We start from the raw sequence: 72089 nt of genomic DNA on the forward strand, positions 1-72089 counted from the left end.
CTAAAATGAAAAGCTTAGTCAACAATCAGTAGGTTAATATACTTCTTTTACACAAGTTTAACTTTTCTGAAGATGAAAAAAACATGTATATTCCCTTACTTGAAGGAAATAGGTCAGGCAAATAAGACTTTTTTGACTGATAGGGGAAAGGGAAGGAAAAACCCCCAATGTATTTTTGAATTAAAAAGAGGTAAAATAGTGAATTTACTTGAAACACAGATAAATATGTAATGTATTAAATCCCCACTTCAAAGAAAAGGTTCTTTTGAAGTTTTTTTTCCTGCTTTACTTACATGATTTTCTGAAAAAGAATCTAACAGTTTTGGAAAGATTGCTCAGAACAGTTTAAGTAACAAAATCACCTGTTGGTGTCAACCCCTCCCATGAATTCTCCTATTTTCCTTCCACTGCAGAGAAGGTGTGTTGAATGGCAACTCTACACATTAGGTGATTTGAGTATCAGAAGTGTAAAGAGACCTGGAAACTCTGAGTTGTCTTTTGAACACATGCTTCTATCTTTGCTAGTGAAAAAGAGGTACAGGTAGAAACTAGATACACTAGTAGTAGAGATTTTCAGAGTCTTCATGAGGACAGTGTTAGCTCCCCTCAAGGCACACACCATGGGACCTTTGCAGAAAACAATCTATATTAAAATGTTTGCCACAGCAAACATTTTATGCCAAGTCAGGAAGCAGCAGTAATTGTGTGCCTTAATTTTTCATCTTAGTGCTCTAATGCAGCTGTTAAACACTGACAGAAGTTTTGTAAAACTACAGAAATATGTACAGTTATAATATGTTCTTTCCTTATCCACTACAGCTTATTTAAAACCAGGGACAATTTTTGAATATACCTATTCTTTCCAGAGGACATTACCTTAGGCTTGTCTACACTGAGTTTGGTTCCAATCAGTCTGTCTCCATCCATTCTGCTTCTCTAGTCTTGACTAATTTTAGAAAATCTGTCATCATCAAGTTATTGCATGGCAGTTCTCTTCTTCAGATCCCTAACAAATAAATACAGGTCTCAGCACAGATCTGGAGTCGCTCAGTCCTCAGCTCTATGTTTTGAACAATTAAATATTTCTTTCTGAATCAACTCACTATAATTAACTAAATACTGCTTTTTAGAAAACCCCAAACCAACCAACCAACTGCACTGTAGAACCCGTCCCCTGCCATGTTTTACTAACTCAGTCATGTAAGACTGCAATCCTTCATGACAAATGCCACAGGCCTAGCGTGGTTATGAGCTGCCAGAGCACAGAATTAACTCAATTTACAGTACAGCAATTTCATACACAGCACCATGAAGTGTAATGACAGAGCTAAATATGCTGGCACAGGATCAGCAGGACTTTCATTACCTTTTAGCATGTACTACTACCCCTCTTCAGAACATGGTGTCTCTTTTTGGCAATTCCCCTTTGCCACACATTCCCCAACAGGTGCCACAACCCATGGGTCCAAGTCTGTGGATCTTGGGAGGCCCAAGATCAGGGCAGGCTAACACTGCTTTCCCATCATTACACTTTCTCAAGGCTCAGTAGTGAAGAGTCCATAAAGATCTATTTAACTCTCTTCTGGCTCTGACATTAGCACAATTTTCTAAAGAAGCAATTTTGTAAACTTTACAGAAAGTTCTTTGATTCTCAACCCAAGATTTCTTTGATTCATTACACCTTCTCTTCAACACCTTTTTTACAGCAGTTCTAGACTTGATGGTGAACTGAAAATCCGGAGCTGCCTGTTAAACAGAACAGCAGTTGAAATAGGAGCAGCTGAAGCACATGTAATTTCTCACTGAAGTACCCTAGACCTGACCAGCAGGATGGCACAAATGGCAGAAGTGAAATTCACTTCATACAAACTACATAGATACAAAAAAATAATTCACACTGAATTTGAAGAAACTATAAGGAGAAGCAGTAATTTCCCTCTTCATCATCGTGAGCATTTATTTTTAAGTCTCTGATTTTATTCTGGTTATCCAAGAACATGTTCAATCACCATAGCAAAGCTGAAAAACCCCCAGTAGGATAAACTGTCCATCCGTAACAACAGCATATACACAGCTAAGTGTGTTCTTGAGGGGATTACAAATCCTTCTGCTAGATTCTGATCACCTTACCTAAAATTCACCTTCTTGCAGCGGTCCATGGAAAAATCCAAAACCCCACAGAGGCAACTTTATAATCTGTTTTTGCACAATTTCTTTGTGAATTGTGATTGCTTCTGTCCTGCCTCTTTGACTAGCCAGACAAGCTTAATGCTGGTCCCACAGGAAATACCTGGCTTCATGCACATTTTTTAATGCAATCATCTTCAACGTTCTCCTTGGATCTTCCAGGGAAAAAAGTTTTTGTTTCAAACCAAAATGATTAATAATTAATAAATGATTTTGTTACAAATAACAAAATCTCTGTCCCATGATACAAAAGTCCTTGCAACTACTCAGCAGCTTCTATTGAAATCCCACCAGTCTCCTTATTTCCTGATAGATAGGAGCGGCCAGTTCTTTGGCTTTCTCCGCTCCATCCTCTAAAACCTTTATCAGATGAGACTTGTCTTCCTGGAGTTTCTTGATTTCATTCCTGATAGGTGCAAATTTTTGGATAACGGCCTCTGCTACCACCATTTTGTAGTGAGCAGTGTCGAGACCAGTGGCTTGGTGCAGCACCTCTTTGATGCTCAGCCCCGTTACTGCAGCGTGAATGGACACCAGATTGGAGACACCGGGGCGGGCAGCGGGCTCGTAGGTCACCTCCGAGGTAAAGTCAGTCACAGCTTTGCGAAACTTCAGCACTATTTCATCTGGGCTGTCTGCTATGGTAACAGTGGCTAACTTCTGTGGGTCTGACTTGGACATCTTCGCTGATGGATCTCGGAGGGATTTTATTTTCTTTGTTGTACCTTAAAAAAAAAAAAAGTTATGAGCACAGACCACGGTTTCTTATGACAACTGCTAATGATGTGCAGCTATATGATAAAGCTGTTTACCCTTGCACAAAAATGAAGAGCAAGCACAATCTTGTATGTTCTGTTTAGTCCTTGCATCTTTCCTGTGCTTCTAAGAAGCCACCTTCCTCCTCTCATAAACTGAATGAAGCCTGTTCCATCTCTCCCATCCTCACTAAGCAGGAACTTCTGCTGGGGCTACTTCTAATATTTTATGTGGCTTATGTGCTGATTTCCCCCCTTCTATTACTGCACCTTACCGAATGGCTCTGAGCAGTGGAGAAACAGGTTAACTCCACTTGGAAAAAAAAAAAAAAGAATCCCATAACAGTTCAGGAAACTCTTCCACTCAAAATCTCTTGGAAATTCTCCTAAATATCAGTAAAAACACAGTAAAAACAGTTATTAAAATTCTCTAACTCAACACTGACCAGCTCTGTTAGATGTAAAGCACTGTTTAGGTAAGAAAAGTGTGGATATTGTACAATCTGCTAAAATACATGCATGTACATGAAACAGACAAGCAGCATTAGAAGAATATTGCAAAATACTTCAACAGCATCAATCCACACTGCTTCAGTTTTTCACCAAGAAATATCATTCATGGAGTACCTAAATTATCATTTATCTACAGAGTACTCATACCAGTTGTTTTTAGACACCTAATACAGCCAACAAAATTACCTGCGTACTGCTCATAGATGGCCTATGTACTCAGTGAAACGATAAGGATTCTTCCAGCATACAATTCAGACTGCCCCAGAAAGTGCTTTGTTCTGAAATCACCTTTTGGAAGAGTCTTTTCTGCAAATTTGAAAGAGTCCAGGTAATTCAATTGTCTACAGCTAGTGAGTCTGAATAGGTCCCTACCTTCTCCATTCATCTCAGATATTTTGTTGGTTGCATACATTCGTGAACTTAAGAAGGAATGCTTTTTAGGAGCAAAATGATATGTTTTTTTCCTTTTTTTTTTTTTCCAAATTGAGCTTTTTATTTAATGGTAAACAGTCTCACCTGCATCAGAGGCTACACTCAGCTCCTCTTTATAGTGCTTAGTACCCCATTAGAAACTGTAGTGTTTGCAATCCCTAATATTCTCAAAAAACCACTCCAGGTCTAACACCATTTTTGTCACTGAGGCTTGAAAATTGAGAAAGGTTTATTACTGCCTGTCTTTTCTAAGGTGAGCGCTCCTTGCCCTTTTGGGGGCGAAGGTCTCTGCTGTGCATTCCTCTACATTACTTACAACAAAGATGCAACGCTTCATCCTTGCCCAATTCTTCACGTTTCTTAGCAAACATGCCATTTGCGCCATCTGACTCCTCCTCACCCCCCGGCCTATGACCTTATAGCTCAAAAATGGCTGAGAAGATTTTCCTTGTAAGTCTTCCTGAGACTAAGATCAAAACCGTAAAGTCTTAAGCTCTGTGACAGACACATATTGAAATACTCAAGCATATATTAAACACCCTTAAAAAAATTGGAGCACTGTACATATAAACCAAGAGGCTGTTCAGCATCCTTAAAGTAAACATCTCTGACTTGGACACTTAAGAATTCTGCTTGTTAGAGGTCTCTTGTCTTGTTGCTTACACCTCTCCTGAATGAGCAACATGGAATAGAGACCCTACTCTTAAAAAGTCCAGTGCTTGAAGAGCAAGGCTGACTGGCAGCAGTAGAGTGCATCTGGCCCCCTGGACTAGAATACCAGACGTCACGTACATTCCTCAACCATGGATTTCTAAAGCCTTATATCTATCTTGGGAGTTCATTTTCACAGCCTCTAGGCTCTTGTTGCCAGTTTTTAATTTTCCACTCCCTTAATATCAGTTTGCCCTCTTTTCTTCGTCCCTGAAACTATTTCCACAATATTTAAATCCATCTTCAACTTTGAAGTGCAGTTAAGGGAAAAAAAATAACCAACTCACTTAAAATGGCTTTGGGCACAGGAAAGAATTCTCCATATTTCTTGTTGAAATGTTGTGCTATATCTTGAGCTAGTTCCAGGTGCAGGACTTGATCTTCTCCAACAGGAACACGTGTTGACCTTTTAATAAAAGACAGATACAGGAAACTCAGCAAAGCTCTCTGGTTCTGCTGAAATGTTACTCAAGACTGTAACAGCTTCTGCCATGACTGAGGGCCGGACTGAGCCAAACACTCAGTCCCAGCTAGATATAGGTGCTGTGGGAGCAAGATCCCAAACTGAACATATTCAAGGATGACTCTGCTTTTTGTGCTGAACTGAAGCACATAACCAAGGGCAAAAATAGCCCTTTGTGAAGACATATATGGCAAAGATACCTGTAAGAGCAACTCATTAAACTCAGCTCAAAGAAAGGTTTCTTTAGTATCTCCTACTGCCTCTTTAGAGATCAAAGAGCATATGCTATAGTGTAAAAAAAAGCAAGAAAGATCTGCAATGCATAAAGTGCAAGCAGCTTGTCATGTCAAGTCTCAGGAAAACATAACTGCTGTTGAGGAGTTAGTACTGAGGATGTATAAAGGGAAGGAAGGAAGAGAGTGTTTCTTCTTCATCATAATTGTATAAATCATGTGGTCCAGTACCTCTATTGTCACAAGTGTTATTAGAGGATTAGAACTGCTGGACTCAAAGGATAATTTGATCTTCTGTATTGAACTCAATGGCTTGAATACACTTCTGGAGGGAAACACAATCTGCATCAGAGGACATGAGGAGGTGAAGAATCCATTACTTCCCCTGGTGATTCTTTCCCACAGTTAATCATACTTGCTAAAAATGTATGATTCTTTTAGATGAGGCAGACTTGAAATCTTGCCAGCTTTTGATTACTCTCTCATCCCCCAGCAGATTTTTTTCCTAAGGCTTACAGGGTATTCAGCTATGAATACTGGACATGTTCCAAAATAAGGAAGTTCACCATGCATCTTTTAAGTTCCCAGAAAATTTCAGATCAACATGGTACACTTTCCTTCCGATTCTGAATTACTGGGCTGACATCCAGGAATCAATTTGTCCACCTTTATTCCCAACCAGCCAGCAAGGCAACCTAAAAACAGTTACAGTAGGAATCAATAGGAAATCACAGTGCCCTATAACTGAGAGAAAATCAGTTACCATAATCAATATACTTTAAGCGGGGCAAAAGAAATGCTTCCATATGCCAAAATGGTTCCATATTCACAAAGTTTGCCACTAAACAGAAAACATATTATCTCTATAAAAGTCTCTGCATGATACCTTGCCTTTTTCCTTGCTGGCTTTTTTTTAAAAAAAATCTATTCTGGTGCTATTTTTACTTTTTTCTGTCATGTATTTACCTTCTGTCCATTTTCCTGTCTCTTTGATCCGTGGTTCATCTGAGCTAGTACTGTTTCTCCCCCTCCTCCAGCACTAAATTCTACTTCATGACTGCTGTTCCCTTCCTGTGTTTCCGTTTCTCACCAATTCTTGTTCCTCATATTATTTTGTTTACATTAAAACATTTCTTATTAAAGATATTAAGTCAAGTTTCTTCAAAGAGAAATTGTTTCTCTTTCAATTCCTTGTTTTGTGCTCTGGGTGGACAGCCTGCTGTTAATACAGATAGTAGCCAACAAACCACTGGCTTTGCTAAGGAAAGATGAAACACCTGATCTTATTAGAGATGGAAGACATGGCTGAGCTCAATCAAAACAACGTGATTTCTGATAAAGTTGTCTAAATTTCACCCTTAAATACTTGACACTCATATCACTCAAATATTTGACAATCAAATGGGACTCACTTCAAATAAAATCATTATGATATTCAGAATAATTTTGACTTTTGCTTGCTTCCCATTATTTTTAGTTAAAATTTAGGTAAATTAGAAACACCATCTCTTGGTCTTCTAACAGTTCCGTTTTCTCTACTATGATCAATTAACATGAAATTTCTCTAGATACATTTTTCTGAATTCACAACTGGTTTGTCTGACCTGACATCCTTGTCCTCAGACCTATGGTATTTCTCTGTCCCAACCAATACTCACAAGTTCCTTCAGAACAATGCTACAAAGTACATATGCTCTGAACATAAAAAAAAATCATATATGGTGCACTGTCTTCAACGTTTACTTACTGAGACATTTACTTACTGATGAGTTTAAATCATATTATGAAATACAACCACTGATGACAAATGCTGTTAGCCAGGCTACAGGCTTAGGCATGCTGAGCCCCCAGTTCCTCACTAGGGGCTGTTTCCACTGTAGCACTAGCCCAGGTACTACAAGCTGCAGTTGATAAGTTACTCTTTTTCATCAGTATGAACTGGCCTACACAGAATCCTCCACTAATATTGGTATGCTACATAAAGACAGTTTAAGTACCTCTACAGCACACGGCAAAAAATAAAGCATAACTACTTTAAAAAAAGTGTATCAATGTAAATGTGAAATATGTATAACTAAAAATCAGTCTGTTCTAATTCCCTAAGAATTATTCTCACATGACCAGATTTTGCTCTTTACAGCCCTGTCAGTAGCTTTTTAACCAGGCTAGATTTGAACCAGCCACTCGAAAGTCTGTCATCCATTTCCAATCTTCTGATCTAATCACACCCAGCTCCCCTGCTCAGTAAGTTAGCACGTTGACCTGACAAGCATTCATTCCAATGCAGCTGAAGAGACATTGCCCATGGGCTCACATTCTGCCTCTTACTTGTACAGCAAAATATCTGCTGCTTGAAGCACAGGGTAAGTCAACAAACCAACAGTTCCTTCGCTCTTCTGGCTGGCACGCTTCATCTGTTTGGAAAAGAAAAACACAGAAGAATCACACTTTTGACTAATGGTATCAAGGTCTGTGATTTTAATTCATTAGAATTCTGAATAACTGAGTAATTTATTATATAGCTCTACAGAAGACAGTGTTGTGTAAAACCCACTTCTTAAGAATATATTCTAGTTTATGTCTTATATTTATGGATTTCTCTACACTGTTCTGATATTCTAGCTGGAAGGGAACACAGGGCTTATTTTGTTTTCTGTTTGTAACCTTATTAATGGAAATGATTTCAAACGCAAAACCATCAGGCTAAGTTATTAAACTTGTATATTACACATAAATCCTACTTTTTAAATAGTGTCTTCAGCAATAAATTTTTGAAACACCTGATAATGGAGATACAAAAAGATATTAACACCTGGGTTAGAGATCAAGACACAGTGATCACACACAGTCACCAGGACAGCCAGTGACAGCTGGGAGAAGCCAGAACTACAGAGGGAGAGTCTCAGTGCTTTCTCCATCAGTTCTCACTGGTCCCTGCAATCCACTTAATGCATTCAAGTTCTCTGCTGCTCCCTGATATGGATCACCTAGATCAAGACAGTCAGGCTGCAAACACTAACTCTGTTCTAGTGATGCCATAGCTATGTTTTACTTTTAGCCACACTTAAATATAGTAACCCCCTTGAAATCTGAATTATTTCATTAGGACTGTTCAAATATATTTAGACTTGTCTCACACTCTCCTGAATTCTGTCTTCATCTTAAGTGCCTAGGGTTCAGGGAACCTAATTTGCAAAGCCTAGCACCTGTAAGACCTATCTGTAGGTCTGGAAAGTCAATCCAGTCAAAGTAGGATTTAAGAGCTTAACTTTAGAACCTCAGGTTTGCAAAGGTTTGCTTTAATCTATGCTATGCATTAACACTGGTTGCTGTATTTAAGTTTTACTGGTTTTATTTAATTAAGAAGGAAAACAGGAAAAAAGAAAACATCTGGAGGTATTTAAGACTGCTCTGAACTCTGCAAGCCCAAACTGCTCTTAAGATGTTGGGTATTTTTTTCCCCTTTTTCAGATACTTCCCTCTCCTGTCTTTTTCTGCTTACTAAATGTCAAAATAAAATACAAGGAAATTAAATGCAAGAACTCTGTTGATGCAGTCAGGCTGATGCAACACCAAGATTAAGAAGATGAACATTTGACACTCATAAAGGCAAACATTTAAGATGTAATATCACTCAGCACATTTTTAATATTTATAATTTCTATACTCCTCTTCAAACATATGCCTCTTTTGAACACTCTTCCATAAAATCTACAGAGCAGCCACTCTTTATAGTGGAAAATGAAAAGCTGTTTATGGAACTCCTTAATCGGCAAGGCCCAAGGTTTCCACTGCAATATCTTCCATTACTTTTGCACTATTAAACAAGCACTGAAATAACACTGAATGTTCAAGCAAAATCGGTTTAATAACAGTTTAATCAGTTTAATAAACTTTTTAGCACAGTTTTCCTGCAAATCTCTGCCAAAACCAAAATTCTGTAGCTTCCAGCAGGAAAATGTTTACTAAGAGGAACATACATGGAGAAGTATGTTTTACCCCTTTCACCACAGGACTACAGAATTACTTAAACCTAAAGCAAGAACAACCAAGGCAAAGTTGGTACTTCATAGATGACAAGTATTTCCAGGACAACATTTCTACTGAATTCCCATAAATTTCTTTTAAATTTACCAAACTGTCCATACCTTCCACTGGGGCAAACGTAGCAGACGTGGCACATTAGTTAAGCACCCAAGAATCCAGGCAAGTTCTGCATGCTCAGGAACCTGAAAGTATGAAGTTCGAATCTATTTAAATCTTTCTCCTTTATATGCATATTTTCTCAAAGTCAGTAAGAATAAATTGCATCAAAGACGAGAAAACAATTTATTTCTGTATATTACTTTTTCAGTAAGGTCAAGTGACAAGCTAATGGAAAGTTTTGGACACTGCCAGGATTGAATGCTCTATATTAAAATAGTATAGCAAGGTTCTTGATTCTATCCACTCATATTCTAAATAAGAAAGAAAATGCTTTAGCAATAGCAGAGTTGAACACACATGCAAACTCCTTTGCTTGAATACTTGATTCGCTCTTTGCAATATTGGCAGGTTTGAATCTTTAAGAGCATGCTAACTGTCTCAAAGATGTTCAAAGCTTCATGCCTGCAATATGGTATAACAACCCAGACAGAAGGCAGTAAAAAGTGTTTCTTAACAAGTAAGAACTACTAGGATTATTAATTGCAATTCCTTTGTTGTCACATTTTAAATACAGTAATTTCCTAGCTAGCAGTCATCGGACTACTTTGGTGACAATTGTGTAAAAGTATCCAGCCTCCAGACTACAGCTCAGTGGTTAGAAATATTTCATGTTGATTCTTTCCCTTCTTTCTGCCTTTCCCACAGATTCAGGGTTTTTATTAATTCCCTCATGCTTATTTGACCTGCAATCTTCTGTGCACAAGACAAAGTGCAACAAAATACTGGAGTAAAATGAACTTCATGGAAAATACTAAGCACAAGACTCCTATTTCATCTAGAAGGAATCACCATCTGGTTGAAAGTGGTTTCTCATTTCTTTCTTCTAGTCACGGACTGAGAGGAGATGGTGCTCTGTTGCACTTGTGTTGACAAGAACCCTCTTTAAAAGCTATGCAGTCATTGATTCAGCCCTGTCAGATGTTGCTTTCGCAGCCAAGACTGCACGTGCGTTTCACCGGATCAGTGGATTTGACATTACATCAGTTACCAAAACACCAAGTGATCTAAACAGCATTTGTTGGGTTGAATACACAGCTCTTGTTCCTACCAAGTTATACTCACTTCCCATCTTCAAACACACAGTTCTTTGCTAAATATTACTGAAGTGCTGAATATGCTGAAGAAAAAGCCTGATAAAATGGGGACAAAATACGTAGAAATATACCAAAGGGCAGAGATTTCAGCTGGAATAAAATTCAGTACTGGAGGCTAATGAGTCAGCATTCATCATCCGAATTGCAGTAACTGATTGTATATTGGTGTGTGATTCAGGAGGTTCTAGGCTTAAACCACAAATCATTTGTCAGACTAAATCACGGTTTAAGCTACCGTGTTTTACTTGGCAAGAGGGACAGGTAATTGCTGCTTTTGGTTGGTCATGGTGCATCTGCTTAAATGTTACTCATTTAGCTATTTTAGTATTCCACCACATTGATTGCACAAATCTGATACAAAGAAACTGGAGGATGTGATGATGTATATGACATCAGCAAAAAATGTCTCAGTCTACTCTTCCTTTCACTGAGTAATACCCATGGATCACAATCAGGAGAAGCCATTCTCCCAGGAAAACTCCATCAGCTTCTTGCTGCAGGTCCATTTAAAACTGCAGGCAAATGTCTCCCTTAAACAACCAAAACACAAGAATGTGTTTTGAAATAACACTGTACTGGATCACAACAAAGGCAATGCAGCCTTGTGCTCTATTTCCAGGAGTAGCACTTGGGGCAAACACAGGAGCCTACTGCTTCCTACAGTATCTTCCCCTCATACTTCTCCAGCATCCATAATTGTTGCACTAGGGAATATCAAAAGGAATATCAGAATTATCCCTGGCCCAGTCCTGGTAATGTACCCAGATTCCCCAGGAATGTGTCAAATCCATTTCTGAACCAGCTGACAGTGCCCACTTCAACAACCCCAAGGAGCAGCAAGATCCAGAGACTTAAACCTGACGTGTAAAGAAAAAATTTAGCCACTAATGTATCCATGTTTATTTACTGGTTTTGAATACCACCTGTTTCTTATATTGCACAATTTGGTGAACAATTCCACATCCACCTTATTCAGTGTTTTTCTGATTTTGTAAACTGTGATTGCGAATACGCCTCAGCCTTCTCCTCTACAAACTGAAGCAACCCTGACTTCTGAATTTTTCCTTCTTAAGGCAGCTACTCTATTCCCTGCTGCATGAATTCCTCTCCTTTGTATCATATCTTAATCATTAGTCTATAAGTTATAGTTTATTCTGGAGACTCTAAAACTTCACCCAATATTCAAAAAATGGTGACATTTTGTCACCATTTGCATGGTGGCAAAACATCATCTCTTATTCACAGTACCCTTTCTGGTGATGTGGTGATGATGACATATCATTAGCTTTTTAAAAAAATGCTTGTGCTGAGCCAATGATTCAGAAAACTGCCAAGGATGACTCCAGGACTTTCATTCCTGCATTGTGTGAAGAAGGTTTAGAATACTTTTATCCAGATGTTTTAAAGTATTTAAAGCTCTTCTACCCCTTATTAACCTGTCCACTCTGTTTTATGAGTTCTTTTGAAATTCCTTTCCTTGGCATAGCATTTAGCTACACATAAAGACTTAGTATTGTCAATGAACTTCTGTTCACTACTTTCTTCAATTCATGAAGGAAAATGTTGACTAGAACTGCTCCCAGCAAGAATCCCTGAGGAACATGACTGCTGACTGTGCCATTAAAAAAAAAAAAAGAAAAAAAAAAGGGAGCATTACAGCCTATGTGGCTTTCAACAGTGCTATGAAAGGAAACAGAGGAGAGATCTCATATTTGCATAAATCTACAAAACAAAATTCAGTTGATTCCTATTGTGTTAGGTAGTGTTTACTGTGCCATCACAAGGAAAACCTTTGCCAGAGAAGCATCACTTTTCACACAAGTTTCATTAAAAACAGTATGACTGTTAGAGAGGTGTTCTGCTTGCTTTTTACATTTATTTTTTAAAGGTGATTACCCAATAATCCAACTAGGGTTTCAAGAAATAAAAGTATAAAGAGCTCCAATTAATTCAGGCTATTCTATCTATACTTTAACCAATAAAGAACTCAATTTCTTTTGTATTTTAAAATCTGACAACAAACTACTGTCCAGAGCTACAATGTACTTCAGGATCACCCAATTTTTCAAAAGAGAACAGATAATAATAAACATAACTCTTTTCCAATGAAGACAATTTTCTCCGTGTGCCCTCTCCTCCAAGTACATCAGTATAAAAGTAATACAAATGGTAGAAAACCAGAATTACACCCCCAATTAACAAAACTCACAACCAGTGACAGTTGCTGAACTGTATGCCAAACAAAACTCATGTCACAATCGCTGGTAATTCCAAAAATCAGCTATCTAATCAATTAAATCCATCAGGTCAACTTCAGCTACTTCTTTGTCCTGAAAAAAATATAATAGCCTGTTTTCAGTATAAACATTATTTTCTTGGGAAATATTTCTTGCAGCCTTGCTGAAAATATTTCCAGGAATAACAGTTTTTAAGTGCTCTATTTATTGTTTACCTTTATAAAGTCAACTATTTCCCATTTAAAATTTTCCAAAAATCCTTACCCATATCCATATAGCAATCCCCCCTTTTCACACAGCCCAAACCCTACCCTTTGCTCTTTTCAGAAAATATAGCAATTTTCACTTTTTTTTCCTGCTCTGTGCTCTTGCTCATTTTAACAGTTTTATTTTCTAATCTCACACAAGTCTGTAAAACCCATCAACATTTCTCAAAGGGTTGAGATGGCCACCTCTATGCTATTACCAGGGACACATTTCCTCCTTCAATCTCCATTGCATTAAGCATCCCCCACAACCTGGCTTACTAATCAGTAATCAAAGAGTTATTTCAAGAGCAAACTACTTATATTCCTTCCTTGTGGCCTGACAAGACCAAGGCTGTCTACCCAGATTCCTTTAATTTTTTTAAAGCACGCATATTTAACAGAGGTGACCATTTCTAAATGATAATGAGCAGTTATATAAAAGGCACAAACAGTTCTGTTTCTTCACCTGGGCACCCTGCTCCTCCCTTTTTAAAGACAAATAGCTTCTTAATTATTTATTTGTTCAGCTATTTGAAGTTATTAAACTCAGGTCACAATTCATACTTGGATTTCTGGAGCTTTATATGCTGGAGTACAATCTCAGGGCTGCTTCCTGTAAATCTATTTTTTTGTCCTTGATCCTAGCTATTCCTTACCAAATTATTGTTGATATTCCCTTGCCACAGCCAATGATATATACATGGAAAAACAGTAGCTACTTTTAGTTCAAATAATTCTGCATGACTTTTTATGATGAAACATACAGCTGAGGAAGACAGCAAGCCATGAAATTCAAGAAGAGTGGGAGAGGCATCAATACTGAAAGCAGATTTGAAAGCAGGCAAATCAGCAACACTGGGTCTCAGCTTTCTGAGGTTATAATGCAAAGTTGTGTGTTGGCAGCTGAAGTGGCTTTCTGCAAAAAGAGATGCAGCGTTTTATTTTCAAGATGGACTTCGTCAAGTTGCAACCTATAGCCCTGCTCTGTAAGGCACAGCCAATTTGCTGCATATCTATCATGTGGAAACAGCTTTCCTCAGCAGAGTAACCTCATTAAGGGCTACATTTTAAAGGGGCAGTAAATTTAAAAGATTTAATTTTGATAGAGTAGAGTACAAACAAAGTCTCAGGAGGTAATTTGGATAGCTGTGTCCTAAAAGAAATTGAAACAGAGAAGGAAAAGAGTTCCACATTTAAAAAGAAATTAAACCTTTTCTTAGAACTTTTGTCTCTTCTAGAAGTACCAGTAAGAGCTTCTGCAAAATTCAAGAGGCCCTTTTTAAAAGCAAATGATGCTCACATTTTTCTTGAATAAGAGTTACGGTTTTATTAATGTGTAAGGTTGCAGGCAATATGTTCATGATATTTAGCAATGTGTCTCTATATTACATAGCTAAAGGAAAAAAAGACCATAAACAAGAAAAAAATAGACTACTCTTGAATCAAATTCACACAGTACAGGTACTATTATGACAGAAAATTTGCCACAGTATCCCAAATTCATATTCAAAGAAATAACTGATTGGGCAGAATAAGTTTATGGTTACAAAGGCAATATCAGATTTAAAGAACATGTTAAGCAACATATTGAATCAGGGGGTGGTTATCTAGTTATTGTCAGTAAATGTGTTATTATCTACAGCTTTCACCTTTACCTTGGAACAATTTAGTCACATATTTATATTTGGTTAAAACATATGGAAATAAGATCTGCATCTCCTTTTTGAAGAACCTGACCAAGAATATTCCTACTGGAATTAAGCTTTACTGGTTATAAACCCCAACAGACCACAGCAATTTGGCCAAAGCACCCTTTCCTTTCCTTTATTTATTATGAAATTAACTTATTTTCAGAAATATTCTCCTGGTATAACCCACAATACTGTTTGAAAAATTAGTCTGGTGTGTCCAGAAGACTGGTGAAGAGAGGAAAATATAACAGCTACATAATAGTGACATATGAGATGAACATACCTTCTTCATATGAGATGAAGAAGGTAAATTAAGGCAGAAAAGAAAAAAAAAAAAAAGAAAGAAATCCCAGTGAACCATGACTTTCCTTCCCACTGAGCTCTAGTTATGTCTAGTCCAGTCCATGAGAGAGAAAACAGAGGAATGAGAGAAGCAGAATAATTTTCTAAATTAAACAGTCACATACTTCCTCTTATGACAGGAAGTTTTCAGTGGACCGTGCTAAATTAATGTACTTTAATGAATTTATAAGCTATGATGCAATGGAAGCTTTTCAGCCCCTCTGAAAATTGGACAAGGGGTAGTGTGAATCCATTCAAACTCTACCCACAAAACAAAGCAGCTGGAGAATAACAGCAGTGAAACAGTGCACACATTTATATTGTTGTATTTTGGCTTTTGGAGTTAAGGCTAAGACAAATTTGCAAATTCCCACCTCCCAGAGTTACTGCCTCAATTTGCTTGCACACTGCAAGAATACTGCAGCTGATTATACTCAGAAAATAAATCAGCCTATCCAGAAGGATGAAAACTGCAATTTTCCGCCCAGAAATGGAACATTATGTTGTCCAGAAACTCACAGGACTCCTCAGAGAAGTGTTCATGCAGCATATCAAGAATTGCCTGCCGAATCAACTCTGATGGAATTTTAGTTTCCCTTGGGACATTTAGCATGTGTCTGCTACAATAGATAGGTGGACAGGAAGAACAGCCTGAGACCACATAAAAGCAAAATAAGTTTCTAATATCGTTTTGACTGTGAAGCAGATGAGATACAAGATGGTTATGGGTAAGAACTGAAATGTGTAGTGTACCCACCACGAATCAGAGAAAATGGGTTATATCATATAAGTTTACCACGTGTGCAGATTGCATACTGTCTTCCTTATTTACCCCCCCACAGTCCTTTTTGGTTTTAATAAAAGATCTAAGTTTTATGAAAGATGACTGTTACAGCTTTTATCAGTTATGGTACAATTTAAGGAATATATTTTCTGTTTCTTCTAATACTGTCACGATATGTTGTATAAGTCATTATTCCATAACTTCTTTTTTATGCCCCCTAGGCAAAGGCAGCCACTTAAAGCATATCTTGACATTATTTTCTCTAAGAGGGTTTTATACATCTTGCAGCTGTTTTCCAAATAAAAGTGCATTTGAAATATGCATTTATTTTTATTTTTTAATCTCACTAAAACTGTCACTTTTCTATAACTTCCTACTTGAAAAAATATAATTAAACAATCTCTAATGAAAGAGCTTCTCTCACTGGGAGGCCATTTTACTGTCCAACATACACCACAATTGTTTTTCTAGATATTCTAATTAAATGTGCTTGTTTATAACCCTTCACAGACAATGTGGTTCCAAACACTACCCTAATTATTCATCGCCATCCTTCTTGCTTCTAAATATTTTCAAGTTATCATCACTTGTTCTTTGTAGCCACTACTTCCCTAGGCTGGAATTCAAGTTTTTATATGGTAATGGAACTGTGGGAGACATTTGTTGAACTGCAACATATTAAGACCAAATATACAGCCAGCCATTAACTTTCTGTTTGTATCTGTTTTAAAACAATATAATCTATAAATGGTAAATTCTGAAGCATACATAACTAATTTTCATCCAACTAGCACTTTCCATTTCTAGGTAATTTAGCTGTAAATCCAATACAAAAGAACATAGGCCATATGCTCTCTAAACAATACAATAAAAAAACTTGCCTATGCAAAAGTTCTGTCACTTTTATTTAATTTTAGTTGAAAAGCAAGGACATCACTGAAATCTGCTCTGGGATTCCAAGTGAACTTCAACTGTATCCTTATCATAACAGCACCTTTTGGACCTAGTATAAGCATGAGAGGTATCTGTTCTCACCACATTTTCTCCCAGCAGTCAGTCTGTGATTCATATTGTTCAGCCTTTTGTCTCTTGCTTGTACTGAAAAGGACGATAAAGTGTGTGAAAACTCTGGAGGCAGGTATTTCAGATATCTCTGGATGAGAGATTTTAAAAAAAGCCTAAGTAGGTAAAATAAGTGAGACCCTTACCAAAGGGCACAGGCCCTTTGAGAAACCGAGTAGCATTATATTTTTTCACATATGGCCAACATATTCCAGAGAAGCAACATAAGCAGCAAAATACAGAAAGAGTAAACCAAACAAACAAATAAAGAACAATAAAACCCAAGCCCTTTTCAGCAATTCTAGACCACTCATACCCAGTGTAATCCAGAGAAAGTGAGAGGACACAACAGCATTTACATGAATAAATGCATGAGCAATTCCCTTAGTGGGGCTTACTATTACTAGCGCACTTCTGCAGTGCAAGAATTTCATTCTGCCTAAATGCTTCAGAATCAGGGTACGGAAAAAGTCATTAGTTGTGGAGTTTTGGTAATTAAAACTAAAAGTTCATAAACAATAATTCTGTTGCATGACGTTTGCCTAAAAAATGAACAGAAATGTCATTCAGGAGTAATTAAAGAAACATTTCTGTGATCTACAGATTTGGTAATTTTCTAGATAGAACTCAAAATACAACAATAATTACAGCATGCTAAGCCACTGAGAATTCTCATTTAGCAGTTTGATCTGTTATTGAAAAAACCTACTTGGTCCAGAACTAAATGCCCAATCCAGTTTTCTATTTGTGGCTGGATTTTCACTGCCTTTCCTGCCGACCTCTGGAAGTACACACCCTATTTCAGTATGCAATCAGTTTTGGTCACTTTGCTTTACACCTCAGCCAAATGTTTGTAAACAAAAGTGGGGCTTTTTTAGACCACCCTTGGAGACTGCTACAGTGGCTGAGAAGGAGGCCAGCTCCATTTTTTTTGAAATCTGAGACATTTCCAATCAAAATCCAGCAATAAACTTTCTTGATTAGCAATAGCTGTAATCCATCTTACACCTTCATTTTTAGGAACAATCATCTCGATATTATGACATTCCATAACGTACTATTTCATTATCATACTAAAACAATAATCACATTAACAAGGTTCCTGTCTCCTTTCCTCACATCAAGAGCTACATGCAGATACTCCTTTTAATTGCTTCCAGAGAAACATCTGGTGCTGCCTATGTAAATGTAACAGATCACAGTGCATCTCTCGGTATACCTGACCACTTCATACAGTTTGCACAGACTTGGTTTGGGGAATCTGACTTCAGCCTGAACCAGTGCTGAAACAGTCTACATTCACAAACAGCTGTAATAGTTCTTCTGCTTGCAGTGTGACAATGAGCTTTCAAAAATATGCTAGAATCAGCCACTTCTGAAAGTTGTATGGATACTTGTGTGGTAAGTATTGGCAAGAATAACATTCAAGACATCAGACACGGCTCAAACGTTTAATCTAATGGTTTAGATTTAATAGGAACAATGACCATTAGATCTGGACAGATAAGGACACAGAAAAATTAAGGTAAAAAGGCAAATTAAAGTCTATTTAACTGAGGCCAGCCTAACGACCATAAGGAAAATCAGAATCATATTTGGTGGAAACTTTTGTTTGATAAAGCTGAACATGTTCAAGTTTAGCTGTCTTAGGTTTTCATTGGTTTTTGACTGTATTGGTACTGTAGAAGCACTGCACAAAGATCCATCATTTCCTGAGTCTGACACTTTCTTTTTGGGGGTTCAAAGATTCAATCTCTGCATTATTATATTTTGAAGGATACAACATACTTTCTGCGGCTGAGTGCAATGTAAGATCCTCAAAGATATTCTGCTGGCTTCAAGGGAAGCCTGTGTGTTTTAGCAAGACCTTGAACAGCAGAAGTTTAGCTTTTAGACTAGTAGGAACATAAGAAAAGCAACGCTGGACCAGATCAAATATCCATCTCTGACAGCAAAAAAAGAATGTAAGTACAGAAAAGCATGGATACTCTCCCATCTGTGGTTTCACCACTTCCTGTAGAGGTGACTGCTCAGATATGCAACTCAGATATTGCAGTCCCAAAGCAATTTTTCAGATTAATTTGTCGAGTCCCTTTCTGAATTCATATAAATTTCAGCATGCACTCTATCTTGTGTCATGGGGTTTTGTAGCGCAGTTGTGGATTTTGTAAAATGCAATTGTTATGCCTATGTTGAATCTTCCAGGTTTTAACTTGTTTCAGTATTTGTCAGTTCACATTCTTCAGTGGACAAAACAATTTCTCCATATCACCTGCAGTTTTATAAGCGTTCACTTTATTCCTCTCTAACCATAACCTGCAAAGCATTTATCCTTCATGCTGAAGAGTCTTCTCTGTGTATCTAGTCACTGATCCTGTGTTGTAACTAATTGAATTGTTCACTTTCTTGAAAACAAGGAAAAAAACCCCTCTAGACTAGTTTTTACTGCATCATTGGCTTATAATTCACCTTGTGATTATTATAGCTAATGACTTCATCATTTTGAGGCTGACAAGTCAGAGTACAGGAAAATTAAAACCCAAGCTGGTAACATATTTAAAATGATAAACAAATTCGAAAAAAATGGGGTGAATTTATTTAAACATATTTCCACTAGAATTCTGAGCTCATCTATTTAGACTGGTTTTTTAATACAGAGGAAAAGTGAAGCAGGAAGTATATCTGTCTTCATCAATTCATTATTCACCAGGGATATAGAGCTATGATTGCCATTTGCAGTTTAACAACCCCAGGAAATTCTGCCTGTAAAGAATCATGTTGAAAGGGAGACTACAATACCATTTCAGCTTGCACTGATAAAATTCAGATCCTGTGTGCACATCACCTTTGCAGTTCTGCTGCAAGGTGGACACCCACTTGTGGATGTCTTCACAAGAGCAGAAGCTATGACACATCTGTGTCTGTGGAAATTATAGAAGTTTGCCAGTTTAGAGTCAGTAACAGAAAGTTCATTGAGCAAGAAACTAAGCTGTGTTTCAGGAAAATATGTGATAGCTATACGCCAAGTGGGAAGGTAAGCCCAGTACTCCTTGGGGTAGTCAAGAGAAGCACATGGTTTACATATGAATTACCAGATCAGATGGAAAACCGACTGCATGAAAAGGATGTTAGAGCAAAGAAGGAAAAGTAAGTCCCAGAGGAGATGTGACCTCCTGATGATCATGGTGGAACTGATACAAAACTTACCATGTTAATCACTGTTACTTTGTGATTACTATGCAGCTGGCAGAATAAGTGGCAAGAGCTGATACAAAAGCATAGAAACATGTTTTCCTTACCTTTATGGTTCCACAGGCAGCGTTTATGCATTTATGAGTTAACCTTTTGTGACTAAAGTGACGCAGAGACAAATTAGTGGTCTTCTAAGAGGTCTTTGAAGTATATTACTTATAATCTGTACAAACTCCTAGGTCTGCTCCAGAAATTTACAGTGTACTTATCCCTAAATGGGCTTCTCGGTCATGGTTGCAGCATTCAGAATTTCAAAACTGCAGCAAGGGATAAGTTTAAAATCTAACACTGCTAACATTTTCTAGGACCACCAACACAAACATGATAAAGGAGTTCAGCAATGCTACACTCATTCATTAAGATCTGTGGAAAGCCACCTAATGAAAAACAAATCTAACACCACAGGAGCACTCACCAGGGACTGCCGGAACAGGAGACACTTCTTGGGGTCAATCCCACAAGCAAGGATGGCAGCAGTGGTGTCCAGGATGTTCTGGCGCAGGACAGCTGGCTCCTTGGGCATGGTGAAAGAGTGCATGTCCATAATGCTATAGAGCACCGAGCTGCACTCTTCCTGCAGATTCACCCAGTTCTGAATGGCTCCAAGGTAGTTACCCAGATGAGGGGTCCCAGTTGGCTGGATACCAGAGAAAATCCGATCCATGACCATATTCTGTGACAAAGTATTGGCAAGATTAACACACACTCTTTTTTCTTTTTACAGATTCTTCTATATTTTAAAGTCATTTTAAAAGCCTCATTTTTGCCTGCCTCTTCTCCCCACCTGTCAGTGTATTAATGTATAAGTGACCTCAGAAATAATAATTGCATTAAACCAGTTAAATACTCTATCTTACAGCAAAGAGATTAACAACTACCATAATTTTATTCTGTCAGACTGCATATGCAAAAAAAAAATAGAGCTGTAAACAAGATTGGTGAAAAGCTGGCCTCAGAAACCAAGTGGCAGATTCTTTCATTTCTTTTGCACCAAAGCTGTATGTTTCTGTTTAGTTTCTATACCCACACTTCAGTTTCTATATCCACTCTGATACAGAAACTTAGGGTCACAGAGCAGAGAAATTCAAACATTTTTGTTGTAAACTCATGCAATGTCCCAGTAGATTGCCATCTTAACTCCCATGAACAGTGAAGTCTTATTTTTCTAGCTGCAAAGAACATTTTGAGCAATTCCTGAAAGAAACCTACTTCTTGACCCAAAGGTCAAAGAATAATGAAAGAGATCATCAAAGTTCTGAAACTCCCCATTTTGGCAGCAATAGAATTTTTAGAACAGCTCTACAAAGAAATATGGCTATAGCTCAAGATTGTACCTGGAATACTGTCCATGCATCAGGACCAACATCGGAAAAGAGTTCACAGAGAAACAGCAAAAACAAAAAAAGACTAAGAAGCTGAGGTTATGAGCAAAGATTAAAAGGCTTGGAACATGTACAGCTTGGCTAAGTGACAGTTACCATCTTAGAAAGTTTGTTTTCCTGCATCCCAGCCTTCCATCTGACCATTTTCTCAGAGTCCCGAGCTGTCAGCATATGATCAATTACCTCCCTGACCTTCCCAAAGAATTCCACCATATTCAGAAGTAGCTCAGCAATGTTTTATGTGAAAATGCTTGTTACATGCCAAGTTGCAAGAGCATGCAAGACTGCTCAACTTATAAATGAGGGTCTCTCCCCACCATAGCAAATACAATACAAATCCTCAGACTCAGATGAGTGGCAGGAGCATCAACTTTATTGTGCCTGTGGCTGCACGATTTTTCTCCTGCTAAATTTTATGAGCAACAACTAAAACTTAGCAGGAAGAATTTATTTACTGATGTAGTCTGTTTTCTTTTCTGTGAATCTCTTACAAATGTGTGGGACAAAAAAAAAAAAATCATACAACTATTAAACCACACAAAATGCAGTAAAAGTCAAGGCCAAGTACCATTACTTTTAACTATTAAAAAAAGGACTTCAAACTGACTTAATTGATTTTGACTCAGACTTGAGAAAAATTAATGAGAAAGTGTTTCCAAGTGGAATAGGACTTTTTTATTTTTAAGCTGCTCAGAGTATAGCTCAGAAAAGCCTAGCCTATTTCTTTCTAAATTTGCTGAAAAATCCTCTTTCTTCTAAAGTAAGCTTGTTTTTCAGATCAAAACAATTTTCTTACCCAATGTTTATGTGATTGTGCTGACATACCAAGAGGAGCTTTGAGCTAGCTGCCATGCTAATTTCTCCTGCTCACATAAATGCCTACACATTTAAGTCTTAATAGCAACCCTTCACCCCATCCCAAACATCTTCTTGACTTCTAGAATATTCTTCAGTCAGTTTCTAAGTGTTCTTGGAGAACCTCCAGCACAGGAGCTTCAAGGTAGTCACTTGAAGCAATGAAAAGCACACCACTTCTTCCAACAGCAATTCCAGCTTCCAGTCCTTCTGTTCCAGTCCTCGACTACCCTTGTGCGTCTTTTCTTCATTACACAAAATGGAGTTATGATACTCAATCTCTCACTCGGCATTTGATTCCTTGTTTTCCTAGGAACCTACATCAGAGCACTTCTCACCCCTCACAGAATCCACACACCTCCCACTAAGCTACTACCTGGCCCAGGCCTGGAGGCAGCTTCCTGTTAACACTGAGAAGGGCCAGGGGCTCTCTTGCAGAAGGAGGCATTTAACAGTCCAATGTGTATAAATGAGATGAAGTCTTATTGAAACCTGGGACTCACTAGACTTCAGAGCTGTACTGCTATTACTACAGGCTTGGAGCAGCTGCTAGGCAATGCAACAGGTACTTCACAGGCACAACATTTGTTTTTTGCTTCCTATGTTTCTTAACTAAGACAATAAGAAGTCAGGGAGGAAATAGTTGACCAGTAACATGGTGTTCTACCCTTACTGGGGTCCCAGAACAGTTGGTTGTTTGTCAGAGCACATAACCTTTTTCATGCCCATATCTCCACTCACTAAGTTCAAATCCTGATGCTCCTTCCCCCAATTACTTCTCCCCACAGTACTAGTTGCTTTCTGGCGCCCATTTATATGCCTGTTTAACAGACCATAATTCTTACAGCCCTACTCTCTATTTTCTTAACAGACAATTTCATCCCTCCTGTATTCTTTTCTTCCTCCACTTGCACTTTACACACCTTGCTTCCCCAAAGAGCTCTTATTTACAGCTCTTGATATACAGCTCTAACTGTAAGAAGGCACAGAGAATGCCATGATAAGATGATTACTATTATTACTAATTAAGCTATTACTGCCTTGACTCCAGTCACTTCATATAAAATATGTTTTTTACCTGCATGGTTATAAAAGCTAAGAAATGTTATCATGCGCCAGAAATCCACTATGGACCAATATCAATTAAAGTATCTTAGGATGACAAAATTAAAGCATAGTGCAGAAACTTGCACATCTTCCAACTTCAGTCTAGTAAAAGACAGCATCACCTGACATGTCTCCTGATGTTACTGCTTCTTTTCCCTGGGACTTGAAGCTGGTCCTACTTCTGTGAAGGAGAAGCTTCACCCCCTGGGGTTACTGTGTGTCATACCAGGGCACAGGAATTTCTGTACAGTCAGCACAGATCAGCTCATGTGCCAATACCTTGACCCAAGAAGTTCCAACCCTGAGCCTGTGGAGAACAGTTCTGCCTAGAAATTGTATTGGTCCCCAAGTCAGGCAGACTCGGTTCCCTTGCAGCTGCAGTCCTTGCTTTGAATGTTTCTCATAACATGTTAATTATCTGCCTTTTCAACTTCTCAGATCACTGTCCAGTCTGTAGATAATGTTATTATGAACATATCGGATGTATTGGCAAAACTGTGTCCCTGAATGTGAGTATAATACACTCAATACATAAAAATGAAATAGCGACATTTAAACAGGCAGTCTGAGAATGTCTTTCACCAAGAAAATACAAGACATCAGTGTCTCAGCATAAACTGCATGTTCAAATACTGTACTTACTACAAATATTCAAAGGCTAACAAGGAGCTACTGAAAGGTAGGTTTGTTGCAATGCTACATAAGTTAGCATCTGGTGACACACTACATGTTGAAAATAAAACACACAATTTACAATGTCAAATGGACACAGTTTCATATAAAGAAAGAATCAAGTTCTCTAACCATTAAAGAGAATACCTGTGAAGGCAAGCATGACATCTTTAATGGTGCTTTGTATGTTCAAATGGTAAACAAATACTTACAAAAGGTTTGTTCAGTATAAGGGCAATAAATAGCAAGTGAAACATTAGAAACAAACAGTAGCAGTATTATATTCAGCCTAAGCTCAGCAATTACTTAACCTGAAGGAGAGAATTCACAGAAATAAGTAAATCCAATAATGAAAACTGAGCTAGGCTGAACCTGAGTAAAGCATTAGCAAATCCACTACAAAGAACAAACCCATACTGGCTCCCAGCTGAGGGACCAGTTGACTAGAAGTCTTTCATCTTTAACTCCTTTGATTCCATTTAACAACATAAAGCACGAGAAGTTACAGCAAACAGGGTGGCATGAAATATTCCATTGTATTAGCAGAAGTCTATATTAAAAAAAGCCTGCACAAAACACCCTCAAATGAATCTTGGATTTCTTGCACTAAAAATATACAAAGAACATTGCTCCTTTGGAGAGAGTTTATGTTCCTTGTTTGTTCACTCCGTGAGAAGCAGCGGGCAGCATAGCAGCGTGGCAGGGGACTTCTGCCTGGTACCATGAAATCATGGGGCTGGAATGCACTTCAATGGAGCTGTTAGGTCAGGGGATGGGAGCTGTGTGCTCCAAAGTACTGGAGCTGGAAAAGGATAAAAACAAAAGGAGTGAAGACTTCCCAATGGAGCAGAGTGAAAGCCACAAGACATGCAGCTCCAGCCCACAGGCACTCACTCATTCAGACATCTGTAGTAAGCACAGTGTGAGCCTGCTGCTCGTATGTTTAACTCTGTGTGGTGTGTGCACCTACACCAGTAGTGCTGCACGTTAATCCTCACGCCTGCTCAGAGTGCTGCATCTGACAGATGACTTAGCACCTACTATTTTTGTCTTCTCTCTAAAAGACCTCTGCATGGCAATTCTAAATACCACAGTGCGTTTCTCAGCTGCATTACCGAATGAAGCTTGGTCCCAAACCCATTAAGATTCAGGTGTTCTCTCACCTAACCTTCCTTTTGTCACGAGATCAACAACTGCCACTCCTTATACTGAAAAAATATAAACATCCAAATACTCTCAAATAATCAGGAATAAGCATTACATCCTCATCCCAGAGTAGGATGGCTAAAGTCTGGTTCCACCATCCTGTAGCATGGCCATATCCATTTTCAATGCAAAACAGGAAAGATGACAGCTTCCAAAAATCCAATTCTGCTCTCTTGGACCAAAGAGAGCTTTTCTTTGTATGGAAGGCGAGCTACAACTGTCAAGGACTCAATTCAGCAGTCAAAACCACAATCATTCCCTCTCATGAGACAGATGTGCCAGAACTGGAAGACACACCAAAGCTGATAAAGGAAAAGATCCATGCAGATCCAAGCATCCCATGTTACAGACAATTCTTGGTATCGTGGCTATACATTTCATGTTTAGCTTTATGAATTCTGTCACTGCTGAACACAAGAATTTATTTACCTGTTGGATACACATATTTGCCTGGTACAGTCAAGAAAAAACTGCATCTCAAACATGGAGTAAAATCAGTCGTAAAACAGTTCCCCTTTCACAAAGAGTTACAGAAACAAAATCAAGTGAAAGCATTCACAAAACTTAGGCTTTCAGAATCTTTTCTTTACAACTCCACATAAATATTGCCATCACACGCTTGAAATGACAGCAGACAAGCTACAATTATAGGGTAACCTTATGCCTATGCTTTAGTCTCTTTTGGGTTTTAAAAACAGAGAAATGAAGCGCCCATTCAAGGAGGTAGGAGAAAGCTGCCAGTAAACAAACAATTCTCAGGATTGTTTTCTCCTTTTATTTTGACATAGGCATGTTATAAAATTACATAAAAGCATACATAAAAATTTGGCTGGTTGGAGTCCAGTTAAGACCTATTGTTTAACACAACAAACCATTAAATGATCACATTAATCCTGCCCTAGAAGTAGAGAGGCAGTGCTTGTCAGCTTCTCAATCTACCCAGTCATGGGGGAGACAGACACATCTTCAAAATCAAATTCAGAGGAGGATTTTCCTAATTGTATCCTTGGAGTGACTGAAGATAAGGACAAAGCTTTGGACTAACTAGTTTCTTTGGACTTTGTTAATGACCTTATCCAAGCAGCCTAACAGATGAGAGATAGGCTTATGCCTCCATCTATAATTTATCTTATAAATATTTTAATTTCTAAATACTAAAAAGACTGACTCACAAACTCACCCTGGGCTGAAGCAAAAGCAAGAGATTTTAGACCCAAACCCCACAATGTTACAGAAAATTATGACAGTATTACAAAAGCAGCTGCAACAGAAATCACTCCCCAAGCCACAGCGATAGTTACCATTCACATGCCACAGCATTTAGCTGCTCTGCTTTATTTGAACAGCCATTTACTCGGGGCAGAACAGGTGAAAAGCCAAGTGAGATCCACAGCATCAGAGCTAATTCTAAACACAGGTGGTGGGCACAACAGAGAGAGCAGGAAGTCGACAGGAGAATCACTGCTGACATGTAGGACAGGGAAGATTGATGGCTTCCCTCTCTAGTTTTCCCCACTGTGTAGGCACGCAGGGGGTGGGGGAAAGGGACGGAGAAGCTGCTGTGCTGGCGACATAACACACCACAAGGCTCCACAGCACCAGCGCTGATTAATGACACTGGAACGACTCAGGAAACAGCAAAGGATCATTCACAGACTTTGCTCTTCTTGTTATAATTTTATTTGTGGGGATTCATTTTGCCCCAGCTGTCCCAAGCTGAAGCGAATTCAAATTTGCCAGACGAAAAGAAAATGTGGAAGTCAAAGGGAAGAAAGAGCAGCATAAGCAGACACAGACATGCATAAAACACAAAAACTGGAAAATTTGAAATTTCTAACATGAAGATCCTCTCAACAGGGATCAAAAAGGGAAGAAAAATAAAACCAAAACAACACAACCAAAACCTTGCTCCAGCCTCAGAGACAAAAGAAATTCTTTGGCTGACAAAAGTCACCAACTACTGCATCTTTTGCATCTGTCTACAATTTTTTTATTTCCCTTATTAATACTTCGCAACTTCAAAGCTCTGGTTGCTAAAATAATATGCTCATCTGTTAACACTGGCTTAGCAAAACCTGTCTTGAGACAGTTATTAAGCAGCAAAATGAAGGGAAGCCAGACCAGTCACATTTAACGAGAAAAAGCATAAATTTTAAAGCCTAATTGGGACAATTTAAGTATTAATGTTGTTACAGAAAGAAAAAAAAAAAATTAAGAAAAAGGGAAGCTTAGGAGCAGGGTATGTATTACATACTTTGTTTCCTTTATTGTTTTTAATGCAATTACTTCTCTGCAAACTTGCTTTAAAAGTAGAAACTTTTAAACATGCTTATTTTGATCTGATAATTTAATATGTCAAATTCATCTGGCACAAATGCTATTTCAACATGCTTAATTCTTAAAACGAGTGACTAAAGATCTAACATTAAATTAGAAAGAAACATATTTATACCAGAGCAAGTTTTCAGATAAATAGCTTCTGAGTAAAGATTAACCCATTGCTCAAAAACTGAACTAAATTAAGATTTAAACAGAACTGCCTAGTATCCCTTTCTTGAATGTCAAACGCACTCAAACTTCAGCAGGACTTTAATATTTATATTTAAAATGAAAAACACATTGGAATGAGGAACATTTACAGCACATACTCACCCCACCCTATAAATTTAACTCTGCCCTCTAGGGCTAGCAAAAGAACTCAATGAAGCTGCGGCTGGGTTAGGCTGCCCTCTCACGCTGCCTTGGTACAGATGACTCAGCAAATGGCTCCTTTCATGTGGCTCGCTGCATCCCGCAAGTGGATTCTCTCATTTGCTTTATGAGCCCCACGTGCCACTCGGGGTGCTAATGACAGCGGCACTGACAGACCCGAGCATTATCTACAGCCGGGCCGCCACAGCTCTGCCGCCACACACCACAAGGTTCCTCCGGATCCGAGGCAGCCACGGACCCAACCCCTCTCGTGTGGAGGGGAACAGGGGATACAACCTCTGGTTAGGGACCTGGAGGCAGCCAGCAGCCTCCTGGCTCAGAAGAGCTGGCTCCAGTTCTCTGCAGAGGCCTGGGACAAGAACCTGTGCTAACATTTGTGCAGAGCTGGTGAAGGAACCAAGCACCGGGTCTGCATGCAGCCAGCAGTGGCCACCAGCCTTACCCTAAACCACAATGCCTTCCTTAGCAAGGACACAGCCTGGTGGTTTTTATTTTTCCTGCTGCGCTCCTTACAGTTCTCCACATCAACGTGAAGGACAGCATGCTAGAGCTCCTGTTCAAAGCTGAGCCATAACCCAGCTACAGAGCAGGTCCAATGCACACTGAAACATGCACTACTTCTGCACCTCCTGGGTTTCAAAGGTGTGCACAGAACTGCAATTAATGGCCTCAGATAATGCCTGATGCAACCTTAACCCTGATTAACGATTCTCAAACCATTTACTTGCCTTTTTAAAGATGGGGCAATGAAGTGTCTTCGGTCAAACTATCTAACCATAGACATTAACTGCAGTTCTTATGAGTCCATTTCACCCAGGGTAGGTGAAAGGCTAAAGGAACTTATAATGATATTTTTTAACAATTATGACATAAGGAAGGTAATTAGTGCCTCACTGACAGGAAGCTGCAGCAGGAGCTAAGCCTGAACCATCAGCAGGAACATTCTGGCCAGACAGGCAAGGCAGGAAGGTAAGGTCAGATAAACACACGCTGCTTCCAAAACCATCAGATGATACACTCAACGCTCAAAAGCTGAAAATTTGACAGTTCCAGTACTGCAGGCATTGCTTGGAAGAGATGGCACCAGGGAAAAGGAAAGGGATAAGCAGGACTACCTTTGTTACACTGTGAAGAACACCCCCAAGACACAAATCCACATAAAAAGTAGCTGCTCACTGAACAATGTGGTTGAACCAGCAACAACTAAAAAAATTTTCAGGCACAGGTGCTTCCTGGAAACAGCTGCGCAAAGCACCCATCAGGTCTGGATTCCTTCTAATCCATATGCAGCCCCATAAAACACACTGGCATGGAAGCACTGGGCCAGGTTCTCACAGAGAACCTCGTATTCCGCTCCGCAACCTCATGGAGTTACTCTGTATCAGTCAGCTCAACTTCAGTTCCTGGAAAGATACAGGAACAAATAATGAACTGCAAATAAATTACAGAAATAAGAGAAGACAGCAGTATGTCTCAAGAACGGGTGCTTCCCAAAAACACTGATAGCCTCCCATGGCACAAGAGATGCTAGAATGGAAATGAAATACTAAAAGTTATATCCTACTTTTCATTAAATTCCAATACTATCTCAGTTTCCAACAAGCTAGAGAAATAGCACCTCAAATACAATACTATATGCTGGGGTGAAACTGGAGAGAAAAAAAAAATCCTGAAAACAGCACTTATTGATGGCTTACAGTGGTTGGGGAAAGATATCTCAAATACAGTTTTTCAGGGTTTTGTGCTGGTAAATTTGATATTTTTGTATCTCAAAATACAAAATCTAGATGATGAAATGGAGTATTCATTAAATCTGCCGACAAAATAAAGTTGGAAGGATGGTAACGGCTCAAAATAATCTTTACAAAGCAAAGAAATGGTCTGAAAAACCAGAATGCTATTTACCAGGCAAAAGCACACAGATTTATACAGAAAAGTCTACTCAACCACATAAACACAGGAAGGAGAACAGCTGTCCAGGCAACAACTACAGAACAGGGTCTGAGGTTTGTAATATTTTAAAAGGTGAGCATGAATCAATACCATGCAGCTGCAAAACCACCACATTTATAAACTACACCAAAAATTGCACAGGAATATATGAATAGGATGAAAATCCAGGAGACAGGAAACATCTTCATCTTCAGGATGAAGATGGCCTCAAGCCGCAGAACTTGGATAGTTTTAGGTCCTGTATTTGAAAAGAGTGGTAGAAAGAGGCCATAGAAGCTCAACCAAGTCCAATGAATGACCTGAATAAAAAACACGACAGAGGAAAAGTCCAAAGCCTTTTTAGTCCAGTGGAAGGAAGACTGTGAAAGTAAAAGGTGCTAAACAATGAGCTTAAGATGAAGAAAGATTCAGACCAAATGTAAAGAAATGTTTCCAAGAGTAAAAAAAACAAAGCATTTCAGATGAGTGCTTAGAGAGGTTTTTTATTAAGAAATAAATAAATAAATAAAGATGTTTTATGTTGATAAAGATGTATGGGCACTTAATTTTTATTTTGGGCCAGGGGAAAGACTAGATCACCCCAAACAGGGTCTGTTCTAGTCCTCTGAGCCCATAATGTTACATAGGCATGATTAAAGTCAAAGTGAGATGACCACAGAGGATGGAAAAGGAATCAGAATTTTATTTAGATAGATTAGATCTCATGGCATTTCAAGATTCAAGTCCTTCTAACTGCATTCAACAGAAATGCAAGAATTGAGGTCTTTTCACTGACAGCAGCTGAACAATGACAAGCTTTGAAAAAACATCCTGTGTTGTTGAAAGATGAGAAATACAAGTGAACATTTAACACCTATAAACTGGTACATGCCCACATTTAGAAACATACATTGCTCAACAAAATAAATGTAATAGCAACAAGAGAACAACTGGCATTTATTTTGCTACAAGATACATGTTGAACTATCAAAATGCAGTGAAAAGTGTACTATATTCATAAATTATAGACTATTTGATATATGAAAGGTTGCTGTGATTTTAATATATTATACTCTTCTAACTACCAAAACCTTAACAATCTTGAAGCAAAACAAAACAGAAGGCTAAAGAATGCCCCCAGAACTAAATACTTCCCTCACAGAGAAATTAGAGAAGTTTTATGTTTTTGATCACAGTAGTATCCAAATCTCTTAAAACCATCTGATTGCTCTTGCTCTTTCTCTGACCTCTAGCTGAAAGACATTTTATTGTATTTTTTAATATATTTTCTTTAAGTGAGAAGTCAGCTTGCTACTAAGATTGCCCTATGGGATATAAACAACGAATATCAACTTACATATAGAAGGATATTTTTTAAAAAATACTTTTTGTTTGGAATTACTACGTTTCTTCAGAATATTGTCCTAGGAACTCAAAGAGTAGTTCATTTCCTATCCATTATTTTATTTGGCAATTTCCTGTAGTACGGAAAAGTTGGCTTTGTTTCACATGGGGCCAAAATTAACACAGCTGTTCAAAAACTTTCACCTTTTGGTCACAGCATGAAATTCATCTCAGGTGAATAGAAAAGTTTTAAAACCACCTGATGGATGTTGAGAGGCCTTAAAATGTGGAAATCCCAGTAAATTCCCTAATGATGCACACATGCACAAAGAAAATGCTACAGCTGATCCTCCTTGTCTATGCTGGAGAGAATTCTATGAATTTAAGTTTTTCAGACATAATAATCACACTTGCATAAGGGACTTCTAGAGAATTAAAAAACTTTTTCTGGAGTTAGACAATACTCACAGACTACATTTAAACTGTTGTTATCAGCACACGTTGGTCCTGAAATCACCAGGCTGGGCTGTTTCCACAGAAAGGACAAACAACAGATGAGCAATGGATGAGGGGTACAAACATAAGAGTTCATTTGTGCTCAGGTCAAGAGAATGTAGCAAGTGAGATGAGAATGGTGACACCAAGCTGTGACTTGCTTATTAGACAGCTTGAGCCCAGAAACATCAAATGAAAAGTTCCCTAGTTTGTGTGTGACACTCACTGTTTGGCTTGTCCTAAAGAGGAGATGAGATGTTCCTTTTTAACTTACCTGTGTTATTCAAACTGGCCCACAGAAAGTAGGGCAAATCACCAACTCCAATTTGGATGTGCCCCATGGAGTATATCAGTGTAAAAAAAGCCAAGTTTTTACTGTTAGTATCCCAGAGATGTACAATATTTCATTTTCTTTGGGTACTGGCAAGTATTCTGAATACTGGAGACTTACAATGTTTCATGGTCAATTGTGAAAACGCCCCTTCGGAGGGAGTGACAGCACCTCTGGCTGTTGTGACCTGGCTTAATGCTTGATGAGCAAGAGTCAGAGTGCTGACATTGCTTTAACTCTGCAAAGATCTAAAATGTAGATATCGTAAAAAAAGTACTCAACAAAACACTCCACTCCAGAGCAGAATGTGAACTTGACTGCAGAAATTACATGGGCTAATTTGTTGCCAGCAGAGATGCAAAATGAGATTCAGTCAGGAATTCAGAGGGCTGGACCCCTCATTCCCTTTACATAAGCAACAAAGAGGCTTTGAAATGTTTGAAACTGTTTTGTTCTTCCATGCAAACGGAAAGCACCCTATGGATGCCTATTAAGTAAAGTCTTTCCACATCTTGGCAAGTATGTGATTTCAAGAAAAATATTTGCAAATGGATAACCCAATTCAAGAAGAAGTCAAAGACCACCTTTGAAAGAAACTTTGATGTGCCTATAAAAAGATTATATTTAGGAAGGATAGCATAACGTTGTTCTGTTGTTAAAAGTTTGTACCTCCCTGTATTTCTTTGCTGTTTTTCATGTAAAAAGCAATGCTGGTAAGCAGAGAAGTGAATGCCCATGAGATGTAGGATTAAGGCAGAATCACTGAAAAGTACTGCTCCCAACTGTTGGATAAGGACAAAACAAGCCATTGAGCAATCTCACTGCCAAAGGACAGGGATATTGGAGCATCCACAAGTGTCAAAGCAAGTGACAGTAATAGTTACTATGTGAGTCTTAGGTGAGATCATCAGGAAGACTGGAATCTTTTATTAACATGGAAACACTACTATATCTTTCCCAAGGTACAGCTATCACACACAGATTTCAAAGTCAGAACTATGCACCTGGCAAGAGGAAAAGATGATGGTGAGACTAGGAAGTTGTGGAGACATTTGCAATTCACTTTCTTTTTTAATGCTGTCCAACAACCTTCAAATGAGATTAACAGGTCAGCCAGACTCTCTGAGGACAACACTATGCAGACCAATATACAATAATTAATTGTCACAGAGTGTATGCAATCAGAAACAACAATGATGGGACTCAGAACAATGCATGTTCCATCTCTCAGAATGGAGAATGCATGCAATTTCATCTCCTTTCAGCTTCTGAATACTTCTGGGAACTGGAAGAATCTTACAGAAACTCTGAGCTCCAAAAATGGAAATATAGCACTATCCAACCCTAGTATCTTTCTGCACAGAAATGTAAATATTGACACCCACCTATGTAAGTGAATGAGATGGGTTTACCACACTTTGAAATACCAATAAGAAGCATTTAATTCACCTTTTAATCTGTACTGTAAAGCTCCAAATGACTTATCCACAAACAATACAGGTAGTCTAAACAAAAATAAATTCATAGTCTGAACAGTTATGAAAGTGTAATCTAAATACAAATGAAGCATAGAAAGGCTTATAACATGAACTATGTGGAACACCATGAAAACTGAGGAAACCCCTATTTTTAACCTTCACACAACACTTATTCTTCATTCAGTTGTTGTGCAGACATCACTGAAGCAAATGGGTCAACTTCACCACTCTATTGCTTTGGCCTGCTCCAAGGAGCAGATGCATATCCTAGCATAATTCAAAGAACTTGAAGCTAAAAGTAAAAGCAGATATTTCATTTCTGGTAGCAATCATCACATTTCAGCACAAGAATGAGGGAAATGAAAAAGTAAGTATATATATTTTATCGCCTATTTTCGTGTGTATACATATATTCAAACATGTATCTATTTCCTCTCCCATGCAGTAAGAATTTCAGTGCACTCTCAAGGTGGATATCTGTCTCAGGGGGCAAAAATATATTTAATCCTGTCCAGTGGATATATAGATTTGCCTGATAGAGCAGAAAATCATAAAATCTGCTATGTGATTTGTCTGAGTTGGAGCTTTCAAGAATGATACTGTTTGTCAAGGGCTCAAATAATCAAAGGAAAAACAATTTCAGTTCACTGATTACAAACACAGCAAAACTCAAAAAAAATATGATCTAAGGTGACTTTACTGACTTGGGGTTTTTCTTCACTTTCTGATCCTGCTGCAATTTGAGTCAACTCCACAAAATGTTTGTTCATCTAACCCTGGAGTCGCAGCATAAACCACAGCTTCTGTCATGGAAAAAGGAATTGTTAAGTGTCTAGAATAGCACTTGCTGTACTAGCAAATGGAAATTCTAGCTGCCAATGAGCCAGCATTAAAATGGAACCCCAGTCTGCTGCCTAGAGACAGAGGTGATCTGCTGCAGACTGACTCACAATGCTTGTTCAGCATATGCACTGGAGAAATTCACACCAAACTTCAACATCCACGATGGCCAGAGTAGCATCTTTCACTAAACTCCCTGTACAAAAACACATTAATAAAATCAGAAGCCCCTCAAGAGGAAAACCCGGCTTAGTCGCGACACTGAAAGCAAGGGCCAGAGGGGGAAAGAATGGAGGGACTCTACCCAAGCCCTGACAAGATGCCAGAATAAAGGGCTGTTTCCTGCTAAAACAATCTATATTTGCCAGATTTTATTGTTAGAACTCTATTATGAAATGAATAGGACCCGTTCACGCCTCAAAGATCCTTCAAGTCTGTTTACAATGGGGCTCTCTCTGTGCAGCTACAACAGTGGTCAAAATCCACTAGAGACAAGGCACTAAGCAAGGCAGATCACAAGAAGTCTCTCTACAACTGGAAATCTAATAAATCTGTGTGGAAACCTGAGATCTCTCAAATCCAGTGAAAATCCAAGAAATGTATATTCTCACTGTATACAAACTTGCCTTCCACCCTGAAAATGATACAAAAGCTAATGATTTCACTCTTACATAAAGAACTATTCCACTGCTTTATCTGAAAGATAAGCCAGTCTCCCTGGAGGATTAAATATATTTATATTATTTAGCTATTGTTTACCTATTTATTTATTTAGCTAGTTAGTGATTAGAATAAAAACAAATGACTGATTAGGAAAAACTTCCATTCCAACCTGAATAGATGACACCAGAGGTTTAATCCAAAGGCTGGAATATGTTGCTAAATCTAGTTGATTTCACAAGGATCTGAGTAACTAAATAACTTTCAGTATCTGTGCCCAATAACAATAGTAAAAAATGTTAAAATTCAGGAAAATAGGAAATAAAAAATAAAAGGCACCAATTTCTACAAAAGAATCCACATAGAGGCTAACTTAATTGGAAAGAATTTCTCAAATCACTTAGATCTTTCCTAAAGGTCCTGTATATTACAATATATTTAACCAGACCATACTGGACACCAGGAAACATTGGGGTATTTGCATTTTCAGCCTTTTTTCCTCAGTCAAAAGCATTTTGCTACTTCCAACCTTCATGATCTATAGAAGAAAGAGATGCAACACAGGGGACTGTCACAATCATAAATCCAGAGCAGGCACTTAAAAATCTGCCTGTTCATCCATCAATTTCAACACACAAGTGTCTGGACAGGCATTCTGAAGTTGACCTGCTGCAGTAATCTGTGTATGTGTGCAGCTTGTTACATGCACCTGGGGACCCATTTCATTAATGGTTAACAAAGTGACCCCTACGTGACAGCAACAAATTCAAGATGGGAAGAACATGGATGTTTTTAAATTGTTTGCATTTCATTCATAACACATCTGAATGATTCTGAAAACTGAGCTTTCTCTCCCACTGTAGTTTTAACTACAATCTTTGAAATCCTTAAGGATTAGGGAATGGTAATTTCAGTTACTTCCTTTCTCTGGAGCCTCATATGGTAACCATAGCTAAAAATTTTGAAGATTTTATTTGCAATCTGGGAAAAGGCATTTTAATGGTCTTCTCCAAAACAACCCTTCAATTTTTACCTGACTTTTTCACAGCCATCTTTCTAAAAAATATGAAACATGACCAGTCATTAACAGTAACAATAGAGTGGTCAGGTGGCCTGAATACAGAAGGAACAATACTTCCTCAAAAAAAAAAGTAAATCAAATTTCACCAGACCCAAACAATCTGAAGATCTCTTAAAGTACTGACACTACTGGCCAGAATCACTGAGGTTCACAAAGGCCCAGCAAAGTATCAGAAGACCAAAAAAGGAAAAATGGCATTCCCACCTTCAAAAATACAGGAAAAGAGGAGCAGTCTGTGAAGTAGTCTGCTTAGCATCAATACTCAGTGAAGAAAACCCATCTTTTGCAATTCCCCAGAAGATAACCAGAGGAAAACAACAGCAAATGTGGATTTGTTAAAAACAAGGCATGCCAGATTAGTCTAACTGGCCTTGAGACTCATTAGGCTGCCACAGCAGGGGAAAATGCAGTAAAGGCCTCTTGATTTTAGCACCACCTTTGGCCATGAACTGCAAAGCAAACCAGAGAAACTACATTCAGGGATCTATACTGTGGCATTTTCTAATAGATATTGACTCAGGTAAAGAAACAGATATATTCCTAAATGAGCTGCCAAGATTACCACTGCATTGTCTTCCTTGGATTTGAAGATCCTTACTTGCAGTGGTCCTGACGTAACATTCACCAGAGATATTTTCTGTGCAACACTCACCAAAGGGTATAAACAACATCCTTGGAACAGTGGGACTCAAACCGATTTTCTCTTTGTATAACCTGAACAGCATGCACTCGAGTCAGAGTCCTGAGTTTCATTACAGCAAATCCAACTTGGAGTGCCAGGAAAAAAAGAAAAAACAAAAAAAAAAAAAACCACAAACCAAAAGACTAAATTCTAGCACCAAAGACGAAAGGATTTTGTGTTAAAAAACATCAACCCTTACAGCTGGAAGATGCAGTTCTGTACCACATAAAGCTAACAGAGAACCCACTTTCTGATGCATCACTCCCGTGAAAGTTGACAGGAGATGAAGGTTGCAGGACATCCAAATGTTCAGCTTAGCAACAATAATACAGCCACTGTAACAGATCATGTGTGGAGGCCAGGCAAGGCCTTCCTACCAAAGAGGAAGACTAGGTTAAGAGAAAAGGCAGCAAATTGAAAAGTTCTTGTTTTCTTTAAAAGTTATTCTCAGGAAGAAAAGCAATACAGTTAGTAGAGTATCCTTATAGTAATTGTAATAGTGATAGCTACTTTGATACTAGAAAAGAAAAATTACGCCAAAGACTCTTGATTTCTTGAAGGCAAATAACAACTAAATGTGTCCTTCCAGCTGAGTGTCTTGAAAGCAAGACCTTGCCATTCTTCTATTCCCCTTTGCAGACAGGACTAAACCCAATCCGTTTCATCACGACATACACCAACTGACTGACTCACCTTAGATTACAGTTTCCTACTGACAGGTTATGCCATAGTTGGATTTCTCATGATTTTATCAGTAATTTCCTGGAGACCCTGTAGCTGCCATTTTTAAGAGTGTCTCATCAAAGAAACAGACTTGATGAAATGACTTTCTATAACCCTGGCTTAGAGAGCACTGAAGAACAGTAGATCGGGGAATTTGAAAATAAGCTCTTAAAAGTCAAAATACCCCAACTGTAATGAATCTCCCCAACAAAACATTAGTTTCTTCTTAACCACATTTATTATGCCTACAAATTTAAGTTGTGGGCTAGAATTATGTACCATGAAATGTACAAAGCAACTTTTCCACAGCATGGTAAATCCAGCACAGGGATGAACTGTGCACTACAGTGAAACAAAGCTGAAACCACATAATTAATGTCTTCTGGTGACTATGACTGCAATATTGAACACTTAAACATCAAAACTATAAGGGTGCCAGTAGACACACTGCTCAAGCTTGAAGGCAAACACTTTTCTAGCTTGAAATTTGAATATTCCTCATCAGCAGGCAGCAAATACATGATCTGTTCCAAACTATCTACTGTAGTAGCTGAACCACTCCCGAGTCCAGTCTGGCAACAGGAAAAGCACAAACAAGGAAGCCATTTTTGCTCCTCAATTCTCCTGAAGATGCAGTGTAAGTACCACTTCAAGTCCAGTGCAATTCTTTCCAGATAGACATAAGAGGGCACTTAAAGTGAGAGAAAAGGGACAAAACCCCACACACTGGACTCGCAAATTTAGCACCAGAGGAACAACCTAAATTACTGCTGTTACTTGAGGGTGGGTGATCTGAAGCTACACAAAATTGGTCAGAGCACGGTGCTAATAACACCAGAGTTGTGGGTTCAATCCCCATATGGGGTTTTACTTAAGAGTTGAACTGGATGATACTTGGGGGTCCCTTCCAACCCAGAATACTCTGTGAATCTGTGAGCCGACACTAACTTTGTGTTTCTTCTTTTTTTTTTAATTTTACATTTAAACATTTAAAGAATAACAGGAAAGAATTACATTCTCAGAAGTATCATGCCTTTAAGACATCATGGCAACAGCAACCAGGCCATAAAGCACCTGATAAGTAATCTTGACCTAATAGGTGACTCAGAGGTGGCAAATAAATGCACATCAGAGTAAATACTAAAATACAACATGAGCCATGTTCAGTCAGAGCAGATTTCTTTATTATGCAAGAAAAATGAGATTTTTTTGCTGGAGGAATTAAAGGAGGGGAAGGCATCTGTTGTGATACTGAACAGAACCAAAAGAGTCACCATTTGCATGAGGAAAGATAAGCATATTCAAATCCCTTCAATATTTTTCAAGGAACTTTTGAGTTCTAAAAATAATGAGTGGTTTGAGGTATCTTTGGCAGACCTGCTTTGCTGCATATTACAGGGGCAGTGTAACTATTCAAATTTTAAGTGTGAGAAATCTAAGAAGATTTAGGCACATGTAAATGTAATCAAATCAAAGCACCTCAGGACATGGAAACACCCAACAAGCTTATTGAGGATGCCATATTGAGATTCTTTGCCTCTTCTATATTGCTACAACTCAACACAGTCTTATACATAAATGAATCTGAAACAAAAAATCTAAGCAGAAACCTTATTTCTGCCTCACACTAATAACTAATAGGAAGAACACAGTTGCTAAGTGAAATAGCAGTTATCAAAGCTTCATATGGCGTAACAGGGTCTTGCTCTTTTGCTTTCACTCCACCCCCTCAATAGAAAGGGCAGAATCAAGGTCATTAGCTGTTTTAGAACATAATGAAATATGCCTTGACTTTTTAATTTTAAGAATCCTGGTTCTGAAATAGTCCTGCAATGTGTAGTTTACCCAGTTCACTACCATATGCACCAACTTTTTGCGCATTAGTGTGTGTTACAGCTTGATGTGCTCAAAATATCAACTCCATGGCTGAGAGTAACAGAGCCCACTTGCTGCAAAATCACAGACAATACAGATTACACCACGAAACAGAAAGGAATTTTTGATCTTCTGCTTACCCTATTTCTTCTCACAAGTAACATGAGATATATCTACCCTGGCAACCATTCTGAATAATGTGTTCCATTACTGAAACATACCATACCATTCAGGATTTGGATGACATGCCAAAAACAAGATTTTAATGAAAAAGTAAATTGTCCAACTAGGGGAAACATTCTCTAAAATGATGCAATGTTACTGTTACTGTCATCAAATTCTTCCACTTATTTTAAAAACAAGGCTACAAGCTACAGAAAAATTTAGATTTCTAAGGCAAGCCATTCATAGATGTAAAACTATGAAGGAGGCTGCCTACAAAGATGACACTGAATATATGCTTACCTGACCTGGCTTGCTGGGGTTACCTTACAAGATACAATCAAAGCAATCAGTTGCCCCTTTATTTCAATTTCCTAATAGAACGGGGGGGAATGAGAGGGGGGAAGGCTCCTGATGGGTTACAATGAAAATCCCAAATGTAATAAAGAAATTCAAACACTACACCCCACTGAGGTCGTCTAAGTACCAAGGGGAGGGGCTGACACACATCCATTCAGACACTTATGAGGTTTGGCTTTTTCCTTCCTGCTGTAGAAGACAGGAGTTTGTAGCCAGTGGGTGCATTTAAAATCGAAAGGCAAGAAGCAAAGACCAAGGCTGAAACCTCGCACAACTCCAGCGGTACCTCAGCGCTCGAACGACCCCCACGACGCCGGCACTTGCCGGCTCAGGCCTCCCTCTCTCCCGCTCCCCGAGCGCCCCGCGGAGTCAAAGGCCCTGCGGCTGAGCAGAGCCAGCGAGAACCAGCGGGGAAGGGGGAGGGATGAGCCGGGAAGCGGGAAGGACGGGAGGAGAAGCGGGAATGGCGGCGGGGAGCGCGGCTCCCTGAGGGACGGCAGGGCCGGCCCGGCCCCGCCCCGCGCCCCCAGCTCTGCGCATGCGCGGAGCCGGCCCGCGGCACGGGGCGGGATGGCGGCCGGGCCGGAGCGCGGGGCTTGTCCCAGGCCGGGCACACCGGGAAGCGACGAGGGAGATGCCCCAGGCCGGTTACCTGGCCGAGGGTCCCGCGGTGTAGGGCCCGGAACAGGCCACTCGGTGTCGCCATGGCAAAGGCGGGAAGGAAGAGGCGGGGGGGAGGGACACGGGGCAGGAGCCCGGCAGGGTCCGCGCATGTCCCGCAGGCGCGGTGCGGGAGCGGCCGCTGGTGGGCGCGGTTACCGGGAAGGGGCGGCGCTGGCGTCGGCATGGGCGCGGGCCCTTGTGGCAGTGAAGGTCATCGCTTCCCAGTTTCCAAGGCACTTGCCTCACCTGCGGGATGCCCTTGGAACGGCTCTTCTCTGCAGCGCGTCCCCTCCATCCCTGCATCCTTCCGGCCGCCCGGCCTTGCCCACGGCAGCTGTTCCACGGAGATGTTCGCAGTGAGGCCGCTGCTGGAAAATGCGCGTCTCTCCATGTCCTGTCAAACTAACTAAAGTCAGCCCCGCAGAAACTCCCCAAAAGCTGCTTTCTGCCCTCAATCTGCTCTGCTCTGCCCGACAGCCGAGGCAGAAGCAGCTCTCGGCTGCAGCAGCTCAGATTGTTTAGCAGCTCAGATACAGCGTGTCCCCAAATCCAGTCTTGGTGCCATGTCTCTTCCAGTGCGCCAGGTAACAGAACCAAAGCAAGAAGCCCCAAAGTTATTAATGAGGTTTCAAAAGCTCCCGAAGAAGTTGTACATCAACCCCTCCTGTCAGCTCCTCTGCAAAAGGTGCCTGGTTTCTCCCCAGTTCAATGCCCAGACTGGGAAGCCACAAAAGGCTTTTTACCAGGGCTCAGGTGATGTGAACCCAAGCTCATCTGTTTACAGAAACATGTGGGACAGTAACTGCTGGAATCTGCTATTGCAGGCTCTGGGAAAGCCAACCAGCCGTCAGGAAAGAAGGAGCACTTGTAGGTCTGTTTCCAGCGGTGCCGTGCGTTGGACTGGTGATTATTTCCAGTAACTCACTCCAACCCTGTCTGTCACTGAGGATATTAATATGGAAAATTCCCAACTCTAAAATCTGGCTTTAGTAGTTAGATCCTCTGTAAATTTACATAACTGTTTATTTATTTTCACTTTGATGCATTGGTTAGTGACAATTTTTATATTTTAAAACCATATATGAAGAGTGCTTAGTACGTAAGAGCATAATCTTCATTTACTTTCTTAGGCACTGCTCTGATACAAATTGTAAAAAATTGACTTTAATTTTTTAAGAACTTTTACGTGAACTCAGAAATTGCATATATAATTTTTTTTCATCATTTGGATCATCACTATAAATATTTTGCATAATTCGAGCTGAAAACTTCTATGTATGATATTCATCTTTGATGTTTTTATTCAGTGTTTCAGCAGAAATGTGTCAGCCTTTTTTGAGAACATAACTAGATAAAAATGATATGAAACTCAATGTGGGAAACATCAGGGAAGAAGCTGAAAAATTGAATGTTTTGAGAATTTCTAGTTCTAAGACCAAAAATGATGGGACAAAAGCCTGTGGCTGCTCCACTAATGTGAGACTGAAGATATGATCTGAGTGGAGCATTAGGCAATACCCCTGATGGTGGGGAGGGATGGACAGCTGCCCTACCCCCAGTCTCCCAACTAGAACTATTCCCCATTGGAGACTAAATGGAGCAGGTAGAGCTGTCTTAAACTGATGCCATGAAGAGCATGATGCTGGAGACAAATGGACTATAAACTTACCTTCAAAAAATGGCAAAGAAAATGGATGTAATTTGATAAGAAAATGTTAAGACAATTTTTCAGCTGCAAATAATTCAAACTAAAAATCTTTCCCAGTAAGTTTACCACGGAGAAAGCATTCAGCATCTAATAAATATCAATATTATAAAGTAGTTATAAATCAGTAAGTTAAACATTCGTTTGAGTAAAAATGATGAAGAAAAAAGCCATGTAGAATTCAGGAATGAAAAGTAAAGAATGAAGATGAAGTTAATACTACTGAAAAAGCATTAGTACTCATTTTCAAGGTTATTAGAATTTGAATGAATAAATGGAACAGCAAAAGGTGATACTTTTGAGACTTTTGTAATACCTTTGACTTAGTAACTCAGAGAATTCTGATAAACATACCTGAAATGGCTAAGGGCTGATCAGATGACAGGTCTTCAAAAGTACCTGTTATAGCAGAGTTGTATGTCGAGCTGTGCTTTTTCCTGCTCAATACTGCTGCTGGTAAACTGGAAATAGATTCTGAATAATTTGTGTTGAACTGTGCTGTTGACACAAATATTGACAGACTTGTAAGTAACACTAAAAACATCATGATCATACAGGTAATAGGAATCTATTAAAGCAAAGCGTGTTTTAAAATCAAATTGAAACTGAAGTAAAAGGTTGAATTAATGTTGGATTTTTTTTTTTTTCTTTAACCAGAACTTAGGCTGTGTTATAACTTTTAAGTCTTTATTTAACTCAAACAGAAAAAAAATCAATACAATATTTACAAGCTCTTTAACACAGGAAGAGCCCACTGCTATGGCAGAAATCTAGGCAGGGGTAGAAGAATAAGCATGGGATGTTCCTGGGGCAGGCAGAGAGAGAGAGTGGTGTGAACGTGTAAGGCGGGTGAGATGAGGAAGAGGTTGGCTTGAGAATCCCAAAGGAGATGACATTTTACATCCTGAGGGGTAGCCAAGTTAGGAGGAGAAGGATTCACTGCTAGTAATTATTGTCCTCTGAAATCTTCCACTGCTGCCAAAACACCTCTGACCCCTCTCATGTATTGCTCCTAGACACTTTCCCCCTGCCCTTATTATCCCAATGCACATTATGAATACATTCATAACGGTTGAGATGTGAGGAATTTGCTACAGAGCCCAAATTAGGAAAATTTGATAAACCAGAACTCAGTCAAAATATCACCAGTGCAATTTGCTGGTTTTAATACTACCAAACTGACAGTGGACTTGAAAACAAGAGTTTTATACCAAGTCTTTCAGATCAGCATGTCCCGTGGGACAGGGTGCTTTTGCAAGAGATCTAGAGATTGTGTTGGACAAATAAATCTATTTGCTAATGCTGTCCTGTAGCTCATGTAGTCAAGTTCTTAGTACTGGGGTACCCGTCAGAAATTGCTAAGTTCACTTTGGGTTTCCATGCTTAAAAAGAGATATTTGCAAAATCAGGGAAATAACTGCACAGGACAGCTGTAAAATTATTTAAGAAAAGACTAGGCACATGCACAGTTAAGTAATTAGTGAAGATGCGGGAAGTCCTAGAAGCAGAACAGAAAGTCTGTGATTCTTTTTTTCCAGGTAGGAAGACGTCTGTAGCTGGGATACAGCCCACAAAACTTTTATTTTCCTGAAGCCTTCCAGAGACAGTGCTTTACATAGGAGCGTGTAACATTCTGTGATGTGAACAGGCTTCTGGGGATCAGTTAGGGATGTGTAGAGAGATTTTATGCACAGCCTTCTTGTCTTACCTAACATAGAAATTAGAGGTTTGGGTTTTAGCAGCAGAGTGTAAAATGGAAGAATTGTTCAAGAAGCTGAATAAATTTTGAAAACTTGGCTTTGTTTCTTTCCGCTGTGAAAAATCATGTGTGCTAAAATACTTTTTGTTCCTCACCTGCAAAAATATCAGAAATTCTGTGCACTCCTAGCTAAAAGCTTTTTTTTTTTTTTTACTGTGCTTCCAATCTACCATATGCTAAAAACATGGAACAGTATAAAATATTGGAAGATATCTGTTAATTTAACATGTAAGATTTATGTTTTATGCTTACTCTATCTGTGCTTTATCTCCTGTCTTTAAGAAAGAGTAACAGCTCTTCAAATCAACATTGCCAAAATAATTTCACTAATACTTTTGAATCATTCATATCCTCTGATAAAAATAACAAAAAAAAAAAAGTAGAAGGAAATTAGTAACTTTCTATTCAATGAAGGGATTATGACAGAAAATCCTATGGTAAGAAAGATTTGGACACTATTTTGGATAAAAAAAAGTATTTAAAAAAATTAACAATACTCAATGAAGCAAGACATTTGCAGAAAAAGTGGTATACTATGCTATAGCTAGAGACAGCATCATCAAACTTACACAAAAGAAGAGAGGGAAAATAATTAAATCACATCACAGGGTTGATGCTGTCATTTCTCAGTTTCTGAGTGATCATGTATTTTAATGTAGCTTGTGGGAGGAGAAATTATAATTGTTTTTATTGTTTGCTACAGCATTTCTCAGATACTCTCTAAAATAGGATGCCTTTGTGCTCTCCATTACTCAAGCACACGCCAGATGACAGCCCCTGCCCCAAATAGCTCTCAGTTAAAAAAAGAGTGAACATAGATCAAAGAGTGCATGACACACAGAGTGGTAAATGAATATGCAGAAATCAATATACAAATATTGTTGGTTTTGACAAGTGAAGGTTGTCATTACCAAGGTAATAGTTGAATGAAAGAGCAAGGAAAGGGGATTTAGGCAAGCTGGAGAAGGGAGACCAGGGAGGCTGTGATGTGAAGAAGAGTGAGAGGAGAAGTTGGAACAGGCAGCCGAACAGTACAGGAAAGAGCCCAGTCAAACCCTTCACACTATCACATAAAGAACTTCACTTGAGATGTGTCGTTTGGTGTAGTTTAAAAAGCACATCTTCAAAGTTCTTGAGAGCCTAGAGGTTAGCAGCAAGACTGGCTGAAGAGGGTGAATCAATTACTCTTACCTGTTTCATTTTGTTTTTTACACATGCTATGGAAGAATCTTTTGGCCATTTTTATACATCTGTCTGTTCAGTGAAGCTGTAGCAGGGCAGTCACTTGGAAGTGCTGAAGATATGGCATAGAGCAGGAAGAAGAGTTGTACTGTCTCTTGTATGCTGAAACTGTTGGTAGTATCAAAGCATTGCTGAGAGCTGTATCCTCTGAAGTTAATGGAAAAACAGTGTTTGTAGCCACTGAGAAATAAAAATACCTAAAATTCTCTGAAATCTGTAAACCCTTTCTCCCTATAATATGTTGGGAAAAAGAAATCTTTCCTACGTGTTCTTTTGTATTATCATCAGTTATGGTGACTGTGTTCTTTACATTCATTTTGAATCTGTGTTTCCTGTCATGAGCAGATTAAAAACAGAAGAGAGTGGAGTGAAAGTTTTCTATTGCAAACATCTGTTTCTGAAAAAGGATTGTATTTCCATGTCCTGGAACATCAAGGGGAAAACCTTGCCCTCCCCAGACACACACCTTTGGTTTGCAGCAATAAGGAGTTTATAGACAAGGTTGCTTTACTACAGTAAATAGAAAACCCATTTCTGTATTTCCGGTGAGTAATACAGCCTGGATGTCTGAGGAGACCTTCAGTTATTCCCAGCAGAGAGCTATCTTTTTGTATATCTTTAAAATGGTTAACAATTTTTTGGGGGTAACATAAGCAATGCTTTTAATAACTCCTGTCTTTTGTATCTGAAACTGTGTTTTATATGCAAATATTGTTGTCCAGATAAGTGTTCTTAGGGAGTGTCATTAGAAATGGTGAATGGACATGCTTACCCCATGGAAGTCAAATGAAATCCACAGAAAAAAACCCCAAAACTACACTGTCAACAGACTTCAAAAAGAAAAAAAAAATTGATGCTGATGTATCGTCCATATCTGTCTCTTTTAAAATAACATAAGGATGGGAAAGGAGAGAGAAAAGATGTAAGAAACACTTGGGGCCAGATACACAGTACTTTCTCTTACTTTTTTGTATTCTTACAGGAATTTAACCCTGGAAAGGAGGGAAATTTATTTGTTTAGAAGCTACCCTGAGACCTTCCTATCTCCTACACAAATGCCCTCCTTTTAAAACTTCAATATACTAATATCCATCAGTGCAAATATCACCCAAAACATATTGCCCTAGATTAATGTACTCCCTCACCCCATTGAACCCAGAGATCTGTTGTTTGCAAAACTGGAACAAATCATCAGTCATCATCTGGGCTGGTTCTTAATTGTAATTGTCTCGGGCAGTGAGGAGGCTTTTGATGGCATACAGCCAGTGATTTTTCCTTTCCAAAGTGGAAGCACATCTTCAATTAACAGTTTCACTTTGAGCAACATTATTAGTGAGGATGGTCTTCTGTCTCCTAATAATTTCCCTAATCTGCCAAATCTCCTTCATGTATACACAACTGAAGGTGATATTTCCATATCTGTGAGCATATTAAAAACTCAAGGCTTCAAATATTAATACTAGAATTAATAGAAAAAAACAAAAAAAAACCATAAAACTTTAAAGTTTAAAGGTTGGCAAAGTTAGGAACTTGCTCGTTAGAAAGTTCTCATAAGTAAACAGATTTGGAAAATTCAGGAATAGGTAGGAATTCACAGTCTGAACCTGTGCTTTGTAACTCTGGTTGTTCAGTTTAGTAAGAGAACTGGCAGTTGGCTGTTTCCAGTCATAATTAATATGACATCTTTCTCACCTTCTCTAGAGGATATATTACAGTGGGAACATCTGCCCGTGACTTACATGGTTGTCCAAAATATTCAGAAGACAATCTAGAAAGAATAAAGAAGTGAATCCTGCATCCTGCTTGTTGGAATAAGGATCCTTAAGATGTGAGAGGAGGGTACAGAGAGATCTGCTCATCTTATTTGCATTTAAATTGGGGTCATTAGGCACCAGACAGTTATGTAAAGACATTGATGTAAACCTTATTATTTATATTTATAAATAGTTCCAGTTTCTGTTAAATATACCATATTTCCAATATAAATTAGTCTAATTTTACTTTCCAGTTTTAGATTTTGTAACCTCATTGCCTTTTAAGCTAAAAAAAATTTTAGTTTAAGAAATCTTCTCCCCTTATAATTAAAGAATGTTTTAATTTTTGTTTCTTAAAGAAACAACATGGATTTCTTCCCCCCTCCCCCCCAGCTGTTGTAAAATAGGCTTTACACATTTTAAATTACAATTGTGACTCCTTAATCTTTTCAGCTTTTCAAGCTCTTCTGTTCAGAGTAAGCACCAAAATGTGCTGCAATACTATTGCTATTCTCATTTTCATCCATCTAATTCTTCTCAACCATTTGCTAAAACAAAAAAAAAAAATGAAGCTTTACTGAGAAAGTTTGCAGATGATGCACAGATTGATAGAACAATAAATAGCGTTTATATGTTTGAGAATAGGGTTAGCTGCTGCACCGAACTGAGCTCAATTTTTAAAATCTAATATCTATCAATTTCAGTGTCATTTTTTTCCACAGTCCCACAATTTGTAAGGGTGACAGGTATTTTAGTTTCCAGGTGTGTTTCCCATTTATGTGTGTTCAGACTTATTGCTTGAATGAGTTCCCCTTCCTACCAAGTAACCTAGCTGTGTATAACTAGCACAATGCAATCTATCATTCCACCAAGCTGTGTATCATCTGCAAACTTTATTAGCAACATTTTCTTATTTTCTTCCTTGTGGTTAATAAAAACGCTAATTGCTAAAATGAGATTAGAAGCTTAACACCTGTTGACCTGGTAATGATTTAACAACCAGTTAATGTACAGTTCAATATACACTTTACTGATTATTTCATATTAATCAAAAAAATAAGACTATCATCAAGTACCAAAATAAACTCTTTTCAAAAAAATGTAGCTATGGCATGGCCAAGTGTATTTCTAGAAACAATGAAGTACGTAAAATGCAGAGTTGTTATAATTATCTCTAAAAAGATCACTGTCATGTGAATATTTAATAACATTCCTAGACAAAGTTTTTCAAAGTTATTCTAGTTTTTATTTTACCTTTTATATACACTTTTGTGGCTTTGCTTTGACTGTTGTGTTCCCTTCTGGGGAACACAAACCACCTATGGTTTATGGGACGCTTAGACTGGATATGCAGCTGCTTTGTTTCATCAGAGCAATGAAAGGCTGCTGAAAGAGATTCTAGCACCCTTTGCTTTCTGAACTCCAAATTCCTCCTGATTTGTCACCTCCCCCCCCCATCATCAATTATTCTTCATACCCCCTTGTTTGCATTCCCTTATGTTGGCTTTATCCTGCAAATATTAGGAATTCCCCTGGCTCACACGATTCTTCTCCCCTTGTATGCCAAACTACTACTTAATTCTGGTGGAGTGACCAGCTGCAGAGGGCACCAGATTTGTTAGGGGTGACAGCAAAACCTCCCAGCTGTGCCACCTTCTTATCTTGTGCAGAGAATGCACATGTCTGCTTTCCTCTTCATCACTCCTCCAGGGAGAGGGCTCCTGGTTTCCCCTGTGGTGCCGAAGACAAGCGTGGGTCCTCCCACCTTCCTCTCTGCTTGCCTGTAAAGAGGGCCTGGCACAATAGGTGCTTTTTTCCCAGAGGCTTCATATGAATGGCCATACTTGCTGTTGGTTTTTGTAACTAAAAGTTGTTTGGTGGTTGTTGTTGTTGTTTTTCCCCCCATGCAGAGTTGTTCCCTTTTGTACTGGCCACCATCATCCATTGTTCTCCATGAAACAGAAACTGCCATTGCCCTCGGGGGAGATGGTGGCTGCCTATACTGTGAGGCATCATAAAACACAGACCCCGTTGGGAACAATGGGGAAAAGCCTTCTCAACGTGGCCACCAGCTGAGGCCCACGCTGAGCACTGGGGAGCAGCAGCCACGCTGAGGGGAGGCAGTTGTCCACCAAGGAGCCTCTTGGCCCTGCCTGAGGGAAAACGAGATTACATGCAACAGGAAAAACATCCAAACCAAACCAGCTTAATTACAAGAAGCAAGTGAAATAAAGTCTTTGTGCAAGGTTACAAAGAGTTCTACTTCTGTGTGAGCTAGCAGAGCTCTTAGCCAGTTTTGTTGGGGAGGTTGAAATTCTTTTTGCCACTTTCTCTTTTGGTTGCCTTAACTCTCGCTTAAAAACTAAGTGAACAAAATTCTTATTTGACAGTTTTAATAGGCAACAATTTTTTGTCACAGAATATTAAGCATTTTGTCTATGAAAATATTATATTTTTCCACACTCACTCCCTTTTTTGCTGGGCAGCCTTCTTCCTCATAAACTCTTGGCTCTATGGAGTACATATTATTTTTTTAACAAGATCAGAGATAAAGAAAGGTCCAATAATGGGTGGTTCATTTTCAATCTCTAAGTAAATCAATATATTCAAATATGTCTTGCAAGTCACTGTAAAATATGTAACCAAACCGTATGCGTTGTGCTGCTAAGGAGAGTACACTGCATTTTTTTAATGGAGAGTAAGGAATCCAGAAAGCATGCCTGAGTCTGAAAATTCTATCTAACTCTAGAATATTTTGTTGCCTCTGAAACATGAATTTAGTGAGAGAAAATATTTTAAAATATGAAAAATTTGAGAGCAAACATCATCAACAATTTTGCACAAACCATACCGTAGGAATGTTGTGATTATTTTTGAAAACAAGCATTGTGAAATGAATTGGCAAGACCTTTCTTAACAGGAATTCAAACTGTTCAGGTAATTTAAATCACAGTTAGCATACTCAACCAAGTCAAAATGTAATCTGTTAAAATGTCTTGTACATAAGCCTCCAGATCTCCATTCTTGTACATTTACAGTTTTGTAGGATGAACAGTCATTTGCTGCCATTATTCTTTGTAGCAGAAAATTTCTACTTGACCAGAAGTCTTAACCCTGCCACAGAGTGACACTTTATGATTATGGCCTATGGCCATCTCAGTGTCCTTGTAATTCAGTTGATAAAGTTGATCTGTAAAGGTTTAGCACATGCTCTCTGCTCTGCAGAGTAGGGACAGTAATTTTACTTTGAAAGTAGGAATTGATCTAGAATGAAGAAGCCGCATTCTCAAGAGAGACAGTAAGTATTTACTGGTACTGTACACTTATTAATGTGACTTTGGGAGCTGAAAAGCAGAGTTTTGGTTTTGAATCACCATAAATCCCACTTCAGGGTGCTAGGTGTGCCGGTTGCCTTCCACACTGACTAAGAGAGTGTTTAGGAAAAGCTTAAAAAATTGAGTCTGTTACCCCAGCATAAGCATTGAATGCAGGGTCGGTGGATCGATGAGAGTGATTGAAACAATGGAAAGCAGAAGGAAGCAGGAAGGGAGCAAACCCAAAAATCGTGATACAAGAAATGAAGTGAATACACAATGGTTTTGAAAGAAAGCCAAGGAAAGGAGTTTTTTGAGCAGAGCCCTGACGGCAAGCAGATCTGGGATCATGAGCAAAGCAACACATTCTTGTTCAATCTTACTGTTATTTCAAGAAGTGGGACTTTTTTTGTAGTAAAACAAGATTACTTCAAAGAAATACCTGGCTCTTGTAACCAATTTCTCATTCTAATGGAAACAGCCTGCTATATTGTGCATACAGGCTAACTGCTCAGACCATGGTGGAGTTAGACACTAAAACCAGAGGGGGCAAACAATGAAGAAAAACAGGGAAAGAGACAGAGAGAGATTTTAGAAAAAGACATGGCAAAGTGGGAGAAACAAAAATTTGCAGGAAATTAACCTAATGCACAGAGATATAAAAGAATGGAGTCAGGATGTAATCTCCAGCATGATAGTCAGTCAACCAAGAGATGCTAATGTCTGGGGGAAAGAGTAAACCCTAAAGTGTACCCATGCTCAAATTTCTGATAAAAAAGAGTCTGTGCCTCCCATCCCTTTGCACCCCATTGCAGAAAAGCAGCCCTCTCTGCCTGACAGGCAGCCAGGCATCATGATGGAGGGCTAAAACACATGAAGCTGCTGCCCATTTGGAACACACTCTGTCTCCTTTCACATCTGCAGAGCATTTAGCTGCTTGCATCTGGTTGTGTTTGCGCAAATATAATTCCATATTCACTAATAATTCCCGAGGCTAAAGGCCCCTCTCCTGTAACCTTGTTAATATTCTCACAAGGCCTGGTGTGAACGCCTCACAGCATTTGGATTAGAATTCAGTCTGGTGGGTTTCCCCCCCGCCCCCATCTCTTACTCCTTCTCTCACTCGTACTTTTCTGGCCTCCAGTTTCCTGGCCACCCACATGACGAGACACTCTCCCTCCCGCTCTCTCCCCATTCTCAGTTTCAAGGAATTTCCTTTTGTCAAAGGCGAAGTGTGATTGACATATTTTCCCCCTCTTAAGTGCAGTCTTCTTAATACTTGATTTAACTATGTCCTTATGGGGCTCGTATAATCATTACCTAGGTGAGAAAGAGACCCCCTGCTCCCTCACTAGCATCCAATCTTGGTCTTCAAGCACCAGACAACTGGCTACTTAGCGCTTTTTACATGGTTTTTATTCACTTTTTAAAGACATTTTTATTAATTTGGTGATGATGAGGTGTTCCAGATTGACAGCATTGGAAACTGAAGTAATTTGTTTGTCCACAAAACAGGTACCACTGAAGCAGCAGAACTGCTGGCTCCCCTATTAGTGCTCATGGGGATCCCCTTTCAAAGCACCTCACCAAAGCCAGAAAAAATGCCTTCTCCTCTGGCCTTTGTGGAGAAAAGGCAATTCAATTTGCTATCAGTACTCAACCCTGATGCTAAGACTGATAAAAAACTGAGCGGGAGCTCACTCTGACCACAGTGTCACAGGAATGAGGGACACAAGCATTTTGCTGGTCTGCTTCTGGTTTCTGTGCTCTTTAGCTCAAGAAATGGTTTCCTGTTGTTCTCCAGACTATTTTCCATGTGACCTGCATAGCACGGGCTGTGAACAAATGTCCACCCCAAGTAGAGTCAAGGTGTGTTAGTGCAGGGACAAAGAGCTGAAGGAGAATGGCTGTGGGATTTGGGAAGATAGGAGGACTACTGGCAGAAAAAGAGGGAGGTGAGTCCCCTGGCTGGTAGTTTGGAGTTCTTAATGTTTCCCTGGTTGATCTGTGTTGGACACCCCGCTGCAATGCTCTGTTTTCATCCATGTCTTGTACAAAGGAAAGTAAAACTCTGCATTATGTCTGTGGGTTGGCTGTGGGAATGGAGTTGAAGAGGTTGCTGAGACTGAACCAAAAATTTTCAATACAAGGTAGGAAGGGTTGCTAATGAGCTTTTGAATTGAGATTTGCAAGATCTTAGAACACCTTTTAATCCACATGAGACACCCAACCAGAGTTTTGTATTGAATTTAACAGCAATAGTCCTGAAAACTGATTGCTATGACCAACATATAAGGAAATGTTTCTAATAATGCATGTTAAAAATTTATGCCACATCATTGTAACACCTTGTTTTCGGTTTTGTATGGTCTTTGCTGCATTTGAAATAACTACAGTGAAATTTCCCATATCAGGGATTAATCTCTGTATCTTGCATGTTTCTTTCCCCCCTTCTGTGAAAAATGGAAGAAAAATAAATGAGTTTTCAGAAAACGTTTTACGTGACTATTCTCACATATGCTGAAAAAACCTGAAAGGGATGTTGGCAGCAATTAATAATCCCTACCTAATTTGGATGAAAGAGTTGTCTTTTGATCAGTAGATAGTGTGGAAGGTCCCTCTGATGTCAGGAATGTATTCTTGCCCATTTCCACAAAAAATTTCCCACATTTAGTCAAGGAAGTCCCACTTCACACAAAGACATTAGAAATGCATGTTCTCAGAAGGATTTCTGCCTGTTCTCCACCCTAGAGGTGGATGGCAGCCTTCTCTCCCAGAAGAGCAGCAGGATACATGTTGTGCCCATGCTGTCTCAAGGCAGGGGAGATGAGCAGTGCTTTTCTCCCTCCACCATGCTTTCAGTGTTTGTCTGACAGATCATGGGAGAGGAGAAGAAACCTTCCTGACAAGACTGCAAAAGGTAGGGGCCTGGGACTGAGGTACTGTGAATTAAGGCATTGGGACAAAAACCTGCTGAGCTCAATATCTTGATGTTCTGAGAAAGGGGTGGGAGGCTTACAGGCAAGTGTGATGAGGGAGAGATATGGACCTCAGATACTTGGCTCCAGAAACAGAACAGAAATTTCCACACATTGGAATTTCATCAATATTAGAGGGGAAAACCCACCCAAAACTAGAACTAGAAAAGTAATGGTTCGGGCTTCAGAGCAGTTTTTGGATGATATGCAGAGTAAGACATGAGGCACCTATTGAACAATGAGTATAAAAGAAGACTTTGAATACCCAGAATCTTCAGCTGTGGTCCAATGGAAAATTGTGTGGTTATGGAATCAAACATGGTAAGATTGCTCACAGACAGAGGTCTGTGAAATAAGGTCAGGCTTATTACTGGTGATCCTTGACATCTGAGTGTTTGACTTTGCAACATTAATAGTTTCTCAGCATATTATTATTCGTAAAGTACATTGACCTGGTATAGCCTGTAGGCCAGGAACTCACTGCTGCAAAGTGAGTTAGGTTCTTTATTTCATTAACGGCTTAAATTAAATTAATTAACCACCTTAGCTCTGGCTTCAAGCCGTAAGGATTCAAAAAAACCTTTTGCAAAGCCAGATTCTGTGTTTTCTGCAATGAGACGGGACCAAATGGTAATGATATAAAAAAATCCTTTCATTTTTGTCTTCCTTTCTTCACACAAACATGTGCAGCTGTGGCCCATATCTGCTGAAAATAGTCATCACCACAATATGGCAATGAATATTTTCAACCATTCTTTTAAGAAAGCTTTTATCTTTTCTTGGCCTCACAATGTCTCCAGGCAATCTATCTCCATTGTCAGGGCCTTGTTTTGTGAAGTATTGTTTCAAGAAGCATAGCCCAGGACTTTTTTTTCCCCTGGTATGTGCCTGGGAAGGAGTTAATTTGTAGATGGCTTAAGGAGTGTATCAGATCACAGTCCTCAGCCTTGCTGGTGCCATGTGCCAACTTCTTCCCTTGCCACAAAGACCTAGGACCTGTTTTGCCCTGGCTTTGCATGCATTTGGTTTGCAAACTGGCCAGAAACTCATGTTGGGTACCTTACTACAGATATTGGTAAAATACTGTGTTTATGAGTTAGAGGAATGTGTCAGATTCCGTTGCTGTGGAGTAAATGTGTCAGTGCTTCCAGAAGGTGAGGAGAGAACTGTTGTTTCCAGCTCCAAGGCAGCTCTGTGCTGCTGCAATGGTTTGCCCCTGGTTCAAGTTCTCTCAGTTAGTTCTGTAACTGCAATAATCTGAAGTTTTTCTTAAAATCAAGGCTATAATTTCTAGAGCATGGTTTATGGTGGGTGTGTTGTCCATGGGCTGCAGGGCTTGGGAAGCAGAGTCTCTGAGTGTGCAGCAGAGCAGGCTGTGCCCACAGAGCAGCTCACACCACACAGGATTATTGCTGTTCTGCCTTTCCCTCTGAGACATTTCTGTTGAACACCTTATGCCACACATTGTTGTGCACGCCCCCTGCGAGATGAATTCTCCACCCTTGTGTCCTGTTGGGCCAGTCTTTTGTCTAATGCTGGGTGAAGCATGGCTCACGTTCCTGCCTGCTCAGCCTCAGGGCTGTGTTGTGATGTTTGGAGGGGTTCTCAGGCTTATAGGACTGCATTGTCAACCAGAGTACTCTATGTGAAAAACAAGAAAGCAACTTCTGCAAACTGTCAAGCAGCCCTGGCTTTCAGAATGACCCATTAGCTCAGGAGATAAGTGACCTGAAAGCTGTTAGAATATTTATACAGTCTGGTTTTGCTGAAGAATATCCCCTCTGTTCTCTGTAGTCAAAAATTGACAGTGATATGATCTCTTCTTTTTATTTCAAAGTAACAAATAATCCTACACCTTCCTTGCCAGATTTAAGTACCTTTAAATCTTTTTCTTTTCCAGCTGTTTGAATTGCTGATGGAGTGTCTTGATGTGTCAGGCTTTTTCCAGGCATATGTACAATACTAAATATTGCAGCTGTATGTAAAATAGTCATTCCCTTAGTGTTCTTACAGTGCCAAACAAAGGGTACAGAAATTCTGGAATTGGAAATTGGGAGTGGGATGAAGCTAGTAGCATCATGGTCTGGGAGAATAGGTCTGGAGGGACCTATCAGCACCAGGGTTCAGTTTGGAGTGTGGGGAACATAATGCAGAGAGCATTTGAATCACTCAGTTGTCATCAGGTGTGATGTCCTGTCATCGGGACACAGTCATCAGGACTGTGAAGTCCACGGGTGAAGTACGCCTCACTTCCTTTAATGGCCAGGCCAGATATGAAATGGTAGGCTGCTGCTTCTGCTTGCAAGTTGAGGAACAAAGACATTTCTGTCCCATCCTTCATCCTCAAACAAAGAGCAAACATGAGGGATGCTGGGCCTTCTGTTTCTGAATCAGTCATTTGACAACTGCACTGTGAACATTGACTAATAGCAAGGACAATTAAGATGTGGAATAAGAGAATACGAGAATCCCAAACCCAGGATATCCCCTAGGAAGAGGGAAAACTGGGATATGGCAACTGGTGTTTCTATTGAGACATGAGTGATCAGGAGCTGCCTTCTGCATCTGATTTTGAGCTGCTTGCAGACTTGTAAGGTGCTGCTGCGGGCTGAGGTGTGAGACAAGGTGCTTCCTTTAGGCTTTCCAGAAGCAGCTTCTGTTCCTGTGGATGTTTTGGACAGTGAAAGGCATTGTTCTGAGGGCTGCAGCTTGCACCGAGAGGATTTATACACCATGTCAGATCCCTCCTGTCTTGACCCCTCCTGACTCCTAGACATCTGTAAGGGAACACCCCTGAGAGGGTATCTTTAAGGAACTGTTTATTTTGCAGTGAAGGGTAATCTCATAATAACCAGGGAGCTCCTCCAAGTTCCTGGGAGTACCGAGTGAACCTTGCCCAGCGTTGCTGGCTGAAATGTTGCAAACACAAGTACAATGGAGGCTATGAAGAAAACAGAGGAGCTCAGCATCCAGAGCCCATGTTTATTTTCTCCAGAGATGAAGGGAGGACTGCAGGTCAGCCAGAATTGTGCATTTTGACTGGTATTTATTGACTCAGAAGTCCTTGCTGACAGACAGACAGACAGTCAGTCAGGGAAGGGTTCCATTACAGTGACGTCGTTTCTTTCCCTCTTTTCCCCCGGGGCTCCCACTGCTGGCACTCTTTACACATTGCTGTGGCTTCTCCAGCTGGTGCTGGGACAAATGGCAGCTGCCTTTCACCTCGCTGGTGCTGGAAGCCCAGCTGCCCCCGGGGAACACGACTGCCGGGCTCTCAGCAATACCCGGCAGCACATCTGTCAGAGATGGGGCAACAGCACAGAGATTGGTGTGCAGCCTTCCCTCTGAGACCTGGGCAAAGGCTGGAGGTCTGGGTCTGAGCCTGAAGGTGATCCCGGGGTGGCTCCAGGGGGTCAGTGTACCAGGTGTGTCTGAAAGAGAAATATATCCCTGAGCTGTGTTCATCCCTAATACCGTCTTCCATTCCCTAATGCCACCACTGCTAATTAGGCCTCTGATTGCCCATGTCTAATATTGTGCTTTAGGAGAGATGTGAGTCCTTCCTGTAAGTGACAGTAAGGCAGATCTAGTGACAGCTACATGCAGGGATGCTGCCACACTGAGCAGCCTCTGTTCGGGCCAAGGGTCATATCTTTAATACTTTTGATTCCTAGTGTGGATCCTCTAGTGCATCCCTTTGGATTTAAGACCATGCTGGATACTTGTATCTCCAGGACAGTTTCCGATGCTTTTAGCCATCAAGAGAAACTTTTTTTGGTGAGTCCTCACTGGAAGTGTAAAATACTATATTCTGCATCCTTTGACAGAATTGACAGGCAAAATGTGCATGTTTAAATAGCATGAATTATTTCTCTTGTCCCCACACTCTCCATGGGGTTTTTTAGGATGAGTTATCTCATTTTGAGTCCATTAAACCAAAGGGTGCAGCAGGCTGGTAGTTTGGGTTGGAAGGGACCTTTAAGATCATATAATTTTCAAACCCCTTGCCATCTAGAGGGCAGGGACACTTCCCACTAGACCAGGTTTCTCAGAGCCCCATTCAACCTGGCTTGAACACTTCCAGGGATGGGATATCCACAGCTTCTCTAGGCAACCCATTCCAGTGTTTCTTCAACCTCACTGTACAGAATTTTTTTGCAGTATCGAATCTAAACCGTCTTGCAGTTTGAAGCTGTTTCCTTTTGTCCTGTTCCTCCATGCCTTTCTAAAAAGTCCTTCTTCAGCTCTCCTGTGGCCCCTTCAAGTACTGGAAGGTGCTATAATACCTCCTGGAGCCTTCTCTTCTCCAGGCTGAGCAACATCAACTCCATCAGGAGTGTTTGCAGCAAAGCAGTGCCAGATAGATCTGGTCAGAAGTTTTTATTTTTCACAAACATCGTATCAGCAGCATGGACATACAATGTATCACACTGATCTCTTGGTTAGTGAAACTTACACTAGGGATGCTACAAAGTGACAATGAGGGTGCCCTTTCAGATAACAATCACCATGAATGTGCTGTCTCTGCAGACACAGATGGATATGAATGAGAACACAAGCATCAGATAATTCAGACCACTTTTTGATTGCCAATGCAAGATTATGTGCAACAGTACACGTTTTGTTTTAACAGTTTTTAATTATGAGGTATCTTCCCTGTTTGGATTCTGGCTGGTTTTCCTGTAATTTGATTCATGCAGTGAGGCATGGTTGCAACACTTTCTGTTCTGTGACAGAATGCTTCTTACATCACCTAACATATATGGAATTCTTTTCAGGCTCTACCTCATTAAAACCCAATGCTTAGATCTCCTGCCTCTCTAATGTACAGGGGCAGATCTAGGCATATTTTCACTTTGAAAAGATTTCCTTTCCTTTTCATTAATGACAGCTGTACAGCTGTCTAAAGACTGTGGAGATCTCCCTCTACACTGCTGTGTTTACTGTCTTTGTAATCCGTTTTGGAGAGCCACATGCTTTTGTTCCCCCAGTAAAGCTCCTTTAAGTAGAACCTGTTTTCTCTAGTGTGGCCTTCCCTAATGTGGCCCTCCCAGTAAACAGGAATAAAGAGGGTTAGGGGCTCAATATGCGTGTGGTGGATGCCAGTGATGGGATGGTATTACAAGGAAAAGACTTTCCCAGCTGTGTCTTGGCTGCTGAGAATGTCTCATGTCAAGGGGCTGGAAAAGTGCGTCTCTCTGTGAGGGTGCATATGCAGCACCTTCAGGGTGCTTATTGGTACACACCAACCTACAGGGCTAAGGATAGGAAGACCAAACCAGCCCCCAAGCATTTTATCATCTAGTCTTGCTGAGCTTTATGTCTAGCAGAGCAGAATATATTGCAAGTACTTGCCAGAGTTGTCAGCACTCCAATGGCCTTCCGTGCCTGAAGAGGGAGTAGCTTGACCGCGGTGTTTCACCTGGGGGCTGACTTAGATAACTGGGATGCCCCAAGCTAATTCCTGTTTGAATAAGAGCACATGCATAGAAACAAAGCTTGATTTAAAAGCAAACTAGATGATTACCAGTCGATCACATGACTATCATACTGCAACTTTCTAATTTTTTCTATCTTTACTCCACTGCTTTTCTTAACTTTCCCCATGATGTGCACTGTCTCTATGGCAGTGGCTTTCAATCTGTGACCACAGAATCCTGGAAGTCAGGGGGCTGCTTCTAAAGAGTCTGAGAAGTAAAAGCAATGTGCATGGACTATGCTGTAATTTATGCATGTGAAACACCTACAGTAGATGTTTCTGTGCCCACTGGGATGGTCAGGAAAGTAAGATGATAGGTTTTTCTCATGGGAAGAAACAGGGTATTTGAATCCCAACTTCACAGCAGTTTTGTAATTTTTAAATTCTACTTTGTTTCAAGGGACACATGGCACTTTGTACTTGGTACTGTGCTGGTACTTTGTAGCTTGATGACACCTCCCAGGAGAGTGTCCTGTACCTGCAGAAAGAAAGGAGACACAGGGCAGAGGGTGTTCACATGTGATTGGAAGAGGTTCCATGCTACTGTATGGAGGTAAAATGTATCTGGCTCAAAATGCTCTGTGAGGAAATCTTGGACATGACATACACGCATTGGAGAGATGCTGACATCAAAGAGTGAAATTAATCTCTTTAATAAATGCAGGCAGAGACGCAAACCTGTCCTGGACTTGGAGGTGAAAATTTTTTGATCCTGTGCAAATGACTATAAATCAGTTATGTTTGATCTCTAATTCAGATCCTATTTAGTCCCTTTCAAGGACACTCCCTTGTATTCTACTCCATTTCTTCAACCCTTGCTCAAAGTACTACCATGGCCCATTTGGCCACCTGTTAACTTTTGATCCTGGTTTGCTCAGCACCTCAGAGCCCCTTTTCTTCAGAGCCTGTGGTTCCATCTGTTTGTGTCAGCTGTGTTCTAGGAACCAATTTTTTTGCTGTTTTTGTTTTCCCTCCAAAGCAAGTGACGGTCAGGCACAATGGATGCAGCAAAAGCTCTCATCCATTGTTACTTGTAGTTAGCTCTTAGCTTTTCCTTGCAAACCTCAGTCAACTCCGCTTAGCTTAGCTGTCTTTGTCAGAAGGGGAAACAGACTTTGCTCAGCAAAGAATGGTACATACAATATAGAAAATCTACCCACATAGTGCAGATCTGCAGTCTTACTGTCATTGATCCATGGCTTAGGTTTAGGAAAAATTAATTTTGGCAATGTGGCTAGAGGCAGATTAAAGCATTTTTTAAAAATAACAGATCTCTGGGTTCTTTCACAGGTCTCATTTTGGTTTTGTTTCTTTCCCAAAGCGTCTTGTTTTCCTGCAGACAAACAAAATGATGTGAGGTATTATGTATACCTAATTTTTACATAATTTTCATACAATGCAATGCATATATCTAATTCTCCACAGAAATATATACTCACAATTCTGTAGGTTTATAAATTTAGATACCTTAACAGATGCTCGATGTCCACAAGTGCTGGATGTTGTGTATGCACAAAATGAAGCTAAAGTTTCATTAGCTGGAAGCTAGTGAAATTTTGTTGAACATTAGGGCATTTTGACATATATGAGGAAAAAATCTTTATTAAGTATTATATTGTCTAAAGTAAGCAAGGGTGCACTTACCTAATCCTGGTTAGAAAGGAGATTTTTGTCACTGGCTCTTGAACATACATATTTAAATTGGAAGACCTTAGCTTTTGGGTTTTGTTTTTGTAGCATGGATCAGTTGTATTATGAACTGGGAGTTATGAAATATGAAATGGAAAATAGTGCTTTTCTTTAAAGGCTTGTCTGCTTCCAATTTTGTCAAGTTTTTGTTCTGTGTTTATCCTATGTCACTTTATTTCCATGTCTCTCAACTGCACCTGGATGCCTGTTATTAACATGTACTGTTAATACTGCAAACTTAATTTTCAGAAGCTCAGTACAAAACCAAAAGCACTTGCCATTGGTCTCAGCTGGAATCCAGCACCTCTGAAAATCAGGCACTCCTGGTTTTCAGTTGGAAGAACTGATTCTCATCTATAAAATGCTTTGAATTTACCATTTAAAGAACTTCCAATCTATGTAGGTTTTAAAACACTGTGTACATGCTATGTTTGCAAAGGAATCTGGCAGCCATTTCTAGGGAGCATTAAGCAACAAGATCTTGTAGTGAGCAGCAGAAATATTTTTTATTTAGAGATTACATAACTCTGACAAAATGGAAACCAGCCCCTGTGCTTCACTGTAGACCAGAACTTTCTCTTCCCAGATGGAGGGTGACCTTTAATTGTGTCAGTTCCACCCCACATCCTCAGAAAACAGGGGCAGCTGCTTCACACATGAAGGAAAGCAGAGGCTGAAGCAACCATGTTGATCAAGGATAGATCAAGACTGAGGTAACCTTACAATAGCTCCACAAATCCGACTGCATCCATCAGACAGGTCTCCAAGAGAGTCCAGGTAAAAATAATTGGTCTTAAATGTCTCAAAATGAATCAGCCCCTACCTACCTGTGTCCCTTTAGCAGCCAGTGCCCTGGCAGTACTGATGCAGCCAGCCAAGCTGCCTGTCACCGCTAATCCATGTGGGATGGATCAAGCAGTGTTTGATGCTAGCAGTACAAAGAGTGACACGGAGCTGGAGTGGGAGGACTGGGCAGACAGGGAGCTGATGGTGCCCTCGGGCTCAGTCTGCTGGAGAAGGAGTTCCCATGTGGGCTTCATGTAACCGGGACTCATAGCAAAGAGAGAGAAACTAGAGCCACACTGAATGTTCTGTCCTGTGTTAATCAATTGGAACTCTTATACCCCTTAAAAATGATTGTCCTAAAAAATCCACCACCACCTATGCTCCCCTACCTTTCACTCCTTTTGTTCTAGACACTCTGCTAAACATTCAGGATTTTGATTCTCTTTCCCTGTTCCTTTATTGTTTTCACAGTGTGGAGGGGGTGGGTAGGCAGGAGGTGCTGGGACCCCTTCTGTGGAGCAGCTGGGATTGCTTCCCGAGGATGTGCGAGAGTTGGGAAAGATTTTGAGGTATGATTTTTTACTGTATGCTGAAAGGCTTTCTCCATCACCCTGAAGAAGAACCTGAGGAGTTGTGAAAAGGTATAGAGTTGTCAGCCCTGAAACAAGAACATTTGCACAGTTGGGAAATAACTGGACAGTGTCTGTGTCCTCTGATGAGCTGAGACAATTCCATTACCCACAATTTGCCATAAATCTGTGAGTTCCCCTCTCTGAAATGGGTATTTGGTGTCTGCTCTGCTATTCCTTAAAGCTCTTGGTCAGAGAAAAGACTTCAGTGCCGTGGTGGCGTGGAGTCACAGCAGTGAAGACTTTATCACTTCTTTTGGCAAAGTTGCCACTGAAGAAAGTTGCTTGCTAAAACACAGTTTTAAAATAGGAATTCACTCTGACTCTGTTTATGTTGACTTTCTGTGAATAGTCAAGCAATTTACTTTTATTGACAAGAAAATCTGTAAAAAGTCAATGTCAGAGATACATATGTGTGCATTTAAGTAAACTAGTTTAAAGTTCTCATGCATAAGCATTCAGTTTTGAAGTGCTTACACATTCCCCGAGCCAAAGGAATGGAAACAATACAATGTGATTTATCTGACCAATCAAACCTAGCCCAGACAGCTGCGGCGCAGGCTCTCCTGCTGGCTGCTGTTTTCATGCCTGCAGAAGAAGAGGGTAGATGCCTCACATGATTGTGTTTTTGTTGTGATCTTGGCACTCTGCTCTTCTTGCCGATGACTCAGAAGCTAGAAAAAGGACAACCTTCCTTGAAGGGTCAAATGGGAAAATCCCAGGAAACCTGGTGCTCACCAAGCAGCTGCCTACCCATGGTCTTCATCACGTTTGATCTTTCATTTCTGTATTTGAATAGGGATATGTTGATAGGGAGCAGTTTGCATGCTGTGCTGGATATGAAATCTCAGCCCCCCCATAACTGATCCAAAATCATTAAAGGAACTGTGGATAAATTCTATGCACCAGGTAGCATATTTGGACAAAATACACTGACATTTTGTGTCACAGTGTTGTTTTTGTGTAGCATGGGGAATGCATGATATCATCACTGAAGTAACAGCTCCAAGCTATACCTTGTATCACTCCTGTGTGTATATCCCTGTGAACAGCTCAGAAATTAAACACAAAGGCCTCATTAAAAAGAAAAAAAAAACCCACCAGTACCAACATCAAGATTGCTCAGGGACATGCCAAAACACCAGCAAAGCTGCTGCCAAACCTGAAGATGTCTAAATTCCTTGCAGGGCTATTACATTGCCTGCAAAACTCCTTGTGATCTTAAAAGAACTGCTGAGCAGTTAAAACTTGACTGCATTAGGTAGTGCAGCATGTAACCTGCAAGATCTCAAGAAGAAAACCAGAGAGGTGTGAGCAGGATTTCCCTGCACACCCCTCAGGTCTCTGTGACACCAGAGAAATCCATGCCTGGGATTCAAACATGTTTGTGATGGGCTGGTGATCCCACCTGGCAGCATGGGTTAGTTCATAGCTCCCTGCCCATGATAGTTCTTGTCATCTCTCTTGTCTTTCCTCCATCTGAATCCATTACAGGGAGTCTTTGGAAAGAACTTGGGAGAAAAGGTGATTTGAGGACAGGTCTATATTTTCAAAGAGCACATTTTGACTGGGCTGTGCACTTGGAACAAGATGCCTCCAAATGCAGTGCTCCTCAAATCAAATACTTAATTAGTTGTAGTAGCATGACCTGCTTGGTGTCTGAAGTCAATTGTTAAACGGAAACCTCCTTATAAAAACATTTTGAAATCAGAAAAATTGAGTGCTTTTCCCTTTCTGAACCAGAAGTCAAAGACAGATGGATATTTCATGTGTGAATGCTGCCATTTTTGGTTTGTTGCTGGTCCCTCCCATGCTTTCAGGCAAAACCCCTGTGGCTCCCAAGGTGTCTATGGCTATGAAGGGACCATTTTCCAAGGTGTGGGGAGCTTCTGGTGGCCTCCACAAGGGCAGGAGCAGCAGACATCTGCTGCACACGTTTTATGTAGCTCTTGTTTGCAGCAGCCGTGTGGGCAGCGCGGTGCATCTCACACGTTTTCTCAATCTGTATCCCAACCAGGTAGGATTGACAGCTGGAGAAAACCATATATTCTGGGTGCTAAATAGGTTATCCACCATTCATAAGAAAGAAAAGCAGTGAGCTTTGCAGCCGTGCCTCCCAGCCCTGCCCTTGGTTGTGACTTTGCCACCGGCAAGGCTGAGTGCCTGACCCCTGCTAACGTGCGGTGCCTTTAATAAGGAGAGGGAGGGAAGTAATTTTATACTCAGCATGCAAGTGATTCATGTTCTCAAAGGGGATAAAAATGTTATTAGAAAATTCTCCTGCCAAATGTGTGGCAAATGAAACCAATTTATTAATGCTGTGAAGCCAATGTGTGAAATTGGGATAAAAGGTGAGGTGCAGTCTCACCCCTGAGCTTGCTGTGGCAGAATGTGTGCAAGACAAAGGGCTCTTGTCCTCGGGAAGGGGATGCTGCTGTTGTGACCACACGCACTAGCAGCAAACAAACACAGCAAGTTTTCTTCAGCACAGATGCACTTCAAAGTGTTAGGGTGAGAGATGCCAAGACATAAAGAGCAGATCTTCATCATGGGCGATCCAACTGCTGCTTGAAACCTGTAAAACATTGTCAGGACACCTTTGAAGATGCTTTTATTCATTTCATAGTTCAGGGCTTCCCATTCATTTAGGGTTATTATTTATTTTATTATGTGTTAAGCAGTCTCAGTGTTCTCTGTGTCTCCAAAGACACAAAACAAAATCAGTCCCAGGCCCCAGAATACTCCTGACCTGAAATGAAGTCCACACAAGCAAGGCATGGGTTTGGAGCCAAAAGGACCCAGACACGGCCCATGCTTTCATAGTAATGAACTTTACATGGGACAACAGTGAAGGTGACCATATGTTCATGAAGTGCTTATAAACAGGTGCTGTACTATTGACAAAAGCAAGGTGAAAGAGGTTTATAAAGTGATCCTTGAGAGGTCAAGAGTCCTCTGCCTCGGTGCCCTTAAGCTGAAAAGGTCTGTGACTCTTCCTGCATCCCCCTAGTTTTTGCTCTCTCTCTCTCTGCCAACACCATGCTTGGTGTGACTGAACAAGACTGAAACAGTGTGGATGAAGCTAGAACCAGGATGAGCAAGTCTTAGCTCCACTTCTTTTTACCTCATATGCAAATAACATCTTCTGCCTGTTTTCAGTACCTGGAAAACATCAGCATCTGGACAAAGAACAGTCATCCAGAGCCTGTCAGGACAAAGGAAATCTGTGGAGGAATTTCTGCCTTGGAAAACTTATCTTCTCCAGAACAGTATCTGACTTCAAATTATCATGTAAGTAGTCATACACTGTTCTTCTTCCTTTCTCTTCCTGAGCAGCCCCCAAAGCATAGATTCTAATGACTCATTTTTTTTTAGCTGCAGGTATCTAAAACTCTGGACCTTGTTTAATCAAATTCTGATTTCACTGGAACAATCATCATCTACAAGGTGGTTTTTTGCATGATTTTATAGTCAGAAACAAGGCTGAGGATTGTTCTGATCAATTTCTAGTGAGCTTTAACCCAGGCATCAGCTCACTTAGCCCATCCAAGACCAATCTTTCTGCTCACATTTCATTCAAGAAAGCACTTGCCATATTATCCCCACACACTGGCAGTGGGGCAGAAGGGTCAAGCTTTGAACAAAGAAGTGAAATGGATTCTGCATGTTCCTGGACAAGAAATGAGAAATCTTCCTGTTGTTCTTTTATGCTAAAGAGGAACACTTAAGAATTTGCTGTAAGACTACAGGGCATAAAATTTAGCTGCTCTAGTCAAGCACATGTCGAGTTTGAGTGGCTGCTTATCTTTTTGTAATTTACTTTATGGATTTGACCTAGAAATAAAGTTGTGCAGATTTAACTATTCCCAAAACAATGAGGTTTGTTTTATTTTCCCCCCTCCTCCTCCCCCTCCCCCTCCCTCCCCCCCCCCTCCCCCCGAGTCTAGCATCTATCAATTAAATTTATTCAGATATGGGATTTCTTCAAGCTTCTCTCAGCTTCCATTGTATGACTGTTCTGCCTGCCATCAAACCAGCAAACTCATTCCATACGATCTTAACATTATTTGTATTTTGTCTAAAGAAGGGATAAATCAATTAGTTTCTGGCATAATATGAACATTTTATTAGCATAAGTCACACAGCCAAGTGATTCAGAATTCAAATTAATTTTTGGGTTTAGTATAAAGCACCCACAGTCATCTGTCAGGTAAGTGTCTCCATCTGTCTGTGTTTATGGCTGGATTTGAAAGGTGAAGTTTGCAGAATTAGTAGCTCAATCCCTCACCTTCATATTATCAGCTAACAGCACTCAGCTTTCTTGCCACTAGACAAGAGTCCTTCCAAGAGTGAGGTAACCACAGCTGATGCTCAGGACACAGTATTCTCAAGTGGAGTCCAAGGTCTCTAACACATAAAACTCCATGAATAAATAAAACCTACCAGTGGTTGGCAGAAAAAAAATTTCAAGCTCAATATATGGTTCAGACTTCCCAGATTGATGAGAGGGTTCAGCATCATACTCCTAATCCAAGCCCCACAGTGTTTTCACCTTCACAAACTGCTAATTGTTGATGCAAGTTCCTGTGTCTCTTAACTTTGTGAGTGAGCTTCTAGGTACTCCACATTTTAAGAAGATCTTTGAGACTCAAAGCTTAATTCCAGCATTTGTCCACCCTCTTTATGGAAGTGACCTCAGAAATACCTGGCTGTGGGCTCTCTCAGTTGTGAAAGCCAAGGAAAATCTTACGTGTTTATTGCACTTTGAAATAAATTCAAGTATGTGCTTGCCCAGAGTATGGATGTACTTACAATGTTCTGTCTGATGAGTTGATTCCATGTGTTCTTTGGGCTCTTCAACAACACTGAAAACCCAGTACATTAAATTCAGGAACTTTCCTAGAAGAACCTCCAGGGCAGGTAGAACCTGTAGACAGCTTAGGCAAAGGATACCTGTGCCTAGATTAAGGCAAGAGGAACACCTGAAGCTGCATCTCAGGAGGTGAAGCCTGAGATGAATGGGCTACTCAAACCATTCTCTAACAATCTGCTAATTATATTCCTACCTTTTTTATTCTTTTCTCTTGTTAACACAAAAATATTACTATAGTCCCTTCAGCTATCATGAAAGCCAGGAAATTGTCCCTCCCTGAAGAAGTCTTCTCCATGGGATATCTGGAGACCAGTGTGCTGCATTCCAGGCGATCTAAGAGTTTACAGTCTGGCACTAATTCTGGAAATGTATTCCCTACATAAAGACTACTATTTGTGCAGTTCTAGTTTGAAGATCTGTTTTCTGAATTGGCTAATCCCTTGAAAAAAATCTATCATGGGTCAGTGATCACAGAAGAATATATTCTGACAATCACTAAGCCAAATAGAAGACAAATAATTCCATTAATTATGAAACTAAGGGGACATGGATGGCAACTTGTGGTATTCATGTGACATCCACTAAAATTTTGATGCCTCACAATGACTTCAAAAACTGAACCTCTTTCTCTTCTTACCTTGAAGAGCAGCTTCCTGACCGGATTCTCTGGGGTCTATGAAGAGCTAATCTTGCCTTGCCATCTCCCCATCAGCAGGGAAGCGCTTGTAAGGACTTTCCTCTAGAGGTAGAGACTGTCATGTTGACTATTTGGAGTCAATATCTGTGAAATATTGTTCACTTGTGTCAGATATAGTTGAAACTGGCTAACCTGTTCAAGCAACATTGTGAGGAGAGAGAGAATAGAAAGGAAATTCTAGGAAAATGAACATCCCAGTCTTCCATTTTCCCCTTTGACAGCCCACATGTCTTCATAAGCCTTGCTTCCTCAGGAAGCACTTTAATTTACTCTCTGAGCAGCAAAAGCACCCAGAAAAGACTTTTCTGCCACAGTTTGATAATTTTGTGTCCTGAATAGAGACTTAACAGTCAAAATTATGGAAAGGACAATTAACAAGTTTCTGACATCACCTGTGCTGGTGTCTCTAACCTTTGGAACTCTGTTGAAGTCACTGGGATTACTCTGTATTTCCACTGATGTGAGCAGACTAAAGCATAGCCTCATTTGTTCTGTAACTAATTTTTTAGGGAAGCATAGGATTTTCCATTTTGTATTACAATGCTTAATTGGGAGTTGTTTGTTATGTAGCATTATTTTCATGTGGCCTAAGTGTTAGCGGGAGAATAATTTGTCAATGTAATTTTGTATTTCCTGAAATCCCAGATCCTTGGATGTCTCAGACACAGCGCTCTAGCTAGTAGCAGCATAGATGTGACTGAGCTGTAAAAAGCTTTTGGTATTGCCTTGCCACATAAACTGTGATTTATTGCAGTGTATCTCATTGTTGTTGTTTGCAGCTATATGGCAGCAGTGCTTTCACAGCGTGCCAGAACTGTATTTGGCCTTGGATGTCAACATTTCCACAGCAGGACTGTGTGATTTTGGCTGGGCCAAGGAACATTCGTATGTATATGGATATATTCATACACATACCCTCTTGTGCCTGCTCCACTGCTCTGTGAATCTGTCTGCTGCTAGTCTTAGAATCAAAGAATAGTTTGGGTTGGAAGGGACCTCTAAAGGTCATCTAGTCCCAACTCCCTGGAAAGAGCAGGGCACCTCCCACTAGATCAGGTTGCTCAGAGTCCTGTCTGACTTGATCTTGAATGTTTCCAGGGATGGGGCCCCCACCAGTTGCAGTGTTTCACCACCTTTGTGATAAATATTTTCTTTATTATAGCTAGTATAAATTGACTCTCTTTCACATTAAAACCATTACGCCTTGTCCTAATCCACAGGCCCTACTAAAAAATGCAGCCCCATCTTTCTTATAAATTCCTTTTAGGTTCTGGAAGGTGCTTCAAGGTCACCCATAGCCTTCTGTTCTAGAGGCTGAACAACCCTAACTCTCACAGACTTTCTCCCTAGTAGAGGTGTTCCAACTTTTTGACTGTTGTTGTGGCCCTCCTGTGGACCTGCTCCAAGGTCTGATGTGTGTAATATTTAAGTGCTACAGTGTTTACCAACACAAAGAAAGAATGTCCTGACAAAGAGCTACGCTGGCATTTCCCATCGCTTAGACTGCAAGACCCTCACTGAGAGATGAAGGTCAAAGAGGAACATGTAGTAAATGTATGCCTTTTCAGTGAAGGGTCTTTCAACAGTCTGTGTAGTCACAGTTGGATTAATTGAACTAAAATTTGGAAAACACATTCTTGAAGAGTTCTCTTCTTAGTAGCTAAGTGGGGGGACAGTGAGGGCATGCTGGTTTTGGCCGGGGTAGGGTTAATATCCTTCAGAGTGGCTGGTATGGGACTATGTTTTGGTATTGTGCTGAACACAGGGTTGATAATATAGAAACATTTTTGTTATTGCTGAGCAGGGCTTGCACAGTGCCAAGACCCTTTCTGCTTTCCACACTGGCAAGGAAGCTGGGGGTGCATGGCAAATTGTGAGGAAACGCAGCCAGGACACGTGACCCAAACTGACGAAAGGGATATTCCAGACAATATCACATCATGTCAGTATGTAAAGTAGGGGGAGGAGGGAGAAATGGGGGATGTTTGGAGTGGTGGCATTTGCCTTCCCAAGTCAGCATTATGTGTGATGGGCCCTGATCTCCTGCAGATGGCTGAACACCTGCCTGCCCATGGGAAACCGTAATCAATTCCTTGTTTTGTTCTGTTTGTGTGTGCAGCTTTTGCTTTCCCTGTTTAACTGTCTTTATCTCAACCCATGGGTTTTCTCACATTTACCCTTCCAATTCTCTCCCCAGTCCTGCTGGTGGAGGAGAGAGCAAGCAGCTGTGTGGGGCTTGGCTCCTGGCTGGAGTTAAACCATCCCAAAGGGCCAGCTGCTCCCTTAGGGTGAGGAACCTGGAAGCCAACAACAGTAACATGCCTGGCAGGGCAGCAGGTTTACCAGGCTAGTTTTACTTCTAGCATATCTAAATGATGTAAGCAGAGTAGAGCAGGGTCAGCTGCAACCAAGAGTCCAGATCATCAGGCAATCTTGTGATGATGCAGCAAGTGCAAGGACAAGACAGGAAGTCAATCCATGGAACAGAGTCCAGGATTGTGGGGAAGGTCTGTAGTGACAAGACAGGTCCATGAACGACACCCAAAACATGGGGTTCAAGATCATGCACAGGCAAGGCTGTGGCTTCTCTGGAGAACAGTAGCCCTACAAAAAAGGTCAAGCAAGGGCTGTAGTTAGATAGGACTGAAGTCGTGGGAGCCTTCTGGGCTCATGGTCAGGGTGTATGGGAGAGTTCCAGGTGTAAGGCTGGTCAGGGAAACCAAAGCTGGTTAGTGCGGTCAGGGCACTGACAGCTTTTAACTGAAAAAACTGTAGAAATAGTTAGAAATATGGCCCATTATTGAGGTGAAATTTTCCTCAGTACAAAATGCTCTGTAAGTATTCTTTCTACGTGCCTGAATTCTGTTTGAACTATCCCATATGAAAAAACATTTTCTATCTAAACTGATCATGGTCTGGAGCTAATGTGAGCTCTAGAGCTTGCAGGAGCTCACAGCAGAGCTTTAACTGCAACATTCAATGCATTTCCAGGGAACATGGCAAGTGTGTGTTCATTGAGTTTTTTCTTAGTCTATTAGCCTCATTTTGTGTGAAAGGGAGTCAAGGGCTTGATCTCTTAATGGAAAACAGATGTTGTGCTTTCAGTTTGGGGCAGTATTATATTATATTATATTATATTAACAGAAATACTCAGCTGACAACAGGCCTCCAAAAGAGACTTCTTCTGCAAAGGAGAGAATTGTATCTTCAACTTCTCCAAAAGACCCGTAGGCCAAGTGATTTAGCTGCATTGTGGGAAATTGTCTAAGGTCCCCACTGTACTTAATCCACACTTTCAGTCCTTATCTCATGTATTCCTAGTAAGAACTTAGTCCCAAAATCTGTTGTCTTTTCTGGAAATCCAGCAGTTCCTGTGGCAAATGCCACTTTTTATGATTATTAATTGGAGCAGGGACTTAAATCTTGTTTTCACCTGCACTGGACAAGTGCCATATCTGCTAAATGTGCAGAACCAGTCATTTGTAGGAGTAATGTTGACTTGCATTTTGGCCCACCAAATGTCTGATTGTTTATCTGAAGTGGAATCCTCTCAATAGAAGAAATCAAAATGGAGAACGGTCATCTCAAGTTATTGGTCTTTACCTAGGTAAAACTGAAATCCACAACTCTGTTTAGGAAAATGTTCCTTCAGCAAAGAGTCCTACTATAAAATTGATATAATTGCAACTTTTAGTGATTGCCATGTTTCCTAGCACTGGAATACATGGTGTTGGAATCGATACTCCACAAATGAGTGGAAGAAAAGAATGCAAGATAATAAGAATAGCATGTTTCTGTCTTGATAGGATGCTGAGCACTGTAAATCAGTGTGGGCTTCAGCCAGAAAGAGTCTTCAGCTCCTGCTGAGAGTGTCAGCAGCAGAGAGTTCCCCAAGTTTATATCCCTTTGCACAAAGTTTGTGCAAATTCGAGCTCCTCCTCTCTGGTCCAATAAATTCTGAAATAGATCTTCATTCTCCATTCCTGGAACTTGTGATATCAGTCTCTAGGGATTTGGCTTTTCTGTGTATTTTCCCCTTAAAATATCGCTAGTTGAATGAAATAAAGTTGTTTTTTATAGAGTGTATTGGCAGAAGTAATAGAACATCAGTCATAGAATTCCGATATATTTTCAGCCAGTGTCTAAGTGCCTGTTTAGATATGCTGAGAATGGACAGGCAAACCCAATGCTGGCCTTAACCAGCTTAATTAGCTAGTAGCACATCGTGTTCAGATGAATTGCATCACCTTACCCTAAGGTTAAATAGGGTATTTGGAGGGCAGTCTCTTTATGCTTTTGCTCTTGTTTTGATAGAGCATGCCCTTTGTGTGAGCTTTTTGAGTGAAATTCCACAGTTTCCAGCTGGAATGTAAATACAAGTGGAAATCCTTGGGTGGTGAAAAGTGCTGTATCT

General features: G+C 40.0%; 1 protein-coding gene across 3 annotated transcripts; it reads right to left on the minus strand.

The window, feature by feature from the left end:
• Positions 1-1931: 1931 nt before the first annotated feature.
• WARS2 (tryptophanyl tRNA synthetase 2, mitochondrial) lies at positions 1932-40902 on the minus strand. 3 transcript variants are annotated; one of them, XM_059838136.1, is made up of 6 exons: positions 40760-40902; positions 20626-20883; positions 9443-9523; positions 7623-7708; positions 4886-5004; positions 1932-2912 (listed from the first exon to the last, which is right to left on the minus strand). In XM_059838136.1, exons 1-6 carry the CDS (start codon positions 40811-40813, stop codon positions 2464-2466), a joined length of 1047 nt encoding a protein of 348 aa, XP_059694119.1. In that variant the 5' UTR covers positions 40814-40902; the 3' UTR covers positions 1932-2463. The 3 variants fall into 3 exon arrangements, with proteins under 3 accessions (XP_059694119.1, XP_059694120.1, XP_059694121.1); XM_059838137.1 differs by lacking the exon at positions 40760-40902 and adding an exon at positions 40394-40610; XM_059838138.1 differs by lacking the exon at positions 40760-40902 and adding an exon at positions 36510-36531.
• Between the last annotated feature and the right edge of the window lie 31187 nt (positions 40903-72089).

This window comes from Haemorhous mexicanus, chromosome 2 (assembly GCF_027477595.1).
Source record: "Haemorhous mexicanus isolate bHaeMex1 chromosome 2, bHaeMex1.pri, whole genome shotgun sequence".
NCBI classification, from domain to species: Eukaryota; Metazoa; Chordata; class Aves; order Passeriformes; family Fringillidae; genus Haemorhous; species Haemorhous mexicanus.

Bases quoted from the DNA above. Each gene is read 5' to 3' on its own strand.
- WARS2 (XM_059838136.1), bottom strand. From the start codon at position 40,813: ATGGCGACACCGAGTGGCCTGTTCCGGGCCCTACACCGCGGGACCCTC. The intron at 20,884-40,759 runs GTAACCGGCCTG...ACTTTGTCACAG, and splicing joins ACCGCGGGACCCTCGGCCAG to AATATGGTCATGGATCGGAT. The intron at 2,913-4,885 runs GTGAGTTGGTTA...TTTTTTTTTAAG, and splicing joins TGTGCCCAAAGCCATTTTAA to GTACAACAAAGAAAATAAAA.